Source organism: Phoenix dactylifera, chromosome 15, assembly GCF_051530095.1.
Source record: "Phoenix dactylifera cultivar Ajwa chromosome 15, Ajwa_hap1_PhDact_Kaust_v1.1, whole genome shotgun sequence".
Lineage (NCBI taxonomy): Eukaryota > Viridiplantae > Streptophyta > Magnoliopsida > Arecales > Arecaceae > Phoenix > Phoenix dactylifera.
Genome location: NC_143204.1, coordinates 22,455,130 through 22,517,265, shown reverse-complemented (window position 1 = coordinate 22,517,265; position 62,136 = coordinate 22,455,130). Strand labels below are relative to the sequence as shown.

General features: G+C 38.7%; 3 protein-coding genes, 1 long non-coding RNA gene and 3 pseudogenes across 5 annotated transcripts in view; 4 read left to right on the top strand and 3 right to left on the bottom strand.

The window, feature by feature from the left end:
- Nucleotides 1–3,175: 3,175 nt before the first annotated feature.
- On the top strand, nucleotides 3,176–5,738 carry LOC103698715 (protein TIFY 10a-like). Its single transcript, XM_008780758.6, has 5 exons — nucleotides 3,176–3,467; nucleotides 4,006–4,183; nucleotides 4,813–5,072; nucleotides 5,183–5,240; nucleotides 5,351–5,738. Exons 1-5 carry the CDS (start codon nucleotides 3,314–3,316, stop codon nucleotides 5,511–5,513), a joined length of 813 nt encoding a protein of 270 aa, XP_008778980.4. The 5' UTR covers nucleotides 3,176–3,313; the 3' UTR covers nucleotides 5,514–5,738.
- A 6,598-nt stretch (nucleotides 5,739–12,336) lies between these two features.
- LOC103698716 (oligouridylate-binding protein 1-like) lies at nucleotides 12,337–22,247 on the top strand. Its single transcript, XM_039134350.3, has 12 exons — nucleotides 12,337–12,732; nucleotides 14,021–14,082; nucleotides 14,472–14,574; nucleotides 15,681–15,757; nucleotides 15,842–15,903; nucleotides 16,017–16,104; nucleotides 16,311–16,386; nucleotides 16,463–16,493; nucleotides 16,881–17,000; nucleotides 19,666–19,751; nucleotides 20,130–20,303; nucleotides 21,631–22,247. The coding sequence occupies exons 1-12, from the start codon at nucleotides 12,619–12,621 to the stop codon at nucleotides 21,907–21,909; spliced, it is 1,272 nt and encodes a 423-aa protein (XP_038990278.1). The 5' UTR covers nucleotides 12,337–12,618; the 3' UTR covers nucleotides 21,910–22,247.
- A 2,979-nt stretch (nucleotides 22,248–25,226) lies between these two features.
- LOC103714811 (FCS-Like Zinc finger 13-like) lies at nucleotides 25,227–26,782 on the bottom strand. Its single transcript, XM_008802227.6, has 2 exons — nucleotides 26,153–26,782; nucleotides 25,227–25,687 (listed from the first exon to the last, which is right to left on the bottom strand). The coding sequence occupies exons 1-2, from the start codon at nucleotides 26,650–26,652 to the stop codon at nucleotides 25,528–25,530; spliced, it is 660 nt and encodes a 219-aa protein (XP_008800449.2). The 5' UTR covers nucleotides 26,653–26,782; the 3' UTR covers nucleotides 25,227–25,527.
- Nucleotides 26,783–32,029: 5,247 nt separating this feature from the next.
- Nucleotides 32,030–33,067, bottom strand: LOC148699944 (U-box domain-containing protein 52 pseudogene; annotated as a pseudogene).
- An 8,365-nt stretch (nucleotides 33,068–41,432) lies between these two features.
- LOC103714855 (ethylene-responsive transcription factor ERF017 pseudogene) lies at nucleotides 41,433–41,945 on the top strand (annotated as a pseudogene).
- A 4,201-nt stretch (nucleotides 41,946–46,146) lies between these two features.
- Nucleotides 46,147–47,838, top strand: LOC103714856 (U-box domain-containing protein 52 pseudogene; annotated as a pseudogene).
- Nucleotides 47,839–59,727: 11,889 nt separating this feature from the next.
- Nucleotides 59,728–62,136, bottom strand: part of LOC113463231 (uncharacterized) — a 2,859-nt gene continuing 450 nt past the window's right edge. Inside the window, exons 1-2 of one of the 2 annotated variants that reach the window (XR_016398521.1) lie at nucleotides 61,701–62,136; nucleotides 59,728–61,295 (exon numbers count right to left, since the gene is read on the bottom strand). The exon at nucleotides 61,701–62,136 is cut by the window's right edge and continues 258 nt beyond it. This is a non-coding gene — a long non-coding RNA (uncharacterized LOC113463231). The remainder of the gene's footprint in view (nucleotides 61,296–61,700) is intronic. The other variant, XR_016398520.1, reaches the window with a different exon arrangement.

Sequence of the window (62,136 nt, the reverse complement as noted above, 5' to 3'; positions counted from 1 at the left end):
TAAAAATAGTGTTTTATAAAGGTACAGAAATAAATATAAATTTTAAGAGATTATTTATGCAAATTTGAATTTTTAAAAGGATATTCATAAAAAAAAAACTTATATTTTTATTTTCATATTCAAATAATTTTCTTTTGTCCTTTAGCCAATGAATTTTTCATTTATTATGATATTATATATGGGAAGATAAAATCGAAATAAATATATTAGTGCATTTATAGAGGAGCGTTTTGCAAGAATTTGCAAACAAATAGAAACATTTAGATAATAATCGTATTTCTCACTTTTTTATGCTGCCATGATGGCTTGTCCATGGAAAAATAAATACGAGGACGGGATAAATATGGGACAATTTTGATTCCGTCAATAAAAACAAGATTAATTTCATAATAGTGATTCTGAAGTGACCTATACATAATAATAGGAAGGATTGACAAACTGTGCCCAATGGATGTGCCAAGTCTATGATCAATTTGCACGAAGTTTTGAAGAGGACTTGCTCGGAAATGTCCTTGGAATTGAAATCTTGGTGTAATGCAAATGCAAAAATGCCGAATGGAATTCCAAATTTGAGGTCAATTTGTCCTCCTCTACCAGGTGCTTAAAAAATGTTTGGACGACAGATGAAACTTCGAGGGGGCATGGTCCTTCTTAAATTCATAAGACTATGGTGTTTCTCGTGCCCGGTGGTTGAAATGGTCCTCTCCCCCCTGCAAGGAGATTATTTTCCATGAAAGCGAAGCTTTCAAGTACACATGAAGTAGGACTTTAACACGCAAGGATTAGGTGGATTATGGCATTGCCACGGCTCGTGTCTTCCTACTTTTCTCCGAGTCATGTTTAAATTATGGCATTGCACAGGGATGGGCAGCCAAAAAGACTCTGACTTCGGTTAGCTGCCATGAAAAAGGTCTCAACCACGTGGCTTACTAAGAATCCACGCAAAGAGATTTCCGACCATGCAAGTCAGGGTAGACTGCAAGAATAATCAGAGTTTAGTAATTTTAATCAAAAACATTTGGAAACAAGAAACTGATCTCGATTCAGACTACAAGTTTCTTAATCTTGGAGATCGTCATTGCAACGCGATGGATTCACATGTTGCGTCCATGGAGGCAAGCCGAGCTCGTCGAATTGCTAATTTTAAGACATGCTGGTAATTAGGTATCTAAACAGTGTTTTAAGGTGCTGCCTGGTTGGTGTGTTGTGTGAAGTTGTTTGGCACCTATTTTTTCTGGAAAAAAAAAAGGAAAGAAACAAAATGACATGGTAAGCCCCAATATGTTGTGCTTAACTATTGGAAGGACAAATCCAAGATAGATTTTTTTTTTTATCTTTTTTATTTGAGTGACAAACCTATCTAGAATATTGAAATGAAGAAATTGTCGAGTTGGTCAAAGGAGTCGGTATGCAAGCATGGACTATTTCTTCTTTCTTCGAATAAACAAAAAAACACCCTCCTGACCAAAGATGTTGATCGGCTTGAAATTTGAGCACAGGAAGAATAGCAGTGCATTTTAATAGGTTAAACAAATGCAGAAATAGCTTTTATAGTCTAGTACAATTTTTTATTAAATTCTGTAGCAATAGTGCAACTTCATTGTTTCACTTTTCCTCATTTTTTCTTGAGAATTAGGCACTTCAAAAGGTTTTATAATAATGCTAGTATAACTTAGAATTGTCCATCAACTGAAGTCATGGAACTATCTTTGAGCTTCTCGATTACTGCTATTATATCATATGCTAGTCAAAGAAGAAAATATTGCATCATCGACTGTTTACTTGAATGGTATCATTTCTTATCACTTAGGCAAGAAGGATAAGAATTTGATTTTAGTTGGGGCTAACCTCTGAGGATGAAAACTACTTAGATAGTCAAAGCATGGAATGATTTAAATTTTTTTAAATTTTATAATATAAAAATTATCGAAAACACAACAAATCCATACTAGAACAACAGCAAAACAATTCTGAGTGATTTCACTTATTTCCGTGGTATACATTGTCATTTTTCTTGAAAATTATCTTTATCATCACAAGATATTGAATTAGATTCTTAATCCAACGACTCAAGCCAAACAAGAAACACGTTTGATCACCAGCAACTATAAGTATGATTATGAATCAGCCAATTTTAGTCGAAATATGGCAATTACATTAACTTAGATGAAGAGAAACTAGTTGGTTCATATAGACTCCTCATCAAATATCCATGCGCATTAGATGAAACAACAATATTTGTAATTTTTCTGTATGATTTTAGTAAAAGATTTTTTTTCTATATCATTAAAATTATATACTTATCAATAAAAGATAGTAGTAATGAGCCTGAAGAAATCAGTGAGGTATTTGAAGTTCACACGCAGCACCCTTAATTTATATTTAAAAATAATATTTCTAAATGGGAGACAGATTGCCGTGACAGGCTTGGCTTAAATAGCAAAACCCATAAGACAGATCCCCCAACAGCATACATAAGCGTAACCTTCCTCTGCATCCGACACGCGTCCATGAATCCCCTTGCTTCCTCACGCTTGTATGCCTCAACCAAACGGAATGCATTCACCAAGTGCCACGTCTTCGATTTTAGGAATTCCCTTAAAATTGCGCGCGTCGCCCATCATCACAATTCATAGTTTTATGCGGACAATAATAGTAACCATCCGCACATGGGAGTCTCGCTCGACGGTCGCATATATGTTTCTATGCACGCCACCATAAGGAGCGCGGCTTTCTTCATATCAGCGCAACCATTCTAATCTCCGCAGGACCGCAGCGCGGAGATTCCGACAAAAAGCGAGCCATCGTTCCGGACCGTCCGATCGAGGACCCCCTCCCCAAAAACCCATCTCCTAAAATGAGTCGTTTACCCATTCACACCGAATCCGTGCCCCCTTTTATTCCACGTGGTTTCCGTCAACACCGACGGCCACGGAGACTAAATAATATTTATTATTTTGAAAAAAATAATAAAATATTATTTCTTTGTTTTTTTAAATAAGATATATTATTTTATTCTTGTTTGACCCAAGACAGCTCCCTCGTGTTTCCCGTTCTTTAATTAATGAAATGGTGATTTTTTAGTAATCAAAATAAATTGCTAGTTTTTTCGCCTCCTTTGCCCGCCTCGCGAATCACGTGTTTAAAATGCCGACCCACTGCCCCAATAAAAGGAGAGGCGAGCGCGTCCCAAGGAAAAGGGAAGTCGGAGAGACGGATTTAAACGAATACAGGAAGAAATCGGAGAGACCTTCGATCGCATTTGGAGGAGGAGAAGGTGATCTGTTTGCTATTTGGATCGCCGGCGAGGGAGATGACGGAGATGGGAAGGAAGCCTGGGGAGAGATCGGGGGTGAAGTCCAACTTTTCGCTTACTTGCAGTCGTCTAAGCCAGTACATCAAGGGGAACGGGAGAATCGCCGATCTCGGTCTCGGCATGGCTCCTCGCCCTCAAGAAACCACCATTGGTTAGTTTTTTTTTTCTTCTTATATTTTTGCTTGGATTTTTGTGAAACTAGGATGGATTTTTTTGACTCTGATATTCTTTTTTTTCTGTTTATTTTTCGATTATTTGCTCGGTATGCTCGTTGGCTTCTGAAGAAAAACTTAGAAATATTTACTGAGATCACGATTTCTGTCGTAATTTGAAATACTTGCCCTTTTCCCTCTTATCTCTTCATCATCCTATCCTTTTTTTCCCGTACCGTTTCTCGAAACTTTATATTTTTCTTCTTGTATTTCCCTTTTTTTTCTTCCTCCGGAATGATGAATCTAATGCCCGTCGATTTCTTTTTCTTTTTCGAAATAAATCTGATTTCATGAGATAGATTTGAAAATTTTGATTTTTAAAATTTTTAAAGTCCTTGTGCCCCCCCGGGGAAAAAAAATCGCACCGTACAATGATCTATTTAATCCGATCAGTTGATCACGACCGTTGGTTCCGATGAAACCGCCGCATCCTGATGCTCGTGATTTTTTACGTTTTTCGGTTATTTTTCCTTGCAGGCAAAGCCGAGGCGTTTCGGCCGCCGACGACGATGTGCTTCTTGCCGGGCGCGGACATTTCGGGAGCCGCCGAGAGGGAACCGGCGGTCGACGATGGCTTTTCCCAGGGAAACGCCATGGAACTGTTTCCCCAGAGCGCCGGGTTTGGCGACGTGGCCCGCAAGACATCCGTCGTCAGGTTTGGGAACCCTGAACCCATCTAACTCTTTACCCTCAAATCTCTTCAATATTACGAAAATTCCCAAAATATATAACATCTTTTTTACATTAAACTCCTTGGTCAATGTTAAATCTTCTTCCGCACTCCCTGAGAGTATTTTTTCCGAAACCGCCTAAATTTGGAGATACATGGTGCAAAACTTGTACAAAACCTATAGAGAAGTTCCAGTGAAGATTTTTGTGCAATTTTGAAGCAATTCTATGCATTTTGCAGAAGACAAGTACCTGGCTAGCTACCTGGATATAGATCTGATCTTGAAAATATCAAATTTTAAATAAATTCGGCCGAAGTAAAAATATGGTTTAAACCCCATATTTGGCCCATGATTAGCTTTACTTGGGTGTGTACATTTTATGATTAAATGCATCCGGAACGCTGAATAATATAATGGAAAAAATGGTAGACTTAAACAACCTTGATCTGAGGATCTCAGTTCTCAGTTATCTGTGTACCCATCTTTGCAATCAATTTTAATGGCGAAGGGGGAAAAAATCAAACCCACCCATAATGTGAGATTTATTTCTCCTTTACTGGATGTTGATGTGAAATTTGAAAGAAGTCTGATAATCCTAATGGATGTTCTGCAGGGAGCCAGAAAAAGGTCAGCTGACCATCTTTTATGGCGGAAGAGTGTTGGTGTTCGACCATTTTCCGGCCGAGAAGGCCGAGGATCTCATGCAGATGGCGAGCAAGGGGAGCTCCAATGCCCAGAACTTCGGCTATGCTCCCCCCTCCGCTAAAGCCACTCAAGCATTGGCCCACCCGAATGGTCTCCGTAAGGAAAATCCTGTGCCTTCGGCGGTGGCTCGAGGCCATGCTCAAAAGCCGGCCCAACCTTACGTTTCCGGTAAGAAACCTCTCTTTATGACAGGATGCTTGGCTACAATATAGTTTACCTGATAAGCTTAGCAAGTATGGAGCAAAGGGATGCTAATATTTGTGCTCTTTGAATGACAGATCTCCCGATAGCAAGAAAGGAATCCCTCCGTCGATTCCTTGAGAAAAGAAAAGATCGGTAGGTAATCCTTGCCCCAGAATTCGCTGCCTAAGAAATGTTTTAGGACGATTCTTTGTCAAATTCAGTATCATATGCATAACTTTTTCTCTTTTTTTTTGATTTCTCAGGGTGAATGCCAAGGCACCATATCAAGTAAATGGCTCTTCAGAAATGGTTGCTGCAGTCAAACGGGAGGATAGCCAGCCATGGCTTGGTTTGGGACCGCAGGTCTCGATAGCCGGCCTAACCTTGAATTCGGAGTGCAGCAGACAAAGGTCTGGGGTCCCATGATCATGTACCGAGCTGAGCTCAATGGATGCTCTGTCGTGCTTGCTCAATGGACTAACATTCATTCTTCTGGAGGGCATTTGGGTTTTGTTCCGTGTTTTTTTTCACTAATGTTAACAAATAGCAGTTCATGGCTGCCAAATAGAATGCAAGAAAGAAAAGAAATACTTGTCCATGTGTTTATTCATCTTTTACTTGGATTCTCTTTATACAATGACTTGTTTTGAACTTTATAGTTGTCATTATTGTTATTTATATTTTTGTCAATACTTAGACATTATTATGTAATTTCTTGAAGAAAAAAAATTGTTGCCATGCCTTGGACTATTTTTCAGATTGATGGAGGTGGAAACAAGTTGTCATGTTACAATTGAACAAGAATACTACAACAACTAATTGGTCAAAAAGTGAACGGTAGTGGAATAGGGAACATATTAAAAATTCTGTCTGAAGTGGCCAACTTCGACTTTGTTAGCTTAGCATTTCTCCATATCTATCTGCCTTCAACTCAAGAAGGGAGAAAATTGACTTTTCAATCCACAAATTATTTGTACCAAAAGAATCCACAAATAAAAAATTAAATCTAGTTGCAAATGAACCTCTAGAGTGTCTTTATATTTGCATTTTAACCATTATTTTCTTTTAAATATGATTTACGTGGAGAAAAGCCTCAGCATCTTCGTATATATCTAATGGATCTAGGCATAGTTGAGGTGGGAACCCTCCATTTTGCAGATGTAGGGTCCCACTAGATTTTGATGGATGAGAATAGAGCTACTCATAGAAGGTAAACTTGTGCATCGCACATCACAAATTAAACAATATTTCTCTTTATACAATCTTTCTCAATCAAATTAACCACTTGTAATAATCTAGTTTAACCTACCATGCTACGCCCTGTTCTTGTTCTCATGACCCCACGTTGCACAGTCGCTTGACGCCGTCTCCATGGACCGAACCCAATTGACTCAATATTATTCTCTGATTCAATAATGCTCTAATGGGAGGTCTCTAGGAAGCTAACAAGCACGAAATAAGCGGGTGTTCAAGTCTAGCGAATACCCATACCTTCAAACGGACGCAAGAGGAGACATACAAAGTGACTTTTGATGAAAAAGTCAGGCACGCTCCTTGGAAGGAGTAAATAAAGGAATAGATAACAATGATATGTGGGAAGATATGATCGAATTTGAGTAGAAAGTAGCAGAGGAATACGAAGGCAACCTTCTCACGTCTAACACTGCAGGCTAGAGCACCCCTAAATCTCGCTTTCACTTTTGCCTTTTGCATTTGGACCTTTGGTTGGGTAACATTTATCATTTTTTGACTTGGCTTCCTTCCTGCGGGAGGACAAATTCAAGTTTTAATTAATTCTCTTTTGTTAAGTAATTTTATTGTGATTCGACATACAACAAACATATTTACGTTCTACAGGATTTGAACCATCGGGTTTTGGAGACCGAACAATTTTGATTCATTGAAAATTTGTTATCGATTACTTAGGATCCTTCATGGAAAAAAAACCCATAATTTCTCCAATAATTTTTAAACAATATGGACGGATGTCATTTTTTTTTTTCCTTTTCTTTTGGTAACATCCATAGGCCCAGGTCAAACCAGAATTTACCGCTAATGTAAAATGGTGCCGATGGCTATTTAGCTATAACCTAAAAAAGCATTACGACTACTTTCACACCAATACTTTGGTTTCATCCTTTTCTAAATAATTTTTCGTGCTCCCGGGCATATTGGCTCGACTCTCGCAGGTATTGCATACTTTGTAGTTATTAGAGGACCTAACGAGTCCAATCTTAGCACAAATTTTGTTGTAGCGTTACAAACGGAAAATGGCTATTTTCTATATTTAAGGGCAAGCCTAAATTTTGGAAATTATTATTATGATTATTTTAATGATCGTTTAGTGGTATCTACACCAATAGATCCATGTATGGTTGAACATTTTTTTGCCTTCAGGCTCGGTCCAAATTTTTCTCTCGGCCAGGTTTAAGTCTAAAGTTCCGAGCTGGCAAATTCTTGACGACTCTCTGGGAGCCTTTGGTTGTTTTTTTTGGTGTTGTGGCTTCATGGGTCCCTACTCCCTAATGCGTTAAACAATGAGGGGTTATTAATATTTTTTTGGGTTGATGTTCGGCTTTGGGGTCACCGGTGGAAGAGGGACAAAGAAAGATGCTAATTTTTTAAAAAATAAATAATTATATTAATATATTATTAATTTGATTTATTTTTATTCTACGATTCTAAAGTTAAATTATCTGACTTTTATCTATGTTTGCATCCATATATCCACTATCCAATTTGTATATGTATTTATTTAAAATAAATATAGATATAAATCATTGCTTTTGACTAATATCTATGTATTTATATTTATCGAATAAAATAAATATGAATATTATACAAGTATCTAATTTGTACGGTTTCAACCTTAAAATAAATGGCATTAACCTTATCAACCGGTGCAAAGCCCAAAATAACCTGGAATGAGGCCCAACACAACCCAATATTACATGGAGTAGCCCATTAAAAGAGATGATCAAAAAGCAAAAAAAAAATATCGCACTCCCTCGTCCAGGGAGAGCCCAGAAAGGGATGCAACTTTGGGCTCGTTTGCTTTGCGGAAAAAAAAGAGAAAAAATGTGGTCAATGAAAAAGTAATGAGATGCCGCTTGTTTGGTTGGAGTTTTCAAAAGAGAGAGATAAAAAAGTTGTATTTCTATAGAAATATGATTTCCATATTTTATGGGAAAGTCTTTTCCATAAGAAATATGTTTGCTTTTCCATGAGAAAGAAATCACTCTATTTTTATTTTTTTCCAATAAAGCCCTTCAACTTTAAAGAGGCATTAAAGATCTAATTTTTATGATCATGAAAGCCTTATGATCATAAGGCTTCAAAGGAGTGACAAGCGTAATAATATTTTACATGCATCTACTAGAAGGTAAAGCTGATCATCCAACAAATTTGGTCACATAAAATATCAAATTTTATATAGATCTGACTCGAAGCCTAATTAAAAATAAATAACATTTCGGCACGAGTGCCTGGCCTATCATCACCTCTGTTAGAAAGTTGTTTTTGTAAATCGAGATAACAAATTCTATATAAATTTTGATGGTCAGTTTACAGGGTGTGGACAGGATTCACAAGAGGTCATTTGATCTGATCCATAGTCCTATCTCATGGTACAAATTGAACTTTGACCCTTCATCCTTATCATCAGACAGCCACCGCGCATGCAATTACACACAAAAAGAAGTAAAACAAAATGGGGAGGCAGAAAAAAGGAGAAAGTTAGCATAGAGTCCAAATTAGAATGCATGAGCAAAATAATATGGCCTGCCTGCTGATTGTCCACTTCGCATGGCCCATGCTTTTGGTGAAATTAGCCAGAGATTTTGGCCAGGCCTGGACCACGAGCACTGAGAAAATAGTCAGATCTTATGTCTCATTCATCATAACTGCTACCACAACTATTATTTGAACCTACCATTAAACTCTATTTGATTGCTGAAAAAGTAAAATAAAAATAGTAGCTTTCTTTATAAAAAAAGAAAGAAAACAAAAGAAAGTTGCAATTTTTTCGATGTTTAATTATATTGAGAAAATCAAGAAGAAAATTACGAAGAAAAGCTTTTGTCTTATTTAATTAGAGTGCGTCCTATTTTGACCTTCAAAAACTTTAGCTACTATTACATTGTTTGTTTGAAAAGGAGAGAAGAATAAAGTAGGATGAGGTATAGCTAGGATTATAATCAAAGTATTCTTCTACCATTCTTTCGAGTAAATCAGAATCCTACTAGTACACTAAAAGTAAAAGTTTATAAAGAAAGTGAAGATAGTTCCAAGATGAAGGGAAAATGGTTTCATCGATGGACTAAAAGTCATTTTTTAAGATTATATCCATTTATTTATACACATAACTAGAACTATCAAGTAATTGCTAAGTTTCTGTAACTATCTAGAATAGCTCATCATGGCTCTCGATAGTTTCGGAAATTTGCTCCCATAATTTTACGTACTGCATGCACAATATAATCATGAACCTAATCTTATTTTGAAATATAGTTACATCCTTCAGACGGTGTCACTGTGTATGTCATGGTAAGCTATGGCCGAGTCTTATTCTTTTGGCTTGCGTTTCCATGCTTGTTGCAATCCTCCAATTTAATGGTCGAATCTTGCTATATCTAGTAGGGATAATGTGATTTAGTTTTATCATGATTTCTTAATCTCATTCATGTGGCACTTGTTCACACCATTTAAGTTATCGAGATGAGGTACAAACAAGATTGGATTGATTTGCAGGCATGTCACCGTTGTCTAAATTGAAAAGGATGGATGGCAATAGGTTTAACCTACAAGAACTTTCGCTACTAAATGCTACTTTCTCAGAAAAAGGAGAGGCATCTACAATACCACACTCTGACCTATGAACTAAGAGATAACTAAAGATAAACAAAAATAACTAAAATATAAAATAGAAATGTTGATTATTTGATTATAAAATAGAAATATAAAATAACTACAGTTTAGTGTTTATACATCTATAACCACTAGGCAATGGTCCATCTCTAGTATTGACACCTATTATTTTCGGCTAGTATAAGTTCATCCACTTTTTTGGATGGTTGCTGCAATCAATTCTAACAATTCTTTTACTTTCCATGCTTTAGCCTTTCAGCAACCACCTCTACTCCACACATCCTGCTTGCGAATCTTTTCCTACATCAGGCCGATGTCTTAGCCGCATGAACATCATGGAACATGATGAGCCTTTAAATCAACACTTAGCCTTCCATGTAGGTTATACTGATAACCGACCTATTCTTTAAAACTTATCTTCATATCTTGGCCTATGCTCAAGGTAATCAGTTGGTTTGCTTCGACTAATTTCCTTTAAAATGTCATGTGACCATCTTATGTGATGGCACATTAGTCCTTCGGCTAGCATTTGGTCTTCTGCAAGCCCGGCCACCAGACATCATCTTAGCCAATTTTTATGTATCTGATAAGTAAATGACAAACCTAGTCCTATCCAATACTACTCTGATTAACGGTCTCCATCCTTGTCACGGTAAATCAAATTCGAGTGTTTGACCTAGTTTTCGTTAATTAGGTTAGGATATATCTTGATAAGACAATTGGGATTGATGTCTAGTTGAGTTGAGTAACCTTGATAAGGCGAGAAGAGGAGAAATGGGGCTTTATCTTCTCCTTTTAGTCCCCACCTATAAATTAAATGGGTGAAGAGAAACCCAACATATGAAATACCTATTCTCCACTCTATCTCTCTCTCTCTCTTCTTCTTCGTTTTCTTTTTTTCCTGCTTACGAATAGGAGAGGGAGAGGAAACCTCATGCACGTAGGGGCCTCCACTCGGCCTTCCTTCCACCAGAAAATGTTCGATACGGGTAAACGAGATGGCCATCATTTACTCGTACCCTTCTCGACCCGTGGGTTACTCCATGTGTGAGTACGTCACCCCAGTGCTACCTCAGTATCGGCGGACCAGATAGCGACTCCACCGGACAAATCAGATGGAGATCATCCGATCCCTACATTTAATCGATACCCGTGCGTTTTGAATCTGAGTCACTTTGATGGAATTATAGCCCCGTTCCAACCATGCTACCACCTTGGTGGCTCTCTTCCCCACTTTTGATATGTAGGGCTCGTTTGGTTCGCGGGAAGCATTTTCCTTCCTAGGAATATGATTCCTGGGAAACAAATTCCTAGAAAGAGGATGCCTAGGAAAGTACTTTTGGCATGTTTGGTTGACCATGGGAAAGTGACAAATTTCCAAGATGCTTATGTTTGGTTGGCCATCCACTTTCCTAGGAAAGTTATATATAATTCCTATTATGCCCTTAATAAAAATTAGATTTTTAATGCCTCTTTAATGCTTCTTTAATGCTGAAGGGACTTTTTGGGAAAAAGTAAAAATGGAGTGATTCCCGCCTCATGGGAAAGTAACTTTCCCATGTTTCTCATGGGAAAAACTTTTCCATAAAATGTGGGAATCACATTCCCATGGGAATACAACTTTCCCTTCTCTCTCCTTTGAAAACTCCAACCAAACAAGAGGCATCTCATTACTTTTCCGTTGACCACACTTTCCCCCCTTCTTTTCCCGCGAACCAAACGAGCCCGTAGAAAAACCACTAAACACAGTTAACTTTGCAAGTCCCCCTTTTCTTCTATTTTTATATCTGTAATGGAACCTTTTGTCCCAACTACAAAATTCCCTAGCTTTCCGATTTTTATGTGCAATGGACAAGATTGTTTTAGATAGATATATCAATTTTAATTTAATTCCTGCTCAAGTAAAATCGACAAGCACGACACCCTAAAAATAAAAATGTAATCATCAAATTTAAAACAAAATAAAAATTAACAAAATCGGTGAAACACATTACATCCATCCATTCCCTGAGACAATGCATTAAGATGTGGGTCCCAAAGGCCCTCAACCATGCTGAAAATAGACAGGTTCCACCGACGCAATGGGCCGGTTTTCTTCGACCCGGTTCCTTCCGGTCCATCGTTTCACTGAAGACCGCTCCGTATCGAATTGCGACAAAGGCCCACGGCTAAATTCATCCGGTTTTCTTCTACGACGGCCCTGTCGGCCCACTGTTTTACGCCAGACAGGCACGAGAAGTCAAGAACGTGAAAGGACCGCTGCTTAACCCTTTCGGTTTTCTTCCACCCCGGTCCCACCGAACCACCGTTTTGTTCATGTGCGGATCGGATCAGTCTCGGGAGCAGTTCGATATATCGCGGAACCGCGAGATATTTCCGAGCCGCTGCTAAGTTTTCGATCACATCTCTTCCCGTCCTCCGCTCCACTGTGCTCTATCGTTAAATACACCCCCTTCCAGACTTTTCCTTCCCCCCTTTTTCGAGCCCTCGCTCTCCCCGCTTTCTTCTCCCTTCTCCCCCATTTTCCCCTCGATTTCGAGGGTTTTTCTTTTTCTTTTTTTTTTCTCTCTTTTTTTTTAGTTGTAAGCCCGAACCCTCGCCCTTTCGATTCGATCGGATTCGAGCCGTTGTGCCGTTCTCCGGAAGAACCCTAGGGCGAGGAACAATGCAGCCGCAAAGGCTCAAGCAGCAGCAGGCCTTGATGCAGCAAGCTCTCCTCCAGCAGCAGCAGCAGCAGCAGTCTCTTTATCACCACCCGGGCCTCTTGGCTGCCCCTCAGGTTCCCCACTAATTGAAGCCCCTTCTTTTCCTTTGAGATCGTTCGCCCTTGATTTGGAGTTCTCCTTGTTAAAAATGCCTTCTTTCTTTGATTTCTTGCGTTATTTGTTTTCTGATTAGAGTTTTTCGCCGTCTGGTATCCTTCTCTGTGGATGGTTCTGGTACACAAGGGTTTTCGTTTGGCGCCTAGGTTTTGGAGGCGGTTTCAATAGGGCTCCGAAATTAGGGTTTTTGTTTGAGGATATTTTGATTTTCTGCTTGTTGCTTCCTGCTGTAGGTGGGTTTTCCAAGTGATTTTGCTTCGTTGGTTGTGGTTTTGGGTACGAGGTGGTTTGATTTAGAAAATGTTTTTTTTTTTTAACTAGCATTAAGTTGCATTGATTTGTGGCCTTGTTTGTATTTTGGGGTATATTCTTGTTGTTTCTTTCAGAAATATATGATTTTGGGCTTGTGGGAGAGCTTGAATTTGGGTCGAGGATTTTGTGGGAGCATCATGTTGCTTTTTGACTGATTCTTCTTTTGTTTAAGTGGACTTATCTATTTAGACACAAATTGAGGTTCTTTTTCTCTGGATGATAGGTGCTAGAATTTCTTCCCTTGGTAGATTGAGGCTTCGAAGCGGGTTTGCTCTGTGAAAATCATATTTCAGATGAATATATTTTCCCCAAAAGATTATTAGTTAATATTCCCATAAATCAGTTCAATGCTGCATTGATATGTTTTAATTGGGAAAAGCTTTTCTAGAAATTCTGAGTTAGTCCCCCCCCCACCCCCCCAAAAAAAAACCAAAAAAAAAACCATATCCTATCTATTGAATGTGTTGAGGCAGAAATTGTCTTTGAGTCTAGAACGACTGAGGATTGTACTAGTGTATGGATCTAATTTTAACTTTTTCTACATTTTAATTTACTAGATACTGCTTAACTGCAGTCTGTTAACTTCCAGGCCTGTCCTTTACTTTTGTTTCTTCTTTAGCTTGGGTTTTTTGTGTTTAATGCTTTCATAGGTTTTGCTGTGACATAGGAAGGTTAATTAAAAAAAAAAACACTTGTTTTAGCACGTTGGCATCCATTTTTGTTGGTAAATTGAGACTGCAAGAGTGAGATTAGGTACTTTAGTTTGGAGTTTGTTTATTTTCTTTCGACATGTCATGTTATTTATTTTTTTTCTGCTATCCAGTAGGTTTGGTGATTTTTTTTTGTTTCATGGGGGGCACCTTTTTTTTTTATTTTTTTACCTGGGGTTTTCTTGTTCTTTTTTCTTGTTCTTTTACACTTTTATTTTTGCAGATAGAGCCAATCCTAAGTGGAAATCTGCCTCCTGGATTTGATCCAAGTTCATGCCGCAGTGTGTGAGTGTCATTGGGGCATTCCTTGTATTATTTTTTTCCCAATTTTAAATTTAATATGCACTATGCCAGTTGTCCTTATATACCTCTATTTTTTTGGTTCATGCTTTTTTAAGTAGTTAGCTTGACATTTAATCATGAAAAACTTGCTATTTTTGAGTTTAAGTTTCCTCATCCCAAGAATATGGATCTGCTTTTCCAAACGGTATTGCTAGGTTAGATTAGTAGAGCCCCACAATGTTTATTTTTGCGCTTGCAATGTAAGTTTTTGAAATCGTGCTTCCAGAATTTCAACAATGTTTTTCATCAATATGGTTATCAGCCTGTCCTCCCTGATTTTTGGCTATGGTGCTCATTTTTTTCCCTTGGTTCATTTTCTGAGAGAAATTCAGGTATGTTGGCAATGTTCACCTTCAAGTTACTGAAGCACTTCTCCAAGAGGTTTTCCAGAGCACTGGTCCGGTTGAAGGATGCAAGCTCATTAGGAAAGAAAAGGTTATTTTTCTCTGTTAAGATGTACTAGTTTGAGTTCCACCATTTTTAGTTCAGTTGCATTACTTAATATATTATTTAGTGCATCTGTCTGCGCATTCATATCTATATTGAAGGCATTTAAAGAAAAAATGCATTGCTTTCCTAGATTGCATTGCCACTCATAGGATGCTGAAGTGGCTGTCCACTATGCAAAAAGACTCATGTGTACTTTGTTACTTAGAAAAGGAGTTCATTCCTTTTGTTTTATGCTCTTCATGGTAAACTAGACATTATCATGTGATTATGCTTTAAGCAGAGCATGGAAAATGAGATTGTCATATGCAATTTGGCTGCATCCTCTTTTTGGGTGTTACTGGACTAGTGTAGCGCATCAGTTAGCAGGCTTCAACAGTTCAAGGAATAACTGGAGTTTTTTTTGTGTGATGCTCACTCAAAGCACAGCAAAAACATATTTGATATTATCTATTACCCTGTCTAGGTCCACCTCTTCATTTGGATCTTCTTGTCCAATAGTTGGATTGTTTACATAAATTTCTGCTTGGTGCTTTATTGGGCTAGTTGTTTCTTCACTCATGGATTATGAAAAATTGGAGCCCCACTTATGTTACCAGTCTGATAAGAATGGAATGAGAACTATTTAATGTTTGCTACTGATGATACATGTTTGATTGCATCGATAAATACTTGCTTGGCATTAGAAGATCAAAACTTAGATTCTTGTATCCTTTTTTTTTGGGGGGGGGGATATGTTGGTTAAGCGGGAAAAAGATTTTCACTCTAATTTGTAGCTGTAGTAGCCTATGTTTTCCAACTGCAGTGGTAAACAATCTATCATATGGATGTGCTCAAGCCTAACTTAGCTCATTCACTACTTTAAGATTCAATGTTTAGTAGCTTTTGCCAAACATAATGTCACTGCTTGTATGTTAATCTGATTGCTTCTATGATGAAACTTTTAGGCATGTTTGTAAGTCTTCCAAATGCTTTTGTATTCTGCATTGCTTACGACTTATGTTTCTTGATTTTGTTCATCTGTTGTGCTATTACTCCATCTATGTCAAATTGGTTGTCAAAATGGTCCTTAAAGTTTCATTTCACTATTGCAGTCATCCTTTGGCTTTGTTGACTATTATGACCGCCGATCTGCTGCGCTTTCAATTGTAACACTCAATGGGAGGCAGCTGTAAGTAACATATGTTATGGTGTTGATGGTTATGACTTGTTTTGTAAGTTTCTCTTCATTTTCATACTGTGTGAAATTTTTCAGGTTTGGGCAGCCTATTAAAGTTAATTGGGCATATGCCAGTGGGCAAAGAGAGGACACATCAGGTTTTAAGAATTTGTTTTGTTGATATTTCCTTCTTTTTTTTAATCCATCAGGGCATCTTAGTGTCAGGTTTTTTAAAAAAATGACCATGCCATTTTTTTTTATTGATATACAGGGCATTATAACATCTTTGTTGGTGACCTTAGCCCTGAAGTCACAGATGCAACCCTATTTGCATGCTTCTCCGTATATCCCAGCTGCTCGTAAGCTTCGTGTGACCTTCCTGTGTGTTCTATATAATTTGATGGAGTATTTGTTTACTATACGCTCAATTAATAATCAATTAAGTACATTTTATGGTGTAATGCACATGACTAATTACGCAGAACCTTGATTTCTATGCGGAAGATTGATATTAGTTTGTCAATTCCCATCTGCAAGATCACTCAAGCTATTGTTTATATCGCAGAGATGCTAGGGTTATGTGGGACCAAAAGACTGGGCGCTCAAGAGGGTTTGGTTTTGTTTCTTTCCGAAATCAACAGGTGAGTTGGTTAAAATATGATTATGTGTTCTGGATTTGCTTTGCTATTAAACTAACCCTAACTATTCTGTTTACAGGATGCACAAAGTGCCATAAATGATTTAACTGGTATGTTGCATTTCTGTCATTAGAATACTAGTGTTCATCTGCCCGCACCCCCCCCCCCCCCTCCCTCTTGCGGCAACTTTTTCTCATTCGTGTGTGTTTTTTGGGTCATAGCTTAAAAGTTGATTTATGTTGCAACTGCCATTGAAGCTTGCAGGATGTTTTTTGTCATATAAAATTTAGAAGTGTACTTGGACTTAGGACAAATTTGTTACGATTGTGCAATTTTACGAGAAGAGGGTTTGTGTCTTTATGTCTTTTTTTATATACTTTTGAAAAATGTGACTTGCGATATGAAGTCGGACAAGGAATTGACCTTCTCGTCCCAAAAAATAATTTTTGATGACAGTAAACTTGATTTTTTACTAAGTATATGCGCACAACTCGCAGGTAAGTGGCTTGGCAGTCGGCAGATCCGTTGCAACTGGGCTACAAAGGGAGCCAATGCTATTGAGGACAAACAAAATTCAGATTCTAAGAGTGTGGTGGAGCTAACAAATGGATCAGGGGGTGAGCGTTGTTGTGAAGTTGTTCTTTGACAACATTGCAATATAGCTTTATGATGGTTATGATTGTCTTTTTGAGACCAGGAGGCTACATATTACCTCCTGTTGTACTGCAACATTTATTTATTTATTTTGTTATATTAGAAGCAGCTAATATGAACATTTTCTTGTAACTATCAATTTTCATTAACTGTAGAATTTAGATCTCACATTATATATAGATCTCACATTATGTACATACATACATACATGCATGCATGCATGCATGCATGCATACATACATGTATGTATATAGATCTCACATTATATATAGATCTCACATTATGTATATACATACATGCATGCATCCATCCATATATATATATATATATATATATATATATATATATATATGCATGCATGCATGCACACCCATCTTGCAGGTGATGAGTTGAGCATTAGAAGATTTGTTACATGAAAACAACTTCTTCAATTTCAATTTTTAAAGTTATGTGACTGCGTGGGAACTCTAGGAATTGAACTTTTTATTTTAAATTTCTCGGTAGAAAGTTGTGATTTCCTTAGTTTACAATTTCTCTGAATTCGACTTAGTTTACAATTTCCTTGCAGTTGTTTAAAACTAATATTTTGGCAAAATATTTTGTTTAAATTGTGCAACAGATGACATTATACTCTACAACCTGGTTAAATGCCAAAAAGTTGGTGTCCAAGCATCTGTATCAATATATTTCTAAAATATGTTTCAAAACGAAAGTGGCTATGTGAAACTTCTTTATGCTATTAGGTTAAAGTCGAAACTTCCATTGTCTGGATTTCTTTAAGCTAGGTGCAACCTGGAATTTTCTGATTATTTTTGACTTCTTGCTGGTTTTGGCTTGATAACCAATATGCATACAGAAGTATATACATAATACAAGCACATGTGCAGACATGTTTGTGTAGATATATTGGAGAACAATAAGATTAGAAGTGAAACATTAGAAGCAATTGTTTGGAAGAGGCCAGAAGCTTGTGGGACTTGGAGAGGCTATGTAGCAGTATGTATAGTTGTGATCAGGTATATGTACCAATTCTCAAATTATAAACAAACCTAGTTCTAATAACGGTTTATGCAAAATTCTGGTTAATATCGAACAATATTTAAAGAAGTCTCGATCATTACCACACTTGACCATATCTTGGTATGGCAGTTTCTAGGAGGAACTTGTATTGTCTGTTTGTTCAATTAACTTCTTCAGGATAAATCTGGCTTTGGTCCCTATTAATGCACTAGTTTCTGGGATAATTTTTTTTTACTTATATATATTTGACTCACATTCCTTTGACTTAGTATATATTACACAGAAAACTGATGTTTCAATATGGTAAGAACTGAGCCTGTTAGTTGTATGCAAAGAAAGGAGCATGGCTGGATTATTTCTTATAAATTAGTTGAAATTTTTTTGAGATAAAGTTGTACCAAAAGTAAACTGAGGCTCCGTTTGGTAGAGCTTTTGGAGGGCTAAAAAGCACTTTTAGATGGAATAGGATGTTTGATAAAAAAAATTGGAAAGTTGTTTTAGCTTTGCCAGAAAGCTAAAATAGCTTTTTAGGAGAAGCTCCATTTTGGAGCTCTTCGAAAGAACACTTTTAGGCCATGTCGAAAAGCTGTTTGAGTTATAAAATGTTTTCTTTTTGGATCAAGATACTCATGATAAAATATAATAATTACAGAAAATGATAATATTAATATTTAATGATAATAATTATAATATTTTATATCTTTATTATTGTATTATACTATAAATATAATATTATATTACATTACATCATAATACATGGATATATTATGTTATATAATATCAAATTTTCTTATATTATTATGCCATAGTATATAATATTATATTACATTATAGTAATATTATACTATATTATATATTTTGAAGATCTAAATCAAAAATCCCGGGCTAATTGATTCTTCAACTCTATCTGTCAATGGGGAGAGCCGATGACGGACTCCATGGATCGAGCCTTTTCCTTTCTCCTACTATTAAAGTGGGGTGGTTGGGCTATGTATTAATATATATTATATTTTGTTATGCCCAGTTGTATAATACTATGCAATGTCCTTTATGGTTATTTTGTTATACCAAAAGTACTTTCTCAGTCTGTTTACCGAACACATTAAAGTTTCATAAGATTTTAGAAATGTAGTTACCAAACAGTAAATAGCTTTTTATAAAAGTTCTACTTCAAAAAAAACTTCTGAAAGCTCTACTTCCGAAAGCTCTGCCAAACGGTGCCTAACACTAGTACCTGCCAAGCTCGTTTAAGCCCACGGTTATTTTGTGGATAAGATCTTATCCTATTGCCTTTGATCTTTGTGCACTGTATCTAGGCCATTTTGTTAATGGTTTTACTGATTGGAGAAGGGTTTATTAAATATTTTGCTGTACCCATTTTACTGAATAATTCTGTAGTGTTGAAATAATTTCAATTTGGGCTTGTTTGACTTTAATATAAATTTTAATAAAAGTCCATTTAACTAATTCCGCTATCAGTTAGTTTATATGGTTCTTGGTTGACTGATAATTTTAAAATTAGCTTATACTTTGCACTTATCTTTAACTCTATTGTATCTTTGCTAGTTTAGTACGAACATGTTACCCACCAAATTTTTCCTTGTGCAGATGATGGTCAGGAGAATATATTTGAGGATGGTCCAGAGAATAACCCACAATACACAACTGTCTATGTGGGCAACCTTGCTCATGAGGCAAGCTCTCTCTCTCTCTCTCTTTCTCTCTCTCACTCAATACATATGCACATACGCTGCCGGCCCTTCCTCCCAACAACTGCCATACAGCCCTATTCATTCATATTACATTGTCATCCTCTCAGTGTATGAGTGTAGTTAAATATACAATGTTTTCTGTGTTCAATGGTCAACTAATTTTACACTTTTCACAAGAGGATCTATACTGTTGCCTTAAATGGATACCTTGAACATTATTCATTTTACATTTCAATAGCATGTATTCAAAATTGAGCAAGATACTATGTTGGTTTGGATGTGTCTGGATTGGCTTGACTTACCAATATAATTGATCATTTGAACTTACTTTTTAAGTTTTCAACGTCAAATAAATGGCAGGTTGCACAACTTGATCTCCACCGCCTCTTCCATGCCCTTGGTGCTGGAGTGATTGAAGAGGTTCGTGTACAACGGGATAAAGGTTTTGGTTTTGTGAGATACAGTAACCATGCAGAAGCTGCCCTGGCTATTCAGATCGGGAATGGACGAATTCTTGCTGGAAAGCCAATCAAGGTACAGTTTCATTATTTTAAATAATGGTCTTTTGATAGCAAAAAACAAGATTTTCGTTATGTAGCTGAAAGGGATTTGAGTTCTGGAAATATATTTTTGCATTTTTTTTATGATTTCAGTTTGTTTAGGCTGACATCTTGTGTATATGTGTATTAGAGAAGGATATGGGGAGGCAATGGGAAATATGGCTTAGTTACGTGTTCTGTGAGTTAATGTTTGAATCATGATTATTTCTGGTCATGAGTGAATACGATTTTCAGTTTGAAAACACCTTCCAGTTGGTGCAAATTTGCTGAGTTTCCCCAAGGAAGTCCTGGGAGGGTGTCAACCCAATTTTTGGTTTGATAAATTGGGGTTTTGGGTGCCAATTCGTGCCTGAAATGCCCAACCTGAACCCTTTGACAGTTCCTCCATAACCATGGTTTGCAGCTGTTTTTGGGACCTTTTGGAGGTCAGGAAGCACTCGCTGTTCTAAGACTGGTTAGTACGTGTCCGATTCATGATAATAGGTATATAAGGCTCAATTCGACATAAGCCTTAATTTGAAACACCATTAGGGTCAGCTGTATGAATCCTTTTCTTTCATTCCGCTTGGTTTAGGGCCAAAGTTCTTACTGATGCGATTTTTGGTCTATCGCTAACTTTTTTCATTCTTTCTAGATGTATCAAAGTAATATCAATCGTAAACTTGCAGATATAGTCTGGATAGGGAAAAACTATTCGGAATAATAAACAAGGAGTGATTGAAAAAGGAGGATGTTATTAAGAGAGGACAAAAGAGACAGTTTGCTAATTAATGGGTTTATATTGCTAATGATTTGCTATTCATCATCCTCATGATTTGCTAATTAAGTGAGGGTTGGGTGTGGTGGGGCACAACGATTGTGAAGTGGTATCTAGCATTTAAATGCTAACCGAATGGGCCTGTTTTGCAGTCTTTCATCTCAAATGCCCATCCCGGTTCGGTGGTCTGTGGTGCAATTAGGTTTTTAGAACCAGATAGGTTGGGCTTTGGTTAGGAAGCCTCATCTGAGTTGCATATTCTTGCATACTTGTTTCCACAAGAATATTGCTTGTTATTTGCCAGAATGTTTATTAGGATAACCAATGTTGCTCCTGCGAATATGGGCTGCATGGATCTGACCACATGCACTTATCATCCTATTTCCAATGATGAAATGATGTGACAGCAATCTGCGATAAGTTTGCTTTGTATCACAACTTCTATTGCTGATTCCAGTGTATATGAATATCAGTGTTATAAGAGCCATCACCTTTCGCATGTGCTATCTATTTGCTCAGTCGTATTTTCTCTCTATTTTTGCAGTGCTCCTGGGGCAGTAAACCCACTCCACCCGGGGCGGCCTCAAATCCGTTGCCCCCTCCTGCAGCAGCTCCCTTTCCTGGACTCTCAGCAACCGACCTCTTGGCCTATGATCGTTCCCTGGCATTGAGTAAGATGGGTTCCAGCCAGGCACTGATGCATGCCCAGGGTCAGCATGCCCTGAAGCAAGCTGCAATGGGAATGGGTGCTGGAGCTAGCCAGGCTATCTATGATGGGGGGTTCCAGAACGTTAGTGCAGCACAACAGCTCATGTATTACTAGTTATCAAGAGCGATGGATGCTTCCCACCAGGCTTATGTTGCACCTGGGGCTAATCTTGGAAGTTCTTTTCTACTGCTGCTTTCTACTTTATTCCATACCTTAAAATCTTCTATTATGCTTTTATATGGTTGTGCTGTTCCCCTTGCATGCTTGTATGACTGTATGGATATATTTTAATGTAGACATATGCGGAGTGTTCGTAGTGATGATAAAAATTAATCGGGGAACTCTTGTTTTATTATTTTCCTTTGCTTATTTGGTTTTTGTTTCTTTGACCCGCAGGGGTTCAATGTCATTCCTCTATAGTTTTGCTGGTATAACATTATCTTTTTGTAAAAGAGTTGTGCTAATCCTGTCGTCTGTTCTTTCTGATTTCACCTAGTAGAGGTGGTGTTGCGTACAAAAGCAGTATTATGGAATGAAAAAGTACCGGAGTTAACATCGCATTCTCTAATTGAATTTCTGCAACTTCAGAATGTGTGACTGACGATACCGTGTACTTTGGTTGGGGCTCTGCATGGTTTTTCGATTTATCTGAGGCTCGTGTTCTCCCTGTAGGAGAGCTCCATCAGGGCTGTAGGGTCCACTAAAATCTACGATCAGCCATTGCTTCTCCGTGTTTTTACGCTGTGTTGAGATTTTTCGGCCTTGGTCTTTTGGTTGCATGCCTGGTGAAGCTAATTTCGGTCAAGAGCGGAGAGCGAATTGCAAGGTTTTGTTTTGTTCCATGGTGGTTTTCCCGGAACTTGTTTTAGCTGGGAATAAATGGTTTAGTTATTCCACCTGGTGAAATACGTTCTCGGGCTCAAAATGGGGGATTCGTTTGCATCTAGTGATTGATTAAATTTGTTCTCGAGGTTCAAATGCTACTCGTAGCATTCAGAAGCACTGTTGTTTCTGCTGCTGCTTTCTTGTGTCAAATTGATTCCTGCTGCCAATGTACAGGATGGTGGGCTGCACTCATCCAATTGCGTTCTTCTACATGATTATTTCAGCGTAATTGGAGCCATTGTGCAAAAATATTCCAAGTATGTGCCCAGGGTCGCGAATGGTACTCGGTGAAAGAGCTTGATTGAAAGTGCATCTATAATTGTGAGACTTTGACCAAATTTGGAGTTTTGGGCTCTATCCTGTCTAATTACTTTGGCGAAGTTTTGAATCTGGTTTGTAACGGTATTGTCCGTTCCCTTATTTGAGAAATCAGTTTTTCAAATTACTGTTCTATTAATATTTTAAAATTAATATTATTAAATTTCTTAATAGTTATTAACCGAATAATCTTTATACCATAACTTTTGTGCAGCTCGGGACACCCTAATAATGTTTTTTTAAGCCCCGCTCCGGCCTTTTAGTAGGCTGTCGTATCTCATTTCCAGATTGTTGGAAAATCGGGTGGCATCTGCAGTAGTTTGACAGCTTATTTGGATTAAGATATTCAAATAGGAGGGCATTTCCTCTTTTGCGTAGTTTAAAGGAAGAAGAAATGGACATGACGTAAATGATGTAGAAAGAAATAAATTCTCGTTGCAATTGTGTTTGCTCTCATTTGGATTGAGGAGAAGAGAACATGGTGAGAGAAATCAAGTACTTCTCATTTGGTTAAAAATAAGAAAAAATAGATTAATAACAAGAGTGACAAAGAAGTTACTTCTCTCCGAATTCACAATTTTTTTTTCTGAAAATAGAGAGATTCAAAGAGAATAGGAGCTCGTTGCTCAAAATATTTTTCTAATTTCATTTTTATTTTTAGGCTGGATGGTTTGGATAAATTTATTTTCTATTCCCTCCTGTGAATCCAAATAAGATTTTCTTTTCTCTCTCTATCCTCCCTTTTTCTTATTTTCTCTTTTCTTCACTGCAGCGTACAAATGGGAGGACTCGGAAAGAAAGATAACAACATATTTTTATATTTCATTAATTTACCCATTCAAGTGATAAAAAGAAGATGGGAACTTTATCATTTTCTTTCCTAACTCTAGCCAAATACGAGAAAGTCTACATTCCCCTTTCTTCTTCTTTGAACATCCATACATGGAGGGGGAAGTTATCTGGTTTCTCTCCTAACTTCCCAGAGCCTTTTTTTTATATAATATAATGTCACTAAGTACTTATTTATCAGAAAATATTTATTTTATTTTAAAAATTACAAAGTATTCTTTTAGAGAATACTCAACATGCTCTTAGTTTCTGAGCACTTAATTAACAGATAACCGATGCTGATGGGATCCGAGCTTTGCCATCTTTTCCGAGATCCTGGGCCACCTAAGCTGGGTGCCCTTTGCTTTTTGTACTTCCTTTTTGCCCCTACCTTTCTTTTTCTTTTTCCATTTCTCTTCCCCTTCTTTCCTTTTTGCCCTTTATCATTTCAAAATCTAATTGAAAGGGTGGTGCTTTGCACCATTTTCCTTAAAATGAAAATTACTGGTGCTCTTTCATCAGTCCAGTGGAATACTTGACAAATAAATACAATGTCAACTTTCTAAAAAATTTTCTGCTCTTCTTCAGAAAATTATATAACATTGGAGAAATTGTTTACATAGCCACAAGTTTAATATCAGAAATGGATTAAAGTTCAAAAATATTTTTTTGACGAAAAAAATTCAAAAAGATTTTGGACGATTAAAAGTTCAAAAACTAACAAAAATAATAATGATAGCATTATTGATATATTTATATATCTATCCATGTGTTAGAAGTATGCAAGAGGTACATACAACAATGAACAGTAGAACAATGCCACCATCAACAGCAACTAGCATAATTCATTTGTAAGAAATTAGACGGTAATAATTCTGAATACAGATAAAATCTTTAAATAATCAAGAATTTCTGATCAATTTGTCAATAGAAAATAATTTATAAACAATTTGGTGGACAAAAAACATTTTTTTAATATCTCGAAATATCATTATTGTTATTATGTTTATTTCATCTACTGGATAGTATTTTCTATATATTTTTCCTCCTGAATTTCCAAGAAAAAGTTTTTTGTTGAACCTTTTTGAGATTCACTTTATTTTCGCTTTTATGGCTCGTTAACATAGGTAATCCAAATAAATAGGATAGGATCTGACCCATTTCGAGTTTGCTTACGTATTTTCTCCAGTCATCTAAATAACTGTACGTATCAGTGGAAATCTCCATCTAGCTTTATCTTCTTCTGGTTCTCCGTCAGATACGACCATTTTCTTCCTCAAATACTACCAGAGTCCTGCTAACTTTCTCTTCCAGGATGAGATTATATCATGCAGTTATATGCAGTCATAAAGACCGAAATCAGCATGCGTGAGGGTTGGAAGGCAGATGGTTTGATAACATGATCCTATGCATTCTACTCCCTCAAATATATATCAAACAAGATGATATGAAGCAAATGATCTTCCCAAACATTAAGGGAGAAAATTTCAAAGTTGGATACTGTTTTCTTCAACCCCAATCATAGATTACATCTCAAAGCTCATGTTGCCAAAATTTTGCTACGCTGATACTACTCCACCTCGTGTTTATGCTAACATTGCCGTGTATGAACTGTGTCCACTTGCTGATTCTCATGCTCTCTGGTGCCTCCATCACAGCCATCAACCTCCCTCAACAGTCCTCCATTGATAGCTTCCAGTGCTAGGACGCAACGATGCCTGTGAAAAAGAGCCGGCCACCGGTGTGGGGTGAGCTCGAGACATCAGATGGCTTTGAAGCTTCTGATCCACATTTTTCCTGGTGCTCATCGCTTGCGATTTGCCGGTACCGGCACTCGATACTACAAAATGCCTTCTCCCCTCTGTCGTAAACACACAACCAATTGAACTCCAATCAGCATGCCAAGTATAATTTTATTAACATATGTCTAAACTGTCTGTCGATTAGCCAGAGATACATATATGGACTAAAGTTTGCTCCTGAATCTAAGGAGGGAAAAAAATGGGAAAAAAAAACCCGGTAAAAGATTAAATCTATCAAAGAATAGTTTGTGATCATCATAAGCTTTATAAGACATTGGTTAGGATCTATAAGATTAGTGTCAATATAGCTATATTAGGATATAACATGATTAAATTTTCGTAGAACTTATAATGAAACAATTCAATGGATAGAGTGGTACAAACAAATATATAAGGACACAATATTTGATAAATTAAAGGAAGTCACATACTGAACAGAACAGGGAGAAAAAAGAAGAAGAGAGAAGACGAAATTATTCCATGAGCCAAAAGTTTAAACTATAGTAGGGTGAAAGTGCAATTACCTGTACATGTATATATCTTTGCCATGCAGTCTCTTCCTACACAAGTAGCAATAACTGAGAAAATCGGCTATCTGGAATGCCCGAGCATCTTCCAGGACCTCGTGAGTTGACCCAGAAGAGTGACCCATCTCCCTCCATCTCAAATCCTCGCCACCTTTAGCCCCCGTACTGCAACACACACTTGTGGCGGCGCATCTTCTGCTGCACCCGAATTCACCCACATCCGCACACCCAATCGGCCGTCTTCCGGCGGTCCTCGGAGAAGTAATCAACATCGGTGCACCCGCGACGAGCTTCTTCGAAACCTCGCCGCCGGTCTTCTCGAGGGCCGCCACGATGCCCAGCCCAATGCCATCCGATTCCCGATTCTTCCACCCCTTGGGCGACAGCGGGTTGCGCTTCCGTGGGCTCGCCGGGCTCGGGGCAGCCCGGAAGGCCCAGTTGCCGGCATCGATCGGCTCCCGTAGCTTCCGGATCATTGGCCGGGAAATCTGGATCATCCTGGCTGAACTGAGTTCAAGAATTAGATATAGAAAGTGAGTTGGGGAATTGGGTTCCCTTCTATCCTTTTAAAGGCCTCCATTTCTCTCCATTTCAGCAGTATTTTTTTTCCCTTTCTTGTAGTTGGTTTCTGTTTCTCTATATTCTGTGGGAACCGAAACCGGTTTTGAATTATTGGGTGCTGAAATCCATGGGCTCGAGATTCTAGAAGGTGGGCGTTTAACCTGTGAGGCTTTTGCATTGGAAACGTTAGTCTGGCCAACCACCTCTGGATAAAAGAGGCGGAGTTATCCAATACATTTTGAGATAAACTATTTTTTTATTTATTTAGTTCTATCCGTACATATTTGTACGATATTTTTATTTTTGATAAAAAAATTGTTAGTATTAGAGATGACACGCCCACCAATCTGCGCCGTCCAAGGGACGGGGAGGACGCTTGGACTTGAGGTGATCGGGTGGTTGCATTTTGTTTAGGAGTGGAAGCAGCGCGTGTAAATGGACTTGAAAACTAAATCGGTAGTTTGGGAGGATGACGGGGCTGTCGCACGGCCACCACCAATGATTGAGATGGGTGACCGGAAAGGGCCTACAGGTGCCGGTTGCGTGGATCGAAGGGTGAGGTCGGGAAGGAGAAATTATTAGGAGGGGACAAGAGACGGACACGCATCGGATGTGACATGCGTTGGGTGTGATCTGGAAGCCGACCTACACGGATCCAAGGGTGGAAAAGGATGGGGTCGGATTCCCGGGGGCCAAAAGGGACCGGGTGACAAAAATGCCCTTTGGGCAGTATTTTGGGATACCCTATAAATATTTTAATAATTAACAAATTCTCTCTCTCTCACACACACATATATATTAATTATAAATATATATAATTTAAAATTCATTGTTATCATTTTAACAAATGAAATATCAATTGTATTTATTTTACATTTTAAATATTTTAAATTTAATAAATTATAACCAATTATATAAATGTTTAATGAGATGGATTATGCTCTTCTTAAGATGAGAGAGTGTCTACTACTATTAATTCTAAAATGAAGTATTAAAATATAAAATCAACATCACTGATAATAATTTGTACCACTGAAAAGAAATAAAAAATCACATGTACATCTTGGTGGTTTTTAACTTATGTTGATACGAGGGCATGTTTACTGGATCTAACTTATTAAAATTTATTTAACTCCAATCTATATGAATATGATATGTGTACATTATGATCGATAAGATGGATACCTAATTTATATATTTTATCATATTAGTATAGTAACAATTGTCAATTGCTATCTCTATAGTTCATGGGTTAGAGATGACTAAAGCATATGAATTTTGATTCTAATTATTATAAATCATAATCAATGACATGGATCTTCAATTTAGAGGACCTAATGTTAATTTAAAATTCAAAAAAGTAATTACTCTGTATGCTTGACAATAGTACAATCCACCATGTTTTTGATTAAAATTGTAGGTAAATTAATAAAATTTACATTATAAATATAAGGTTCAGGACAAATTCAACTCAACCTTACAAGTTCTAGTATTTCTTGCTACATTGTGATTGTAAGATGTTAGTGGAATAAAAATAATTTTATCAATTTGATATGCGTACATGGTCTCTATTATTTATTTTATCAATTCTTTTTTGCCCTTTTGAGCAGAAGTTGGTGGAAGGGTATTCTTGTAAGTACGCTTCAAACAACTGGGCCGCCTGGAATTTAGAGGAAGGAGCGCATTTTCGTCTTTTCGTAGCATCGGTCCGCGGGGCCCACCAATGACTCCGGAGGTAACTTTATACGTGCAGGAGCTTCATTTGTCAGGTGTTCCCCACCCACGTGACGAGTGTGGGACCCACTCTTCCACTAAACGATGCCCACTTCCACGCCATCGACGGGCCCACGAGGTTGACACCAAGGCCCACCTCAGTCCTCGGCCTGGGTCCACACCACCCTTCGCTGCAAGTCTACCACACGGATGAAATAATTCTCCCATGCTGTTGTAGCTTTCGGTATCCATCCCCGATCCACTACCGCTACCGCTCTAGGATTACATCTATATATGCTTAAAATAAAAAATAAGACAATAGTTTATTATTGATGGAGAAAATATCGGGTAATGAATTTTCTTTTTTCTTCTATTGTAGGTAATTACAGCTAATCATAACAAAATTAAAAATTAATACTACCCACTATGAAATGGCCAAGATTAGATACGATGATCATCCGATTATCCGATCCATAAGGATTTAGGGTTTAGGATTTTCAAAGGCATATATTGCCGAGGAATGCATGCAAAATGCACCTATTTTTCAGACACCTAGCATCCCATCCCTCAAATAGACATGTGGATGCAGCTCAAACGCAGTTCTCATATGAATGTAGAGGGGTGATCTTTGGCGTCGCAAGAAGTGTGTGTATAAACAACTATGGTGTCTTTTATTACCATTGGTAAGACTCACCCATAGCAGGAGGGTGAGACCCACAGAGAGGACGTCCTACACCAGTGAATGCTGGGGAATATATACTAAATGGTTGGTGTGACAGATACAGCCCCTAGTTCCCAATAGGACCCACATGGTGTTACTTTTCCTCATGATATGTTCCTGGATTCCAGATTCCTCTTTAGTTGAAACTAATATCCCCCACCACATTAAATTAAATATCTTCTTATAATTAGGATGATAATGGGTTTTGGATTAATAATTCAATCTGTACCCGGTTCATTTAGTTAGCGGATTTGATCTGAATCCGAACATGGCATGGGCATTTGAGTCTACATCGGGGAAGAATAGTTAGATCTTGGGTCTAATTAAAACCCATAACTGAAATTATTGGGTCTGGATCTAGAGACGAATCCGATCTATTCGTGGATATCTAGAGTTCTGAGTCAGCTCCAGCTCACAATAATCATATTAATATTAGTCCCGTGCTGTCCTGAAAAGAACAGCCTTGGCGGATTTAGTGACAGGTCGCTTTCAGATAGAGCTGCCTTGCCTTTTATATAATACAACAGATTTATTATGTTTGCTTGCTTTGGGTTAGTTGGTATTTCTTTAGTGTAATGTGACAATGACAACCTTGATCTTATAACAATTAAATTATTAATGGAGCTGCTTAGAGGGACTAAATCCTTGATGAAATCTCTAATGAAGGTGATTCATTTCTTTTTTGTTCTCCTTGAGCATCGTGGGGATTATTTATTTATTTATCTATTGCTCAGGTGAGTACATGCTTCCCTGGTTTGGTGATGAGAAGGACAATATCTGACCACTGAGGTGGTAGCCCTTACTTTCAACCAAGTAGTTCCGAGTTCGAAACGCACGGGCGTCGATTAAATTGTGGAGACCGGATGCTCCATGCTCGGACACGGGGTCTGAAAGGGCGTATCGCTCTACTGGTAGCCTCGGTGGTGCCAGTTGTGACGTACTGACATGTGGTATTCGTGCCGGAGCCTAGAGGGGTAACCGAGTTGGGCCCACGGATGGGGAGGGTATGAGTAAAACCGGCCAGGGTGCCCAACACACGGCCATTTCTGCCTGCATCGAACATTCTTCTGGCGGGATGGGGGCCCAGTGGGGGCTGCTACGCGAGGGTGGGCCTGTCCCTTCCCTTTTTGTTTTAGCAAAAAAAAAAAAAAAAAAAAGAGGACAATATCTGACGTGCAGCGGACTCTGGGAGCACAGAATGCTAATGCACCTGGAGAGGATTTAAAACAAAGGAAACATCGATGGTGAGGTCCAAGATCAGGTGGAGCAAATAAATATAAGGGATTTCAGGTGCACGGTACGCTAGCTTAAGAGCTTCCAGCTGCTCCAGGCACAACTTTTTTTTTTAAGGTACATTTGATCGAGATTTAGGAATGGGCAGGCGTAAGACCTTTAGGAAATCTCAGAAACTCAGATTTAACCACTTATAAGAGCCCATGATAAGGATCAGAGTTTATTGGTTATTTAAATGCCAGCACCAAACCATTAAAATAGGGGAGAGGTGGTCTTCACCAACAATTTTTCTTTACACTTGATTATTAGTTATTAGATGATCTACCATATTGAAAAACAAAAATCGTACGGGGGGTGGGACTCTTTTTTTTATTTTTTTAATTATGGAATTGACAACTCGAAGGAGCCTATGACTTCTATTTTTTTATTTTTAAATTGACGTTACAAAAATAGAAAATCCATTTTATATTTTTTTCTCTTCCTGCTCCATATAATTTTTCTTCATATATTAAACTAAACAACATAAAAACATGTAGAAGGATGCTGCATTTAATTCTGAACAACTCAACTAGGCATCCTTTGCCCAAATGCAATTGCCGGTAATGTATAGATATTTAACTCAACCTCCCACCTCCCTTTAAATAGTAACATGTACTACATTAAATATTTAGAGCTTATAGAGGGTGTTTGATATAGGGTAATGACCCAAAGATTGACGGTGATGTAGGTGGAGGCAACAATATCAGTATGTTTGGTTGCACCATGGTGATCCTAAGTGGTAGTAATTCTAAGTAGTTTTTCATGAAAGTTCAAATTAAGAATTTAAATGAATTGCATTTTGGCAGTCTTGGTTGATGGCTAACTGTTTAATCCTTCATCTATTTATCTATATAAATTTCGGCAACACAGAGCATGTAAAGACTTATATATGTAACCTGTTAAATGGGCTCGAGAGCACTCAATTGATTAGAGAGCTTTTTCCTTGGAACCTTTTGCTATGACAAAATTCATAATTCAATAGGTAACAAGTAAAAGCAAACACACACATATATAAATAGATAGACAGATAGATAAATATAAATATAAATATATATATAGCAACAACCAACATACTCATGATCTAGCAATCTATTATGAGTGTAATAATGGTGCTTTTTGAGCCACAACCTATTGGTAGGTAGTATCCATACCAAGATCAAGTATGTAGGGTCCATAGGCAAATTTCCATTTTGTCATTATCGAAACTACATCGTCTACCACCCAAGAGGCATGGCTCTGAATTATTCATCAAAATTACCACATAGCAGCTGGCTAAATCATGATTATAAACAAAAAATAGTTATTTTATTCTAAATTCTAATATCTATCTTATTTTAAATATTTTATTTTTGATAAAAGAGATCCGTAAATAATAGGCTACAAGAGGAGAGGTAGCCCTCTCTCAAATATTCCTAATCTTGAAACCACCAAGAGAAGCAAGAGAATATAAGATAATTTGGTCAAACTTTTCTACGATATTTATCCACTAAATAACGGACTCTTAGTTGTCATCCTACATATAAACAGAAGACCGTAGTCTCTGCGAAACAAAAGATCATTGGAAAAGAAAGAAAGGCATTTCTAAAGTACATAAAGAAAATAGATGCAGTACTTCACTGTATTTCATGGTCTGAAAAATAGAAACGAGTGGAAAATTTCAACATGGCAACCTGATTAAGCTTCCATAACGTGGCTGATCCAAGAGGCATCCTCTGCCGATGCAGCCAATGCTCTCAATCGATTCAGCTCTGGTTGCGCAACATCAGCTAAATCTGGACGATCTTTGCGCTGAAGCTCAGCACACTTCAGAGCTAACTGTACAAGCTTCACTGTATCCTCCATTGGCCAGTCTGGCACATTAGGATCCAATAACTCGCCGAGCATTCCCTTCTCCAAAACGTCATCAACATTATGTGCAAGCTCCATATAGAGGTGGTCGTGCAGTGATCAGTTGTAGGAGGATGATTCCAAGGGCATAGATATCAGATTCAACGTCGAGCAATCTGGTCGTCTGGTACTCAGGGTCAATGTAACAAAAGTTTCAGCTGCAGCAGTCATGCAGTATTGAGTAGCGAGCGAGCCTGCAGCAGCAGGAGGAATAAGGCTTGAGATCACGATGAACAAGGGGCTCGGGCTTAGTCTGGTGGCTATTTCTGCTGCAATCTTGAAACGGAGGTTGCCAAGAGAGTGGTGGAGTGCTGTTCTTGCAGAAAAGACTGTCTTCGAGGCTGCCATTGGCCATGCGTTCAACACCAGGCATCCATATGCTGGGCATGCACCCATGAGGAGGACCATATTTGGATGGCGAATGCAGCTCAAAACCTCCACCTGAAGAATTTCGCATATTAGATGCGTTATAAAAGTTTCAAGGTGATATAGTGACATAAATACCTACTAGCACCCTAGGCAATTGAAATAAATTACATGGCATGCGAAAAAGTTGAACAGAACATAAATGCAAGCAGGCAACCAAGGAAGGGTGAGAAAAATTAGCAGAGGTCAGGCACAAAATGTACTGCTTTGCAGTCCAAAAAGCAGGGGAGCCCCTATGTCTGTAATGCTTTTCGTCATCGATGGTTCTTATCAAATGTTATGCTCTTTTATCAGAGTTCGTGCCAAAGCAGTACATTTTATAAAACATGATAAAATAATAAATATAGCTGCTTAGAGACAGATCTACTGCACGAGTCTTATGATGTGTGCCAATAACTACACGATTCTAGATAAACGTCTAAATAAATTTCTATTGGATTTAGTCACTAAGTATGGCAAACTTCAAATTATCTTAATTGCACAATTTTAAGAGTTTGCCGGAATCATTTTTTTTTTCCTTTCTCATTTCCTAAATCTAACTCATAGGACTCAACTACCTTAACAAAGATTCTGGAGTAACAAGTTGCAGATCATCAATACTAGCTAGGGTTGCACAAGGAATCATGAAATGAGAATTTTAGTTTTATAACTCATCTCCACCCCACCTTTTTTTTTTTGTCTTGGTAGAAGCAGGGATTGGCCCTTAATTACAATGATGGAAGGAACAACCATTGGCGTCAGCATTGAAGAGTACCAAACCAGGAGTGAAACTGGAAGACCGGCAAGCAGTGAGGCCAAGAATGGTAACCATGCTTGCCGGAAATCAATGCACTGATTCCCTTCTGGAAACGTGCAGGAAACCTCAAACCAATGAAGTCTCCTTGCAGAAATCTGAGTCGCTTTTAGGGTAAAAATTGCTGCTCAAAGACCCTCTTTAGCAAGGGTTTGGGTTGTATTTTTTCGTACAAAAGAATGATTGATCTACTTTCACAATGTCAACTATTGAATCGTACCCCGCATATATCTCAAAACATTATGAACTTCTTCAATCATCCACCTGCACAGATCTCAAAGCGAACATTGTGCGACTCAACTGTGGATTCGCATGAAGGAAGGCTGAGTCCTTTGTTCGCTTCTCGAAAGATACAACCCCTATCCCTTTAGCAACTGATAGTTCAACAATAGGGCCGGATCTAGTGCATTTTGGAGTGGCTCCAACGAGGAGGATATACACGGTCCTCCTTTGTTCCACGCTGCAAACCGAGCACCTACTGTATTAAATGCATTAGAGAGAGGATGGGGTTGAATTAAAATCACTAGGGTTCAATCCATGGCTCGACTAACTAGTGCCAATGGTCTAGTATGATTCGCGGGATCTCCATCACCAGCACAGCCCCGCCGCTCCACTCGCCAGGCACTAGAATATTTCCGTCTTATTGAAGCAAAGCCCAAAGCCCATCAATACTGGGTGATGAGCTTAACAATAGGGATTCGTTTAGTTTACTTTGACTAAAATATTTTTTTTCTGAAAAGCTGATTTTTGAAAATATAATACCTAAAAAAATATTTTTGACATATTTGATTGATCATAGAAAAGTAGTACATTCCAGTTAAGCATCTACTTTTCTAAAAAAGTTGTATGAAATATTTATTATATCCTTAAGAAAGAAAAAGATCTTATTCATGAATTGTAATGGCTTAAGGGTAGTTTTAGAAAAAAAAATTTCAATATCGAAAGTAGCTGGGTGGTTCTATATACACCCCCCCTATTGCTCAGGACACCCCCCAAAAATTAAAAAAAAATTAAATACTCTCTACACCCCCCCATTTGCTAAGGACACCCCTAAAAAATTAAAAATTCCTAAATTACCCCCCACCCTCCCCACCCCCTCACCTAAATTGCTCTCTACACCCCCCAAACCCCCCCACCCCGCTCTTCCCCTCCAAAACACCCGCCGGCTTCTCCCTTCCGCCCAAAAAACCTCGCCTCAAGCACCTCGCCGGCGGCCAAACCCCCTCCGTCTCCCCCTTCTCCCTCTCGTCGCCGGTCGGTGCAGTGCACCTCGCCAACGCCCAAACCCCCTCCGTCTCCCCCTTCTCCCTCTTGTCGCCGGTCGGTGCAGTGCACCTCGCCAACGCCCAAAACCCCCCCGTTCCCCCTTCTCCCTCTCGTCGCCGGCATTCTCCCGATCTTCGACCACCTCGCCGGCTTCTCCCGGAACCACCTCCCCGGCCATCTCCCGAGCAACGAGCACCTCGCCGGCGCCTCCACGACCACCTCGAGGTAGCTCCCCCCCCCCCCCCCGCCTCCCCTTTTGTTCGGCACTGGATCGCCGAACAAAAGGCTTCTGTTCGGCTGAACAGTGCCGAACAGAAGCCTTCTGTTCGGCAACCCTCAACCGAACAGAAGCCTTCTGTTCGGCTGCATAGTGCCGAACAGAAGGCTTCTGTCCGGCACTGTGCAGCCAAACAGAAGGGTTCTGTCCGGCTCTGTGCAGCCGAACAGAAGCCTTCTGTTCGGCACTGTGCAGCCGAACAGAAGGCTTCTGGTGCCAAATCGCGTGCCGTGCTGAATTATTTTCTTTGATATAGCCTAACATTGAATTTCTATATTTTCAGACATGGATTCCGGTCCCGCCAGAGTTAGACCTACGGCGTCAGCTAGGAGACGTCGTGCTAGGATTGCTTCTCCCGAGCCTGCTCATATGCCATCGCCCTCTCCTGAGTCAGAGCATGATGATATGCCCGCTAGGGGCGAAGACGATGAGTCCGTTGGACCATGTCCAGGAGGTCCAGAGGATGAGTCCGTTCTGATCAGTTTCAGGACGCATATAGCAGCTTCCATCTGGAGGCAACAGGTATTGTTTATTTGTTATAGCATTATATTTTGTTTATTGATGTTTTATAAAGTAGTAGTAATTATACATTTATATTACAGGAACGGGCTCCACTAAAGTGCATGAACCATACTGCCAAGGTTGGTGAATGGAAGTGGTGGTCTTCAAACCAACCAAATACCAGGTTCAAAGCACTATTGAGGCAGTCGGGCCTCATAGAGTTAGTACAGTGCTCTTATCGATTCATCAATAAGATTCTGATTTCGGGCTTCGTAGAGAGATGGCAGCCCGAGACGAACACCTTCCATATACCATTTGGCGAGATCACTATCACGTTGGATGATGTATCCGCCATTTTAGGGATTCCTGTCGCAGGTGCCTCAGTAGCAGTTTCTCCTGAGAGGATGAGTGATCGGGATGCTGAGGAGCTACTTGTGGAGTTGTTGGGGGTGTCAGCTGGAGACGCGCGTCAGGAGGTACTGTCATCGCGCGGTCAGTCTGTGAGGATGGAGTGGCTGAGGACTCAGTTTCACTCTGTATCTAATAGAGACAGCCAGCAGAGGATAGAGTGTGCAGCACGAGCCTATTTGTTATTTTTGTTAGGCTGCACACTCTTTGCTGATAAGAGTGGGACCAGGGTGCCTATAGCGTATCTGTGTTTACTGCGGGATCTGGATAGGGTGAGCACATATGCCTGGGGTACAACTGCCTTAGCATATTTGTATCGGTAGTTGGGGATTGCGTCGAGGTCATCAGTGAGACAGATCAGTGATTATATGACGCTTCTGCAGGCATGGATTTATGAGCATTTTCCAGCACTCAGTCCTCACCCGTCGCTCGAGTATACTGATGCCAGTCCCCGCGTGCACCGCTGGATGCCCGGTACTCCATCCCGTACCACGATGGACCATTTAGTGGTTCTACGTGAGTCATTGGACCTTTTGAGCATCGATGAGGTACGTATCATATTACCATTTGCTTGTGTTTGTCAGTACTTTTAATATGCGATATAGTATAAAACTGAAATGGACCTTTTGTTTTGCAGGTTATTTGGGATCCCCATCATCGGCTTCGGGGAGATCGCCCATATATTGATATCGCATTTTTTAGTGGCTCCATCAAGTGCCTTGATATCGTAGAACCCTATCATCCAGAAAGGGTTCTTAGACAGTTTGGTCGTATTCAGACCATCCCTCGAGCGCCACTAGCCCCTACGCGAGCCAACAGAGGTTCCACAGCAGGCTCGTACCGGATACATTACTCCTATATGGATCAGCTTTGGGAGCGGTGGGAGGACCACGTGCTGAGCCAGGCGAGCAGGAGCCACCCAGTTACCCGGCCATCAGACAGCGTACCGGGATACATGGAGTGGTATCTCCGTATCACGCACGTTGCAGTTCAGCCTCCTCATCTGCGCTCGAGTACTCATTCTGGAGCTAGGGGAGGTCATGATGATGCTGACATGCACCGGCGGCGTAATGCAGATGCACTCGGTATCAGTACCGACATTGTACGGATGGGTCCCTCAGAGGCTACGTCACTAGGTGCCGGGCACCTATTTCATGCTATTTGTCCGATGCATCAGTTACTTCTGGGTGATGAGCCTGGCCCGAGTACAGCACCCTCTCATTCGGATCCAGCACCCTCTCATTCGGACGTACAGCAGTACACGCGTCGACGACGGCGTCATAGGGATTGATGATGGAGCCTTTGTAATCTTTGTAAAGCCTTTGATATTAATGAAAAATATATATTTTTGGTACATTTACGTGTAATATTTGTAAAGCCTGGCTCGTTCTATTTTACACAAATATAACAGTGCACATAACAATCAATCTAACAATGCGAAGACAGATATTTTTTGATTTATATTGATGATGGAGTTTCACAGTACATGACTCTAAGAGCCCAAAAAAATTTACAACTTTCAAAAATTGTACATATATAAACAATCAATCTAACTCTGCAATGCAAGTTAAGGTTCAAAGAGAACATCCTCATGATCTTTCAACATTTTAAATACATAGCTAACATAACTGTTGCTTATCAGAAAATCCGCCTCAATCATCAAAGGCAAACATTTAAAAGATGCTCTACCACCCCCTTAAATACATAGCTAACATAACTGTTGCTTATCAGAAGCCCCATCTAACTTCTTGAATCGTAGCGCAATCAAATCTAACTCTGCATCACAACTCAACTGAATTGGCTGCACGGGGGGGGGGGGGGGGGGGGGGGGGGGTAGGCAGAATATCAAGTTTCCTCCAATGAGGATCTATGCAGTCGAGAGGAATGGGCCGACCTTCCATCCTGTACCGCACAATCTGGTGAGCACATGGTATACCATGTGTGCGTCGAATAGCGCACCCACAATTTGAATCATCAAACCCAACTGAATTGGCTCGTTTCGATTGGGCGAGGACATGATTTAACGCACTTATAGATATGAAACCTCGCAACTCTTTGAATTCAGCTGGCTTGAAGTTGTGCTGCACTACCAATAAACTCTTCTCCAATGAGGCTTTAACGGAGCTGTGCTGCAACTCAATCAATCCATGTATTCTAGTCCAAGATGACTCGAAACTTCCTTGGCTTGATCCAAGCTGCTTTTTGAGCTTTGCATGTGCACTCTCGACCCTAGTAAACAAATGAAAGTTAGATATAACAATTGAGGCAAATTAAAATTAAATGAGTCTTTATTTGTGATACCTATTTGTCGTCACATTTCCGTAGTGCCTGCATGTATCCGTCCACGCCGCAACAAATCTTTCCTTGTATTTGCTCAGCCAAGTATCTGACACATACTGTAGTGCATCTGGATAGGTACCGAACTCTCTCTGCAGTGCACTCCAGCGATCATTATACTCGTCTTCCGTGGAGGACAGCACTAGTACATTCCAACTCATAATAAATTTATTCCATTTCTCCTTCAATTCGAAAATTTTTTTGCACTTGGCCAAAACATTCCTACTAATATGCCATCTACATAATAAATGTCTAGCAGTAGGAAATACTCTATGAATTGCATTCATCAAAGCCAAGTCTCTATCTGTAACAATCAACTCAGGCAAAACATCATCAGCTATGACACTGCGCAATCTCTCTAATGCCCAAGTATAGCTTTCTTCCCGCTCAGAATTTAAGTATACAAAAGCAATTGAAAATGTCATGTCAGTAGATGTCACCCCCACAATCTCTAAGAGCGGAAGACGATACCTATTCGTCTTGTACGTGCAATCCATTATCAACACACGGGGAAATGCACGGAACAAATCAATGCTGCCAGGGTGTGCCCAAAATAAGTCATGCACAACATCCGTATTAGTACAATTCCTATGCCACTCAATATATTTAGCCTCTGATAATTTACCTAATAGATGTTGCATTTCAGACCTCCCGGCTTTCTCTGCAACCTTAAACCGTTGACGTACATTGTAGATAGTCTTGATAGTCGTAACATTGAGGGCATCTCTTTCCTTCAATGTGGATAATATGTCCTTTGGACGAACCAAACTCTTCGACATATCCACTAACAATTCCGTCTCCTGCTCAGATAATCTCCCTGCATATGAGTGCCCCTCCAGATTCTCTGCAGCGGGATGATTGTGCACTCCACATACGACCAGTAATATCCAATCATCCGCAGTATCCAATTTCTTTCCTCTTAATGCAAAAGGGCATCCACACTTCTTTGTCCCACAGGCAGTCTTTATTCGCTTTTCTTTTTTGGTTCGGTATGTCCCACCCCTCTCACAACCTAACGTAATTCTGGGTTTCTTAGAAATGGTACCTGCATCGGATGATTTGATTACAACAACAAAACCATTTCGCCTCCCAGCTTCACGACACCAATTACACAAGTCCTCTCTACTCTTGAAAATCTATACATTAAACAATTTATGTAAGTACACAGTTGTAAAAATAGCTCGCTAAACTAATACAAAATTGCACAATACATTATAATACCTGGTAAGTTGTAAATTCGCTTGTGTAATCCAGTACAAATTCTGATCCAATTATATTCGATTCGGTTGTAGCATAGCCCTACATATAAAATAATTTATCACCAAGAATTAATGAATCAGAGGATCTGTTCGGCACAAAATTCAGCACGGCACGTGATTTGGCACCATAAGCCTTCTGTTCGGCAACCCTCAACCGAACAGAAGGCTTCTGTTCGGCTGCACAGTGCCGAACAGAAGGCTTCTGTTCGGCTGCACTGAGCCGGACAGAACCCTTCTGTTCGGCTGCACAGTGCCGGACAGAAGCCTTCTGTTCGGCACTGTGCAGCCGAACAGAAGGCTTCTGTTCGGCACTGTTCAGCCGAACAGAAGCCTTTTGTTCGGCGATCCAGTGCCGAACGGAGCACGAACCGTGAAAAAAAAAAAATTCGAAACAAGGTGGAACACGTACCTTTGCGGCCGATTCTTCGTCCCAAATCACTAGCTGCTTGTCCATGCTTCGAATGGGGCTTAAATCTCCTTCAAAGATCGCCTAAACGATGTAAATGGATCGAGGGGTTTAAGGGGGGTTTGAGGGGGGCAAGGTTTTTTTTCTTTTCAAAACGAAACGGAGGAGGAGGAGGGGGGGGTGTACTGAGAAAATTTCAAGGGCAATATGGTAATTACACTAAAGGTTAGTTTGGGTTTTTTTTTTTTGGTTTTTGGGGGGTGTCCTTAGCAATAGGGGGGGTGTATATAGAACCACCCAAAGTAGCTTTTTCATGTCCCTCGTAATTTCTTTTCCACGAAACATAAAAAATTTATTCCTACGGAATTGCTCCAAATTCCTCCCTTAACCCCGCATCCACACTTGCCTCCCTAGAGGCTAGAACCCGGCATCTGAAAATTATAAGGTCTACACGTATAACCTTTTCAAAATGATATGATTGTTTATTGTATACACGTGAACTTGATAAATTAATATATTCAACCGCCTCTTATATATTGCCCCAAGATATAAAATAATAATACTACTATAATCCATCACGACACAATGATTATGATTTTTACTATTTTTTTAAAATAAAATATTGTTTTTAAAACCTAAGTTTCTTTTATATATCAAGATCTCCTGGGGATTGTATGCCAAAAATATTTGTTATTCAACAGAAAATAAAAAGTGAAGAAAAAAATATAATACCATAACTTTCTTCATTATCATTCACTATTTTTTTATAGCACCATTATAATAACCATTATATCAGTAATTATTTCAATATAAAAGTTGGAATGCTACTTTCTAAGGCAAGCTATGGCCGCTATAATGATTTATAATGATCTCTTCAAGTCTATTATAATAGTATAATAGGTTATCTAGCTAAAATTTTATATTAAACTAAATTTTATAAATTATTATATCAATTTCTATGAGTTACATCAATACAGTCATGCCATCTAATAGCAGTTACATGGTTCACCTTTTAATCGAAATATAGCAATTTTTATCCATATTTGGAGCCGGCTTCAAATTTTCAACAACATGCCTAGAGAATCGTCGGTGGGTCCCAGATTGAGTTTTCTTTTTTCTTTTTTCTGTCGTACGCGAGACTCACTGTTGAATGTTGATGGAAACGTAAGTTCCCACAGGAGCATCAGCATCCAACGGCCTCCACGTCCTCACCGTCCTCCCGCGTGGTCCCAGGATCCGCTGTCCCACGGCGCGTATACATTCTCATGCCGTCCCTCTTGACATCACATCGTGCCACGTGCCAGCAAGCCCTACGCGGTCTCTTTCTCTCTCTCTCCCTATAAAACCCCCTCGTTCCCGGAACCTGTGGAGACGCATAGCAACTTAGCAAAGTTTGAGGAGAGGAAGGATATTATTCGGGCCAGCCGGGGAAAAGTCCGCTCGGCCGCGCATGGAGAATCCGCCGCCTAGGCCGAGGGAGGCAAGCGCTGTTAACCACTACAGGGGGGTTCGGATGAGGAAGTGGGGGAAATGGGTGGCCGAGGTGCGGCTGCCCAACAGCCGGGAGAGGATATGGCTGGGGTCTTATGACACCGCCGAGAAGGCGGCCCGCGCCTACGACGCCGCCTCGTATTGCCTACGCGGCACCCAGGCCGTCGTCAACTTCCCCGCTGACCCGCCCGACATCCCTTCCCCTGGCCGGCTCACCAGAGACGAAATCCCGGCGGCGGCCTCCAGGCATGCACACGAGGCTCCTCAAGCCCGGCCAGAGGGCGATGCGGGACCGAGCAATGCGAGGCAGGCGGCTGAGGACGTGGTGATGTCAATGCCACAGGAACTATTTTCGCCGCAGTTTTATTACTTGCCACTGGGAAATACTGGTGATCACTATCATGGCGGTGCTGGAAATGATCATGACGACGACGATGATGTCGGCGGATCTTCGTACCTTTGGAGTTTTTGACTCTTTAAGTTTTTTCTGTTTCTGAGTTACTTAAACGAGTGGGGGACCTAAGTGAGTTAAGAAGGTTCCACCGTCTCGCATGCATGCATCCTGTGAGGGCATGGGATGTGGGTTTTAAACGTTTTCAAGCGTGGCGGCCGGTCGGTCCTTGCAACTGGCAGGAGCTGCAAAAGACTTTTAGGATTATTGAAACAATGTCGGCAAGATATATCTTCTTAATTGTACTCTTTTTTTTTTTTATTCTGACAAGATGTACTTATGCTGGAGCTATATGAAACTGCTGTTGCTGTTAAATATATATTTAAAAAAAAACAATGCCGGAAAGTTGCCTACAAGAATTAAGGTTGTTGTCCTCTAAACAATGTACGTGTCATGCACTGGTGATAAAATTTTGTCCGATGGAAGCTGCAGGGCTTTAAATTTTAATCTCTGTGAATTGCACCAAATAAGTTCTCTAATAACCTGGTTAATTATTTCTTGATTTGAAGAAGACCGAAACAGAAACCTTTAAAAGACGTTAAAAAAATGATAATGTATAATATCAATCGTTTTTTCTTCTCTTCCTTCCTCCGGTGGATTCTTTGATCACCTCATTTGTATCATTTCATTCTCCTAATGAAATGGTGCTGAAATCTCACCATCTCTCAAAAATATTATATATAATAATATTAACTATTGTCACACATGCATAGATTTTCTGTACTATGCTCTTTTTTTGAGGAAATTTTCTGTATTATGCTCGCTTTATTTGATCGTATTCGAAGTATTCTAGTCCTATTTTATCCGTCAAGCCAACTCGATCGTAGGCTCCCATCATATAAATTCTAAATTGTGTCCACAGGTGGGGGGTAGAGAGAGAGAGCTTCTGTTTATCCATACAGAAGATCGACAGCTAGTGTACGTGATTGCTTTGCAAAACGTATGTGGATCTGGATTTTGGTTAAATAGTGCAGGTTTTTTTTTTTTGGTGAGAAAATAGGAGGGGAGGGAAAGAGGCGAACCTCATCCGCGTAGCAGTTCCTACTGGGCTTCCCTTCCACCAAAAAATGTTCGATGCAAGCCGCAAGTTTTCGATCCATGGGTTCTTCCCACTGGGCTCATCACCCATGTGTGAGTACGTTGCTCCGGCGCCACCTCGGTACCAGCGGACCAGTAGCGCTCCTACCGGCCGTATCCAGGTGTGGGGCATCCAGTCCCTAAATTTAATCGATGCTCACGCGTTTCGAATCTGGACCACTCCGGTGGAAGGCAACATTCTGTTCCATCTGTGCTACCACTTTGGCTTTGGTGGTTTTCTCTTTTTTTTTTTTTTCCGCTATGTCAGCCTCTTCCTTCCGCTTCTTTTTGTGAAAAAGAGAGAGGACCACGCAGTTCATAAGGAAAATGAATGGAAGGAGACGCGCGCAAAAGAAAGAGAATGCAGATCAAACAGCCTCTCTCCAAAAATAGCACTCCCGCGTACTATGTCTCATTCTAGAAGGTCTCCCTCTAGGATTTCAAGCCAAAGACAAAAAGTTTGATCGTAAATAGCTGATTCCAAACTGGGGCTGTCCTTCCACAAGAGGAGATGCCGTGGGGATCCAATACTTCATCCACTTTTGGCAACCAGGCATTTGAAAAATGATAAATCAACTACAGAGATCGAGCACATCCTTGATTAGTTTGCCAACCTTGGTTCGTGGTGGCGGTGCGACACGTAGAAGTTGCCATATTATAATAATTTAATGAATAAAACTTCTGAAAAGATCAGATTGATAGATAAACTTGTTTCTAAGAACATGATTTGGGGTACACGCAACTTGCCTTGTCTCGTGCATGGCTCGGCCAGGCCGAGCATGCATGTGTGGTCACCGGCCTAATCTCTTTAAAGCCCAATTTTAGTTGTAGACTGGGTTGCTTCTTTGTTGCTCGGCACTTCGGCACTTCGGAGAGTTTATTTGGACGAGTACAGCAGATATATCTTTTTTCTTATACTTTTTTTTTTGATTTAGCAGGCTGTACCTATGTTGGAGCTGCATGAAATGCTGTTTTTATAAAAAAAAAAATCTGATTTAAAAAAAATAAATATTTGAAAAATGATTCACCGGACGTGCCACACTGCACTGCGCCTCATATATGGTCAGTCGAGCCAAGCCGAGTTGAGCCAAGGTCACCAGCTCAATCTCCTTGAAGCCCGATTTGGATTTCAACGGATAGGACTTTTATAAAAACAAGAGTTTTTATTTTCCATATCTAATATAGGACTTAAAAAAAAGTGTTTTAAAGCTTTTGAAATAAGTAAAAATAGAGGATAAGCTTCTATTTAAAATTTAAATCTTTTCAAATTAAAACATCCAACAGGAAGTTCTTCGTCCATGCCCTTTGTTCATTATTGCTAGCTACATGAAAATGATGGACATGCACGTCTCTTTTGACAGAAACACTTACCACATTCTTTTTTAAAATCCATAGATGAAGAGAAAATGAGTATATATATACTAAGTTTCAAACGGAAGGTTTGCAATTGCAAGGAAAAAGCATGTGTTCAAAGCAACACGAGGACTACTCTGGCCAAACTCATGGAAGACACTTCCTGATCGAGGTTCATCGATCCAGCTCAAGCCTCTTCCTAATAAGGGAGCTTGGAGGTGACAACTAGTTCTATTACGCACTTTATATCTTTTCCTTACTTATACAAGAGTGCAAAGACCTACGACATGCATGGAGTCATGGAGAATAAAGTGGTAGAAAGGGATTGCACTCTCCAATGTTCCATCCTGTGAACCGCCAAGTTAGAAAAACATAGTTTTGGATGACGACTCCATCGTGGTATTCAGCCAATCCATCATCAGATAACATGGAAACCATGTCGAATTTGGATGCGGCTGGATGGTTAGAATGGGATTGGATAAGTCCTGGATGGGCCCGGGATTCACTTGTGCGCCGTTTTTTAGTGAGACCAGGCTCTGGTGTTTTAGCTGGATATACAGGATATTAGATATATCCTCCGATCCATTTGCTTTCTTCTGCTTTTGTTTTGTCCTACTCATTTTCTTCTACATTCTTCATGCCGTTCTTGTTTCATTTCATGCATCCACGAAATTTGAGGTGGCTTGTCAATGATCTTCTTGACGAGAAAACCTATTTAAAGCGTGACAATAGTATCTCATAGCTTTCATTGTTTGTCCAATTAATACAAATTAAGTATCGTGGTAAAAGCTAATCGCCTCGTGTTTCAACTTGAATTTTTTTTGATGGAGCAATTGGAAATATCAATAAAGACTTTCTCCGAATGAATAAATATTATCTATCAGGTAAATGGTTTTTTAAAGAGTTGGATAGGATGTAAAGGGGAAAAATATGCCATCATATATTTAAAATAAACAAGATGAGTCTTTAATCATATTTACTTATTCTCATATTTGGTTTGAAATTAGTCACACATTGGTAGCCCTCCGCAAGCCAAGATGGTACATGGCTTGACATTCCCTACAACATCATTTTCTTAAAGACAGAATTAAGCACTTGCCATCTATACCTACTTGTCTAGATTACATAGTTTTCGCAGAAAATGCTGCATGACAAAATTTACTTTGGCATGTGGAACTGTTGTGAACAAACAATACCCTGGGGAGCTCTCTCTACGTCATTCTTAGATATTTTCTAATTGATTGGAATTATAATGCTGATTTTCTTATTTCTCTATTTTGGATTATGCTAGCAGACGCTACTAAATCTTCACAAAAATTTCTTATCAATATTTTGCGGGAAGACATCGAAGATAAGATGAGTCGACGGAAGTTTGAACCGAGGAAGATGAAGGATATGTCAGAAGATACTTGTAAAGCGGTATATAATGCAAAACAGTACGTTAAGTTATTTGTGTTCTTAACTCATAGATAATGCAGCATGGCTGGGGTAAATGATAGGCATATGGTATACAGAAGCAATGTTTTCGTAATACTTGTGATTTGTTTATATGGAGATTAATTTTTCTTTCATTGAGGCTAGACCAAACAAACCTTTAGCATACCTATGTGCCTTTTACACTCTATATAAGCAAATTAAAAAATTATAATTAGTATCAGATGGACCCCGAAACCAGTTGCATATTCAACTTTTATTTTGTGTGGATGAATGCTCATCCTTCTTTTTCCCCCTTCCACAAAGTTTTTGTGATCTCCCATTTATGAATTTGTTTTTCTGCAGTCAATATAAAGTGGGTGTTTTTGCGCATACAGGCAAATTATGTCGACAAGGCAGATGGAGGGCTGAGAAGGGAAGAGACAAGATTGGCTAGGGAATTGAATGACACCTTATATGGCAGAAAAGGAACAGAACCCTAAGACATTGTTCCAAATGAAGTTTTCAGATAGTTTTAATTCAAATGTTCGGTATAGGAGATATACTGTTGAGGAGATTCAGAAGGCGACCGACAATTTTTCAGATGCCTTAAAGATTGGGGAGGGTGGATATGGACCTGTTTACAAATGTAACTTTGATCATACTGTTGTTGCAATCAAGATTCTTCAATCTGATCCAACTCAAGGAATGAAACAATTTCATCAAGAGGTATGCATAAATGTCATGCTATCTTTTCCTTTTCTCAAGTCTTTTTCAATCCGATGTTCCGCAGCCTAGTTCACAAGCTTAAAATGTTTTTGACGTATGACTTGGACATCAGAGTTTCAATGTCTCAATTGAATAAGTGGCATGTAAAGCAGCGTGAAACCAAGGGACAACACCAATAAAGATCCAGTCTTTATAAAAGTCTATTGGTATCAGCAAGTGTTAATTAAATACTGGCTAAACACCAAGGTTCTCAGAGTAGAAATATTTATCCTGCTCTTCTTTCTCAACCTTTGATTCATGCCATTTCTAGATGTTTAATCAGCATATGAAAGCCATGAAACTCATCAGATATTGATATCATGTTCCATTCGTTTCGTTATCATAGATCTAGGACGACTTTACATCTCTTTGGTTCCATATTGGTCAACCCATTCCCGAACCAAATTGTCCACGAGATAGCCTTTTGATCATTCATGCGACCTGTTTGTTTATTGGTTCATGCTGAGTTGGGTTGATCTCAGGACATTTCATGTTGGGTAAGACTCTAACAATTGCATATATCAAACCCGTTCTTCTAAAACTTTCTTGGTTGGCCAGCTGGGATCCGCTTAGGTCGAAACCAACTTTTTCAGGCCCTACGCCATCTGATTGTATAATCATGTCTTGCTATGGGAGATATTGGACCTGAGACTGACTGTGCGTTGTATAATCATGTCTTGCTATGGCAGATATTGGACCTGAAACTGACCTGGTGTATGAACGCATGGCCAATGGCAGCCTCGAAGACAGTCTTTTCTGCACGAACAGCACTCCACCACTCTCTTGGCAAGCTCCGTTTCAAGATTGCAGCAGAAATAGCCACCAGACTAAGCCCGAGCCCCTTGTTCATCGTGATCTCAAGCCTGGCAATATCTTTCTTGATGAGAACTTTGTTATCAAGATTGCAGATGTTGGCCTTGCACGCCTTATTCCTCCTGCTGCTGCAGGCTCGCTCGCTACTCAATACTGCATGACTGCTGCAGCTGGAACTTTTTGTTACATTGACCCTGAGTACCAGACGACCGGATTGCTCGGCGTTAAATCTGATATCTATGCCCTTGGAATCATCCTCCTACAGCTGATCACTGCACGACCACCAATATATGGGGCTTGCACGTAATGTTGATGACGTTTTGGAGCTGATACAATGAAGCTTGCACAGTTAGCTCTGAAGTGTGCTGAGCTTCAGCGCATGGATCGTCCAGATTTAGCTGATGTTGCGCTACCAGAGCTGAATCGATTGAGAGCATTGGCTGCATCGGCAGAGGATGCCTCTTGGATCAGCCACGTTATGAAAGCTTAATCAGGTTGCCATGTTGAAATTTTCCACTCGTTTCGATTTTTCAGACCATGAAATACAGTGAAGTACTGCGTCTATTTTCTTTATGTAATTTAGAAATAAATTTCTTTCTTTTCTAATGATCTTTTGTTTCACAGAGACTACGGGTCTTCTGTTTATATGTAGTATGACAACTAAGAGTCCGTTATTTAGTGGATAAATATCGTAGAAAAGTTTGACCAAATTATCTTATATTCTCTTGCTTCTCTTGGTGGATTCGAGATTAGGAATATTTGAGATGGATTCGAGATTAGGAATATTTGAGATGGATTCGAAATTAGGAATATTTGAGAGAGGGCTACCTCTCCTGTTGTGGCCTATTATTTACGTATCTCTTTTATCAAAAATAAAATATTTAAAATAAGATAGATATAAGAATTTAGAATAAAATAACTATTTTTTGTTTATAATCATGACTTAGCCGGCTGCTATGTGGAAATTTTGATGATTAATTCAGAGCCATGCCTCTTGGGTGGTAGACGATATATTTTCGATAATGACAAAATAGAAATTTGCCTATGGACCCTACTTGATCCTGGTAAGGACACTACCTACCAATAGGTTGTGGCTCAAAAAGCTCCAATATTATACTCATAATAGATTGCTGGATTATGAGTATGTTGGTTGTCGCTATATATATTTATATTTATATTTATCTATCTATCTATTTATCTATTTATATATGTGTGTGTTTGCTTTTACTTGTTACTCATTGAATTATGAATTCTGTTATGGCAAAAGGTTCTAAGGAAAAAGCTCTCTAACCAATTGAGTGCTCTCGAGCCCATTTAACAGGTTACATATATAAGCCTTTACATGCTCCGTGTTGCTGAAATTTATATAGATAAATAGATGAAGGATTAAACAGTTAGCCATCAACCAAGACTGCCAAAATGCAATTCATTTAAATTCTTAATTTGAACTCTCATGAAAAACTACTTAGAATTACTATCATTTAGGATCACCATGGTGCAACCAAACATATGATATTGTTGCCTCCATTCACATCACCGTCAATCCTAGGGTCATTACCCTATATCAAACACCCTCTATAAGCTCTAAATGTTTAATGTAGTACATGTTACGATTTGAAGGGAGGTGGGAGGTTGAGTTAAATATCTATACATTACTTGCAGTTGCATTTGGGCAAAGGATGCCTGGTTGAGTTGTTCAGAATTAAATGCAGCATCCTTCTATGTATTTTTGTGTTTCTGTGCCTTTTAGTTTAGTATACAAACAAAAATCATACGGAGCAAGTAGAGAAAAAAATATGGAATAGGTTTTCTATTTTGTCATAATTTTTTTTAATACCAATTTTAAAGAAAAAACCTAGAAGTCATAGACTTCTTCGAGTCATCAATTCCATGATTAAAAAAAAGGAGTGCCACCCCGTATGATTTTTGTTCTTCAATATGGTAGATCATCTAATAATTAATGATCAAGTGTAAAGAAAAATTGTTGGTGAAGATCACCTCTCCCCCTTTTTAATAGTTTGGTGCTGGCATTTAAATAACCAATAGAATCTGATCCTTATCATGCGTTCTTGTAAGTGGTTAAATCTGAGTTTCTGAGATTTCTTAAAGGTCTTATTCCCTGCCCATTCCCAAATCTCGATCAAATGTATCTTATAAAAGGGCCTGGAGCAGCTGGAAGTTCTTAAGCTATTCTGCACTTGAAATCCCTTATCTTTATTTGCTCCACCTGATCTTGTGTTAATTGATCTGACCTTATGTTCTTTTTTTTTTTTGTGATGCGGACCTCACCATTTCTTTCTTTTCTTTCTTTCTTTTTTTTTTTTTTTGGTATAATAGGGACTCACACACTGTGTGCATGGGTGTAGTCCATAAGATTAGAAAAGAGTATGGAGTGCAAGAGAGAAAGGATGGATGCGTGATTCTCTCAAATAAACCTTCAAGAGTGATAGGCTGTATAAGACGCCATCGAGTCTATAGCGCTGTTTGTCTTTCTGTAGATATGTATAGTCCGATGGAAAGCGCACTCGCCTAGAATATAGTGGATATTGTGGAGCAGCCGTATCCCACTAGCTACATGTCTCCAACTCTAAATCCATCCGATCATCGTAGCCGAATCTTTCTCAAGAAGTATGTGGACCTCAATGCTTCCTTCTTTGTTTTAAGTCCTCTCGAGGTGAATAGCAGTCTTTGTTCCCAGAGTCAGCTGCACGTTAGGTACTGTCCTTCTCATCACCAAACCAGTGAAGCATGAACTCACCCGAGCAATAAATAAATAAATAAATAATCCCCACCATGCTAAAGGAGAACAAAAAAAGAGATCAATCACCTTCATTAGAGATTTCCTCAAGGATTTAGTCCCTCTAAGCAACTCCATTAATAGTTTAATTGTTATAAGATCAAGGTTGTCATTCTCGCATTACACCAATAAATACCAACTAGCCCAAAGCAAGCAAACATAATAAATATGCTTTATTATATAAAAGGCCAGACAGCTCTATCTGAAAGCGATCTTTCACCAAATCCGCCGAGGCTGTTCTTTTCAGGGCGGCACGGGACTAATATTATATGATTATTGTGAGCTGGAGCTGACTCAGAACTCTAGATATCCACCAATGGATCGGATTCGCCTCTAGATTATCCAGACCCAATAATTTCAGTTATGGGTTTGAATTAGACCCAAGATCCAACTATTCTTGCCCGATGTAGACTCAAAATATCAGCTATAGCCCATGTGATGTTCGGATTCAGATCAAATCCACTAACTAAATGAACCGGGTATAGATTGAATTATTAATCCAAAACCCATTATCGTCCCAATTATAAGAAGATATTTATTTTAATGTGGTGCGGGATATTAGTTTCAAGTAAAGTGGAATTGGGAATCCAGGAACATATCATGAGGAAAAGTAACACCATGGGGGTCCTAGTGGGAATGTACACGCGGCGTCATCCACTGAATTCGCCTTAGGCCTTCAAATATGCGGTGTGGGACGGAGGATTGGAAATTTCGGACGGGGACGGTGAGGACGTGCATGGAGGCCGTTGGATGCTAGCTGATGATCCTATGGGAATTACCCACGTTTCTCCGTCAACGGCGAGTCTCGAGTACGACAGAAAAAAGAAAAAAGAAAAATCAATCTGAGACCCATGCACCGACGTTTCCCTGAACACGTTGAGGTTGAAAATTTGAAGCCAACTCCAAATATCGATAAAATTTGCCGAGTGCTTCTCTCACTTGCCGCCCATACTTACAGAAAGACAAACAATATGATTGACTGGGTAGCATTTACGGCTAAGCATTCTAAAAATTTTATTTAGAACAAATGCATCTTGGTTTCTTGGTCTTTGTAATCTTTTATCCTTTTGATCTTATGAGCCGGACCGATCCCCATTGTGTGTGATTGTGTGAAGCACCATTGTACCGGAAAAAAATAAAAATAAAAATAAAAATTGTTATATTCCGATGAAAAGGTTAACCATCCTCATAACTGCTATATTCCGATGTAAAGAGTCGCAACTCATCTAAAAAAAGCGTCTGCAGACTAAAATTTAGAGAATAAAGCTAGTTTATTTATTTTTTAAAATTATTTTTTTAAAAAAGTTAATGTTGGGATTTTTTCAAGCCCCTCTTTAGGGGTTCGCTGCCACGTGTGGCTTATGGGGGCCACATGGTAGCATCGATACTTGACAGCCCAGCTTGTCGATGCGCTCATGAGGGCACATTGCAAAGCCCCTCCTGCCCACTTGTCGCTTAGTACGGAGCTTTGCTCTGCCGTTGATAGCCGTGGGGGGTGCCCTGCGGTGGTCAGCCTCGGCTTAAAGAAATAAAGTTACGCATCTACTAACAGCAATTGTTTTTGGTATGGTGGTAAGCGCTTGATCCAACAAGTGGTATCAGAGCGAGGTTGTAGGTTCGAACCCCCAGGGTGTCGCTTGGGAGGGATTGTCGGAATTTTTCCAGGCCGCCGTAGGGGTTCGTTGCCACGTGGGGGCTACATGGTGGCATCGGTGCTTGACAGCCTAGTCTGCCGATGAGCTTATGGGGGCGCATTGCGAAGCCCCTCCTGCCCACTTGTCGCTTAGTACGGGGCTATGCTTTGTCGTTGATAGCCATGGGGGTACCCTGCGGTGGTCAGCCTCGGCTTAAGAAAATAAAGTTGCACCTCTACTAACAGCAATTGCTTTTGGTATGATGGTAAGCGCTTGATCCAACAGTTAAAACTCCAATAATCCCCCACAAAATATTTAAATTTAGAAAAAATATATAGAAGAAAATCTAAGCAACCATATTGTGTAATGGGTGAGGTATCTCGTAGATTTGAACCTCACTTAGTGTTGATAGTATCTATCTGAAGGAACCATTGTAGATTAGACCTTGAATTAGGTCCTTTGACTTAGACTTCTATTTATCATACATATAATATGGATCAATTGGGTCTTTATGCAGTTAGCGCCATTCAAAGGCTTTGTGTTTAATACTTAATTTTTCAATAGAATTTTATTAGGGTGAGCCCAAACCCCTAGTCGTGGCCTATACGACAATTTCCTCATAGATAAGTCCTCCAAGGATATTTGTGACTTAATACCCTACAGATTTTCTATCTTGGACTCATTAAGAGTATAACTCAATATTTCCGGTATATATTTTTGTCATTGATAAGGGCACTCATAATAAGGATGGAAGGAGATATACTCCGAAAGATGTGCTCTGACACGATAACTTAATCAGTTTTATTTCTACCATATTGATTGCCCTTCATGGAATCTTCAATCATAGAGATTGGGTATCCACTATCGGTGACCAAATAGTGGACTTAAGCCACATCTCCCTCGATGATTCTAGGACTCTACTCCTAGACAATCCTCTGGTTAAATGGCCTGCTAAGTTTTTCTTAAACTTGATAAATTTCAAAAAAATAACATTACTCTTTTTGAGTTGTCATACAAAATTATGATGAATCTGAATATGCTGGTTCATCTTTTTATTAGTACTCTTTTGATTCATAAGATTTTGAATTAGATTCTAGATTTTGAAATAAATATAATAAAGTGCAATAATATCAATAAAATTAAATAACTACACTAAGAAATATAACAAGTAATGTAACTTTGTAATTTTATACATTTTTCAAAGCAACAGTATGTAATTTGAGAACAGCTAAAACATGCACAGTTTTTAAAGCAACAATAATTCTTGCACAACTTTTCAAAGTATAAGAGTTTTATGTATAGATTTTAAAGATGCAGAAAATTCTACACAGAAATTAAAAATTAAAGAAAATAGATCACAGAGAATATAAATCTATAGAAAATCTGTATGGATTTTAAAGCTACAGTAATTTTCTACATAGATTTTTAATCTGCAAAAAATTTCTGCACTGTTTTTAAAGATGCAAAAAATTCTGCTAAAATTTTAAAATATACAAAAAAAAATTTGTACGATTTTTAAAGTTGCATACCTGTTTGCATAATTTTAAAACAATATGACTTTCTAAAAGAACTGATTTTTGTAAGAAAAATTTTTTTTATAGCTTTTTAATTCTATATAATTAAAATCAAATTTAGTCCTATGCAATTGAACTAAATTTGATAAACAATCATATAGTAATTTCTAGTGTAATCAAGAACACGTTCCTAGACTGTTGGAAATATTTTACCTAGAAATTGCTATATCTTTATTCTATAGAAGTACTATAAATGAATAATCTACTAAAATAAAATCAAAAAATTAAAAAGTACTTTTCTGGATTGAGGCGTATGATATACACTGCTCTAAGAACGTAATTCGTCTCCTATATATAGGACAAGTTGGGGAATGCGAGCACTTGGTTTTAGTTTGGTGGCGGGGGTGGCCGTATAAGTACTGGTGGGAATGTCTTTTTTTTGGATGTAAGTGATGCCTATCTCTCTGTCTATCTATCTACGTCAATATGGGTAATAATAGATAATTTGACGTAAGGGGAGGCAAAGATGGAAGGTTGGGGCGGGGGAATACTTTTGGATTGGATTCTATCTGGGTTGGATTTCTTTGCGACCTATTGCGTAACATTTGCTCCGCTGAATAGTTTGCGTGAGAATAAAAAAAAAAATTCTGAATAGAAAACAAATTTTATAAATATATTTTTTTGCTAAAATGGACACCTCTTTAATTTATTACGATTTGCCCTTACATCTCAAATATTTCAATTTTTGATTAGACCTCAAAAGTTAAAAATTAGTTGCAATAGGGCCCATATGTCCATCCGAGCTCTATCACTGTTAACTGTAAGTGAGAAATGACTAATGTACTCTTGAAATTTCGTTACCATCAAAACTTAACTCCTTTTATAATCTAGCTGACAAAGGTATTGATGGAATTTTGTGTCTAAACTTATCGCATGTGATAATCACATGTTTATGGATCCTTGCAAGAGATAGGTGGGCGGGCCACATTGCAACCTACACCTAAGTTTTGAGGTATAACTGAAAAATTAGAATGTTTAGGGTGGAAGTGCAAATCGTGAAAAATTGGAAGGATGTCACTGTAATTTTGTCTAAAAAAATAAAGTACAAATATAGAGATGCTGTCGGAGAACATCCAAATATTCTGTTGTTTTCTTCCTTCTGGAGGCACCGACAGACAATGGTGACCAAGCTATACCGTGCAGAAGGAGGTCATGGTTTCTCAATGATGATCCCTAAGTTGACCGTAAGGATGCCATTGAGGAAGGCAAAGCAGGGAATAAGAGACGTTGGAGCATCTCACTCCAAATAAAAGTGGTGTAACGATATGAGAGGAATAAATGATTAATAGTTTCAGGAAAAGCAGCACAGAGGACTGGCCTGGAGCTAGAATGACAGGTACTCAGGATTTTGGTTTACTAGAGTTATCTAACAAAATCAATACAGGGTTTCTGATTCCTGCTCGTAACATGATGAGAGAAAGCATCGGTCTTCTGATTGGTTCTTCTTGGCCTCACAAAAGTGCTCAATAATGAAGAGTAGAAGGGTGCAAGACCATAGCAAGAAGAAGAGGGTGCATGATGTCCAGATAGCCACCGAGTGGTGGAAGGTTACTTCTAAAGCGTTAGTTGCAATGGAGATATTGAAGAAAGAACCTGAACAAGTGATATCTGCAGGCAGATTAATCCGAGCAAGCCACATAAGGTCGCAGACTTTATCTGCTAGTCTCGAAAGCTGTTTGAGCTGTACAGGGCCAAGAAGGGAGTGATATTGTGTGGGCTAATGAAGGAAGCCGAGGACCTTGTGGAAGAAGAGGCTGGGCTAATGAAAAAGCATTCAAGGAAAGCAGCCGAACATGCTACGAGGTTCTTGATGACCAAAGAAAAAATAGAGGCCCATAGATAATTTCAAGCATTTAAAAAAAATAATAATTTAAATGCAATAAAGAAATTAAACATTAATGCGCATATATCAAGCAATAAACATTTATAAATATTGCTTACTCATAACAGCCCATCAGCTCTCAATAATCAATAATAGTGCTATCATGCATGCTTACCATTTTGTTCCTTTTTTTTTAAAAAAAAAAAACTTTAGGTTTTCGGAGTTTTAATGAGTTCCCTGACATTGAGGATGATCTATTTCGTGGTGACCATGTTAATCAAAATACCGACATTGAGGATGATGAGACCGATGGTACCATTGATGATTCTTCCCTTGCAGATGATTCTGAGATGGACGTAGAAGAGCTATATGATTCTTATAAAGATTGAATCCACTTGAGGTTAGTAATCTTATGTTAAAAAGAAGTCTTACCATCTTGATTAAGTCTAATATATTCTGTTTGTTTTGCAGCAATACATCCATACTTGTCATAGTGCATTCCTGATACTTTGCAGAACAACTTTGAAATTATGCAAGTTGCCATTCCTTTCTTATATCTCTTGCATGCTTTACATGTTATCCCAAATCAGTCTTTGCTCCCAGGTGCTCTCTTTATTCTGCATCCTCAATTTGAAATTTTTTCTTAATGAATTTTGATGGGTTAACTGTCTTTTGCTTAAAAACAGAAAGAAAAGAAAACAAATTTTATCAAACTTATGTGTTGTCCTATTTACTTTGCTGTAATCTTTTACATTTGTAAAATATTGTAATTGGTTCAATGGTCAGATAGGTTTGATGTCTTGGTAGGGCAATGTTAACAAATAAAGGTTCTCACAGCGATGTTATTGGCTAGGCGGAGATCATTGGTTCGAAGAAGAACATGACACATAAAGACATCATGACTAGAAGTTTGCGCTCAACCTCAATAAAAAATATCAGGATGCTTTCAGGACTCTTGGTACCATTAGCTTGACAACTAATCCTATTGAATAACCTCTGTGAATATCAGAACTCAAATAGGCAAACATAAAGACCTTTAATGTCAGATCCATTTTGTTAATGGTATCCACCCCTGATAATTTTGAACAGGCTCCTACAGAATCCACTACTACTGTTACAACTAATCCACCATCACAAACTGGCTTCATTTGTCATATTAGTGGAGATTTCCACATGAGATAATCGTACTTTATCCAGGGTTGACATACATTTCTGTCCTTGCACTGATCAAATCTGGCTCTTTGAAATTAACTCTGTATCTGTGAACCTCAAAAATCAATTTGTTATGCATATTAACAATAAGGAGCTGATGAAAAGTTGCATTCTTAAGGGTCCTCTGAGTCCACTTATCTGCAAAGTCCCTAGTGGGATTCATAAATAATGTCTACCAGTAACAATAGCTGGGATGAAGCTCTTCTGACCTATGCTAAATGAAGTGTCAAGCTTAGCAATACTCGTGGGAACACCAAAGGCAAAGACCTTAACAGAGTGCAGTTCTTGCTATCCATGGAGCAAATGAAAAGGAAGGATTGGCAGTTAGGAGGGATTGCAGGGTGAGACCAACCCTTACAATTAGAGGGCTTTCAATATATCTCATTTTCTATGTAGAGCCTGTCACAAGGGTTAATATGTTAAGCTACCAGCATCCAATACATGAGGAGGAATCCTTTTCGTCCAAGTATGACCCTTGAAATTTGCATCACCAAATACAAAGAGAACAACTCCTAGAGTGACACAATTCTCTATCTTGCGCTTGGTTTGTATAGCTTTCTTCTCTTTTTTTTGGTGTAAACTGAGCTTGTAGCATGTGCTGTGGGCTGGGCACTGAGATGGATGCCAGGCTGAGCTATATATCAGGCCTCAAACAAGCAGCAGTATGTAGACTATAGTGGATTGTACATTTATATAGCATGTTGACATTCTGATAATTAGAGACTTAAGAGGTTAGAACAAGCTCTCCTTCATCCTTAATGTGTTCTGATGTGCCTTAGAATGGAATATCAGTGCAGTCTCCTGCATAATAGATTTGATATAAGTTGTTCAATATGTTTGCTGACACCAAACCAAATCAGATCAGAATTTAAAGGGAGATTTCTAAATAAGAGCATAATCTTTTTACATTGAAAAGCTGGTAAGATGCATTTCAGTTTTACGCTAATAAAATCCAGTATTGTTAGACTTTGTGGCCCTAAATAAAACAGAATGGAGGAAAAGGATTCATGCATCTGTCCCCAACTAGTTTGAGATTGAGGCTTAGTTGAGTTTAAAATCCGATATTGTTCGATTTTGTATCTTTGTGTACATGTGGTGATTATTGAGGGTTGCATATGCATATCTGTGCTTATGAATTGATATCTAAATGCATGTGGTAATGCACATGTGCATGTATATATATCTGCATGTCTTGTCTGTACTACACATTTTCCTAATAATTCAAGACTAACGATCCAAATGGGTAGCACAGAATTAGGATATATTCGAACTGCCCAATAGTTGCAGCCTGCCATTTAAAATCAATAGATGAACAATTTTAATTATGCACCAGAGTGAGGCATCAAGTTTGTTTCACCTTAGATGTTGCAAAGTGGAAATCAGTAATTTTCTGTGAAAATCTGCTCTCAACATTAAAGCTTCTTTATCTCCATATACCCAACTCAAACAAAACTAAAATAGGGAATTTGCTAAACAAAATACTTCCAAAAGTGAGGCTATGCTATGTCTGCCTAAACCGTACCCATTATCCTCATTCAACTATCATAAATTAAGAAGGCTCCATCCAATTTTTCCATGTCCGCATTTGGAGGGCACACAAGGAGTCTTTCTTATAAATTCGATCCATTTAATGAAGAGGAACAGAATCGCTAGCATTGTATGAACATGCAACTCTATACAACTCTGCATATGTTCTTTCTCTAAACTGTCATCTTCCTCCTATATGTTCTTCTTGTATTACTTTAGACTTGTGTGCTGGCATTGAACTCTGTCGCCTTAATTTTGATAATCTACAGTCAGAGCGTGTACTCACTACCTATAATTCTGATAATCACTGAATCAAGGAGGCAGTAAAGTTTGAGGACATAGATGTCCCACCTCAGAACGAAGGCACAGTATTCCCTTTTCAAAGGGTTGGAGAAGAGCTAAGGTACCAAAATGGAGTCGAACCAAAACCAAAGAAGAAATAAAACTGCTCTAAAGGACAGATAAGAATGAAATGCACACCACTGCATTTCTTATCATCGAGACCAGAAAAATTTGCATGCCTTTAGACTAGTTTCCCTATCGATCATTCTCTCTTCCAATAGCTCCAAAAGGTAGTATACCTTTTCAGGCTGCCTCCCAGGCATCATAACTCTTATTAAAAATCCTTCTAGTTTTTATTATTTCTAATCAACCAATACAACGCAAGAGCAGTTATACTCATGCTAAAATTTCTGGGCAGGTTCGTAAAAAGGATTTTGATAAATACAGTATTCTATCATTGACTTGGGTTCTTTTTGGTTTTGACTATCTTTCTTTTTGTGTATATGCGTCCATATGTTTTTAAACTTGTTCCCATGGATACGATGCATATTCGGCTTTTTCTAATTGTTACATTCAACTCATCTTGCCCTATCCAATACTAGCACTTCTCTGTATCGAAGCTCCATTATGATCAACTCTGATACCATGTTGAAATCACTACTTATCCCAAAAACTTAAGCTGATAGAACGAGATAGATTTATTTATATATTTTATATTTTCTTACAAATAGCAACGTCTCATACTTGCTACTCATATATCACATTAAGAGAGAAGTAGAGGCATGCAATTTTTTTTCTCAGAAATGCTTTGCAGATTAGCTCTATAGAAAGGGAAAAGAAATTTACCACTCCTTGTGCAGGAGTTTACTGACATTTATCATTTCCATAGTTAAACAGGGTTTTTTTTCCTGCGGTGTGGTTATGCAATAAACAACTGCACATGGTCTGACTTTATGAGGCCACATGGGATTCATGGCAACTTTTTTTTTGTCAGATGCTCATGAAGCATAGCCAATGGAAAATTTTCCATCATCTCAATGGTGGTATTTCTTTGGCAAGACAAATTCATTGTTCATTTAGTGCCCACCAAAACCTTGGGTTATGCAGACCTACGAACTTGGCAGACAACCAGATTGACAAGAATGGCATCTAGATGCCATGGGTCCAAATGGAGAATGTTCTTGTCACATTAAGTATCTTCTTGTATGCCACTTTTGTTTCTGAGTTGGGAAGACCTGACTTGTGGATTGAGATCAGTGTAGATGAGATTGGGACCAACTACAGGAAATGCCTTATCATGGAGTCCGACATGGTGTGTTACATTCATATAGTTTGTTATTGTTTCTGATAAGGTTCACCGTCTCGATATCAGATCTCGTACTGATCTCATCCTATTACAATATCGGTATGCGGCACAATACGAGACAATAAGATGGATCGAATGTTGGTATAGTACAAGACTACATGCTGATTCAGTACTGGTATGGTATAGGACGCTCGGTACGGTACCGACAGGTATGACAAAGAAGGATGAAAAATGAAATTGTTTTCAAATTAAATTGCTTGATAGCTCTGACAACTCTTTAATCAGTGTAATCTACTGCTAGAAAGCAATCATCCATTTTGGACTGGTGGATACCAATTTGTGAGGTTGTCGACAGCTGTGTATTTTGAGTCCTTGAATGGTTGATGACAGAACCATCATATATGCTACTTCCGCCAAACTGTGGTTACTTAGCATGCATGGTTTCTGTAAGGTCTTAGCATCAGTTGAGGCACCCCTGCAAGTCTCACGGAGAAAAGTATAAAAGAACTTAATAAGGGATTTATTATAAATATACCTGAATTGTTTTTGAGTATTGACACTGCAGGAGCGCACACATGCATACACTTGTATATACATGCATCTATTCTAGAAATGCATATATTAACATATGTAGGGAAGGCTTATATATTGTTTTACTATGCTAATATTTCAAATGATATGAACTTCAGGCATTCAACAAACCATGCGATATATGATACATAATCATCCATAAATTACCTTGAACCCTTTTCTCTCAACAAAATTACCTTAAGCCCTTGTTCTTAAAGCTAAATAAATGCTGGTTAGGATTGTTCGGAAGGGATATTTCATACAAAATGTTTTATCTTTTCATTTTCACCATAGCAGACTGAAAGTGGGTTGGTGCTAATTTTGTGTCCACTTCCGCATCCATCAAATGTTTAATTTTTATCCGAGTACGTAAAACTAGCCAATAATATGGGTGGAATTAATAATATTGAGAACATTTAGCACCTCTAGTTGCACTATTTCATATTGTTCGTTGCTTCATTTTCTCTTTTTTATTCCATTTCACATTTTAGCATGCTTGTATCTTTATAATTTTGTTTTATGAAAATTATGCTAGTCGTTGTCACGCCCTAATTTGATAGCCCAAGCCGAGCATGTGATAGACGTCCACACATCCATAGAGTTTAACCCCATAGAATAGAAAGGCTAGTCTTTTTCATATATATATATATGTACATTATTCCCAACTTGAGTAGTAGTAAAAACAATTAATCTAATGCTATTATTCAAAAAAAAATAGCCCACAATCACTAATAATAATAAATAAATATAATATAAATGTCCAATACAATTTATTTAAAGAAAGTTAATCTGATGTTTTCTAGAATTTAAGCTCCTTACTACTTAATCCAAATCTTGATTTATTCTTCTGGATCTGAAAAAAAAAGAAGAGAAATAATGAGCTTTATGGCCCAGTAAGCTATCAAAACCTCTAGTTAGATCAAATATATTGTATAAGAAAATAAATTTTCAGTTTGCATGATTTTTCATAATAAAACTATGCTAATGAATACATGAAACATATCATATTTATCAACATAGATTTTGAGATATATAATGCATATAGCCAAAAAAAATTTCAAAATAAACATGGATGAACCATCCACTCTCACTCTCCTAGTCTTACGACTATGGCCATGATTGGTCTATGGCAAGCTTCGAAAGAGACTAAATCCTGACTACAATATATCATCCATCAGTCATGCACTAGCGATTGTCCCATTGGAGGCTCGGAAGATAACCAGCTTTGCAATCATACGGAAAAAAAAAAATGCTTCCATCAGTATGTGCCGACGTCCAGCCATCATATTTTACATCATATGTTAAATAATTTAACATAACATAATGTAGATCAGATTATGTACATAATTAAACACTAGAGATAAAGATAACTTATAGTTTCTGGTTTAAAATCTTTTGAAATTCACCAATTAGAAAAGTCATAAAAAAATCTAAAATACTTAAGTGTCTTATTAGACTTCCATAAGGCACCATATAACTGAAAATGTCCTATAATAGAGTTCAGTCTATATTCAGACCACCAAATCTAGCCTAATATCTAGGGGTCTCCACCATCCCTTGGATCTAACAACGAATTACAACTTAACACTAACACAAGTATTTCACAATGAGATGAAGTTCGTGATTACCTAAATGTGAAGGAATTGGTCTCAATCATGGATCCTGATTTCCACATGATCATATTAAGATTCTTGGATTAGATCTAATTTTACAATTAAAAGAAAATTAAACTAAATAAAGAGAATAGAGAGAAAATCGGGGAAAGCTCGTAACTGGTCTGCAGTCAAAGAAAATATCAAAGGGAAGAGAGAGAAGAAGAGGATTTATGAAAACAATAAATGAAGAAAAAATAGGAAGAAAAGAAAAGAAATTAGAAGATAATGATGAAAACGGAGGGAAAGAAGAAGAGAGGGAAGAGGAGAGGGAGGGGGAGGGTTCATGGTGGCCACTTCGTGGCAGTTGTGGCTCTATGACTGGTCAGCGGCGTGCGACGATAGTGTTCGCCGGTGGGAATGGGTCGAACACGAAGAAGAAATGGCGGAATATGGCAATCGGCTCAGCTGA

Bases quoted from the DNA above. Each gene is read 5' to 3' on its own strand.
- LOC103698715 (XM_008780758.6), top strand. From the start codon at position 3,314: ATGACGGAGATGGGAAGGAAGCCTGGGGAGAGATCGGGGGTGAAGTCC. The intron at 3,468-4,005 runs GTTAGTTTTTTT...TTTTCCTTGCAG, and splicing joins CCCTCAAGAAACCACCATTG to GCAAAGCCGAGGCGTTTCGG. The intron at 5,073-5,182 runs GTAAGAAACCTC...TTTGAATGACAG, and splicing joins GGCCCAACCTTACGTTTCCG to ATCTCCCGATAGCAAGAAAG.
- LOC103698716 (XM_039134350.3), top strand. From the start codon at position 12,619: ATGCAGCCGCAAAGGCTCAAGCAGCAGCAGGCCTTGATGCAGCAAGCT. The intron at 14,575-15,680 runs GTTATTTTTCTC...TCACTATTGCAG, and splicing joins AGCTCATTAGGAAAGAAAAG to TCATCCTTTGGCTTTGTTGA. The intron at 20,304-21,630 runs GTACAGTTTCAT...CTATTTTTGCAG, and splicing joins TTGCTGGAAAGCCAATCAAG to TGCTCCTGGGGCAGTAAACC.
- LOC103714811 (XM_008802227.6), bottom strand. From the start codon at position 26,652: ATGATCCAGATTTCCCGGCCAATGATCCGGAAGCTACGGGAGCCGATC. The intron at 25,688-26,152 runs GTAATTGCACTT...TGTTTACGACAG, and splicing joins AAAGATATATACATGTACAG to AGGGGAGAAGGCATTTTGTA.